Source organism: Piliocolobus tephrosceles, chromosome 4 (assembly GCF_002776525.5).
Source record: "Piliocolobus tephrosceles isolate RC106 chromosome 4, ASM277652v3, whole genome shotgun sequence".
In the NCBI taxonomy this organism is placed as follows: Eukaryota; Metazoa; Chordata; class Mammalia; order Primates; family Cercopithecidae; genus Piliocolobus; species Piliocolobus tephrosceles.
Genome location: NC_045437.1, coordinates 86,783,618 through 86,855,706, shown reverse-complemented (window position 1 = coordinate 86,855,706; position 72,089 = coordinate 86,783,618).

The following is a 72,089-nucleotide window of genomic DNA, read 5'->3' as shown; positions in this document are numbered from 1 at the left end:
AAGGGCCGAGAATAAGGGAAACCACTGGTGTAAGTCCAAGTCAAAGTCCAAAGGCCAGAGAACTAGGAGCTCCATTGCCCAAGAGCAGGAGAAGATGGATGTCCTAGTTCAGGAAGAGAAAATGAATTCACTTTTCATCTGCCTTTTTGTTCTATTTGGGGCATTAAAAGATTGGATGATACCTGCCCACATTGGTAAAGCAATCTTCTTTATTCAGTCTACAATTCAAATGCCAGTCTCATCTGGAAACACCCTGACAGGCATATACAGAAATGATGCTTGACTAGCTAGATGGGCATCCCTTAGCCCAGTTATGTTGACACATAAAAAATTAACCATCACAATGTAGCAGCCCACAGCTTGAGAGAGAACTACTTACTCTATGTCCACTTTAAAATAGAGAAGGAGATGATATTGCCTAGTGTATTTCCCCTTCCTGATAGTTTCCTCAATTCTGTGCAGAAATCTACCCTATCCTCACCTTCAGAAGGTCATCCTAATTACTCAGTTCATTCATTTGTTCAACAAATATTTACTGGGTACCAATTATGACCAGGCACTGTTCTATGTGCTGGGGTTACAGCTGTAAAAACAGAACAGAATAGAATAAAACAAAACAAAAATATCACAAATAAGCAAAAGCAAATATGCCAGAAGACAAAAATTCCTATGTATTATGAATGGGGTTAATGAGTTAGTCAAGACAGAGCCAATCAGGCTGCAGCATCCCCAGTGACCCTCATGGTCCAGTGCTAATAGTGGCATATTGCCTCAATCACACCGGAGAGGAGAGCTTTTATTTCTGCTTGGAGGAAAGAAATGCTTGCTGTGTCCCCTTCTAAACTCGTGACCCAGTTGCCACTGGCATCCATTTTGTGGTTCTGAGGGAGACTCAGCTCAAGGTGAATCAAAACCTAAGGATGACTATGGGAGTTTCTACTTCCTTCTCTAAAGAACTTGAACAGATATAAATTGTTTTATTAAAATTAAACACTTTTATAACATAAATGTATGGCTATGCTCTTTATTATAAGCATAAATGAGTTAGGGCTTGATCTTAATGGGATTGAGGGCAAATAAAAGATGCTTTGTGAATTTGAAAATCAGAGTAAAAGGCATACTTACAGCAGACATGAGGGAGCTGCAAGGATTAGTTAGCATGTACTGATAGGCATCATGGGATTGGATTTTGAGGATGTTTGATCAAGAGAGCTGGAACATAAGACTGGATAAGCAAGAGTATTTTGCTTTTATTTACTTAAGGGCATTTTATCTGCACATGGGATTTAACACCTTGCCAAGGATCCCAGAGAAAGGGGAAAACTTATTGTTAGAATGACTCTCGGGGGTAGCAGTCACAAGGCTGGTATCTGTACAAGCTCATGGGAATGATGAGGCTCTGAAGAAATGGAACTGATGTGTCATTGTTTAAGCATTAGAAGCCAGGGGGTTACTATTATTTTAAGAATTGGCAAAGTCAGAGGAATGGCCAAGAAGGCTGTCCACAGGGCAGTTTCATGGCTAATAGAACATGGCACTCTTAGGTCAAAAATAGACAGCTATTATGTGTGCTACTTAAAATACACAATAAAAAGAAGACAAGGACAGATGAGCAGGTATTTGAGGATGGTTTCCCCCAAAGGAAATCACATTGTCTCACCCAGTTTCAAGACCTGAGTCAGTTTCTTGACACAGAATCCAATAACTGATGTTATGGCTAGATCTCCCAGAGAACACATGGTATTACAATGTCATGTATTTACTGTATGATTCCTCTGATCTTTCCCCAAATGGATCTATGAATATTGGTGCCCATACACTGGGGAAAGGGGAATGCCAGATATTTTCAGAGCTGATGCACATAGGGTCTAAACTGACATTAATGCCTGGAGATCTGAAGCATTATCACATCCCTGTTAGAGTTGGGGGAATACACGGGTCACATAATCAATGGAGTCTTGGGTAAATTCTTAGAGCAGGTTCCCACAATTGCCATTTCCTCAATTCCAAAATATAAAGTTGAAATACTCAGCAGTCGAAATAACCCCAGTTGAATCTTTGGCCTGTGGGGTAAGAGTATTAGAGTAGAGAATGCCAAGTAGAAGCTTTTGGGATTGCCTCCTCTCTCAACCAAGATAGTAAATTAAAAAAAGTATTGACTCTGGGAGGGATAGAAGAGATTAGAATCACCTTCAAGAACCTTAAGGATGCAGGAGTGGTGGTCCCTGTCATTTCTCTATTTGATTAACAAGTCTAATCCCTACAGAAACCAAATAGACCCTTAAGAATGTCTATAGACTACTATAAACTCAACCAAGTAATATCCTTGATTGCAGCTGCTGTGTTGGATGAAGTATCTTTGCTAGAATAGATTAATGAATTCTTGGGCATATGGCATGAGGCTTTGAGACAGCAAACTCAGTCTTTTTATTGCAATTAGTAAAAAAGAATCTGAAATAATTTGCATTCACAAGGGAAGGACAATACTATACACTTAATATTTTGCCCTAGGTATATGTTAATGCCTCAACTCTCTCACATAATATAGTCAGAAAAGATCTGGACCATCTAGACATCCAATAGAGCATCATATTGATCTATTAAATTGATGATACCATGCTGATAAAAAGAATGAGCAAGAGGTGGCTAGCATGCTGGAGGTTTTAGTGAGACACATGTGTCCCAGGGTTTGGGAGATAAACCTTTTGAAGATTCAAGGACCTGACACTTTTGTAGTTTTTAGGGGTTCAGTGGTCAAGTACATGCCAGGTTTTTCATCTAAAATAAAAGACAAATTGCTGCATGTATCTTCTACTAAAAAAGAAGGTATAACATTTGGTAAGCCTCTTTGCATTCTGGAGGTAATATCTTCCATACTTAGATATATTGTTTCAGCGGATATACTAAATGATACAAAATACTTATACCTTTATGTGGGGCCTGGAACAGGAAAGGGCTATGTGGCAGATTCAGGCACAAGGCAAGCAAATGCTCTCTTTTGGTATACTATCTAGCAGATCCTATGATGCTGGAGGTGTCAGTGGTGGGAAAAGGTACATTGTAAAACTTATGGCAAGCCCATTGGGAGAATCGTCCCAAAGGCTCTAGGGTTCTAGAGAAAGGCTATGCCATCTACAGAGGGTTATCATCTGCCTATTGAGAAACAACTCACGATGTTACTAGACCCTTGTAGAGACTCATATGAGTTGGTTTCTATTGGATCCCTCAAGGCGTTGAATGAAACCAGCATCAGTTGATACAATAAATGATTAATTTGCATTGCCCTGGAGCAGACAAGTAAGGACGAGAAAGCTCCATGAGCAAGTAGCTTGAACGTCATTGACTTTTCATGTCAACCACAGGGTTGCACCAACAGCCTTCCTCAGCTCACATCTATGACCATGGGGGCAATGCAGGTGTCCTTCATGACCGCTGAAGAAGCAGAACAAGTCCAAGCCTAATTAACAGATGGGTTGGTTCAGTATGTGGGTCAAACCAAAAATAGATGTGGTTGCTTGATAAGCTACACTCAGACAATGGTGAGAGAAAATCTTTCCAATGTCAGAGTTTCTAGTGGTGCATCTATTTTGTGTGGAAGAAGTAGCTTGAAGTGAGAATATATACAGAGTCATGAGCAATGCAAATAACCTGGCTGGCTTCTCAGGGGCCTGGAAAACTGAAGATAGGAATGTCTGAGGTAGAAGCATGTGGATGAACACATGGGAGTGGGCACAAAGTGTGAAGAGCTTTCTATGGCTTGTGAATACCCACCAGAAAGCATTATTGTAGAAAAATCACGGAACTACAAAATAGGTAAGAATGACTTGGTTGGTAGACATTAGTGTGCCTCTGTCATAAGCCATCCCAGAAATGGCTTAATGAACACATGACTAGAAAGGACTCAGCAGCAGAGATGTAAGGTTCACATAAGCCCAACAGCATGACTTTCATTTGCCAAGGCTGAGACTCAGCATTGATCAGCTATCATCAATGCTGAGTCTCTGAAAATGTCTCTCTTCCTTGACGAGACCAACCACCCACTGGTAGCAAGTTGACTGCATTTGGCCTCACTCTGTCCTAGAAGTCCCAGCTGTTTTTCTCACAGACATAGATATGTTTTGAACATGATTTTCTTTCTTATGATATTTAAGATATTCAAACATGAGTTTGTCTTTCTAAATGACACTTAAGACACCATCATCCAGAGACATTCAGAGTGCTTCACCCACAGGCATGGAATCCCATAGTGCATAGAATCCCCCAGCAAGACACTCTTCACAGTTAAAGAAGTGTAGGAGCAGGATCATGACCATGGGATCTACTGAGTACACTAAATACCACAACACAGAAAGGCTACCAGATGAATAAAGTGTTAGAATGGCCTGACTAATGCATATGAATGCCCTGGTGAAGGGCAATGCTCTGGAAGGATATGGCATGTTGCTCCAAGATGTAGTATATTCTGCAAATCAGATACCTCTCTATGGCATTGTGTCTGATGGAGAAATTCATGGGTCCAGGAACCAAGGTTTGGATGCAGAAATGGTCCCACTTGCAATCATTTCCAGTGATCTGTTGGGGGACTTTGCATTCCCTGTCCTTTCCACTCTTGGCTCTCTAGGGTAGAGATCCTGGTTCCTAAGTATAGCGTACTCTCCTTAGTGACACAGCATGGATATAATTGAGATCCAATCTCTGGCTATTGCTTGAGCACTTTGAATGTCCTGTATCCAGGAACCAACAGGTTAGAAGGGTAATTATTACGTTACAGGAGTGATGGACTTGAATAGCAGGAGCAGGCAGGACTGCTGTTATTCAGTGAGGGAGACCAGAATACACTCAGTTGACCTATTTGGACATTTCCTGGCATGTTCCTTTGTGTAATTATGGCTGTGAATGCATAAATGTAGCAACTCCAGCCTGAGAAAATGGTGGTTATCAGGGCCCAGATCCTTTAAGAATGAAAATTTTGCGTCATGCCACCAATTAAGATACCATTCCAGGAGAAGGGATCCATGAGGACAAGGGGAAAGTAGAATGGATAGTGAAGGAAGGAGATAGTGAGTACCACTTGTGGCCTAGAGACAACCTCAGGGATGGGAAATGCAGTTTTTTTTGGTAACCTCCTTTTTCTAAGTTTCTCTTCAGGAAGTGAGGCCCACTGGAACCCTGGCGTAGCTGTATCTGGACAAATGAAGAAGTGAATCCATGTGACACAGGGTGAACAACAGCAGCCGTGGGTGTATATCACTCCCATTATCCTGCAAAGAAAAGAATTGGCAATCGGCTGTTTCATTGTCTGAATTAGAATTATAAGGCCAAAGCTAGCAGGGAAAAACAGGGTGTATGATGTTGACTTTATCTGCCTTTTCGGATCCATGGAAGGCCCTGGATTATCTCTGTGGCCCCAGAAACAAAAACAAAAAGAAAAACAAACCCAGGACACTATGCATCCAACAGCTCTGCGTGTGTGGCCTAATTTGTTGAGCAGAGACTTGTGGCTTACACCGTTACAGTTGAAAGAACAGTTCTGGGCATGGAGAAGGTACCGAATGTGTGTATGCCATATTGATAGAACTAAAGTAAAGAGGATGAAGAAGCAATTGCCTAGAAGAGGTAATTACCTTTAACATTTCAATAAATGACTCTGAGCTGTTGTTTAGGCATTCTTGTTACAAATATGAATTAAGTAGTGGAGTGATTTGGCATTCTCAATGAGCAGAGTTCTTTCAAACCAGAGATTCAATGGGAAATTATTTTTCAGTGGAAAGGAAGCACTTTGTTGAGCATGCCTGGGAGCAGTTCCCATAGTGACATGTGATAGAATGTGCTTCCTTTGGCTTTTAAATCTTTATGTCTCTTGGAAAAAAAAAAATATTTGAGCAGAGCTTAAAAGAAATCCACCAAGCTCTAGAGAATAGAGTTTATAGGCAGCTAAATTACGTGCCTCTTTGAGTCCATGGGTTCAAGCTTTTCTGCCTTTGTAGCTTCCAGCTGACACCTTCCAAGGGGCAATGATCTGTGCTGCATTTTCTCATCAGGGAACTCAGCCATCTTAATTTTAGGGTCATTTGAATCACATGAGTTAACCTGATTTTTTTTTCATTTTCCAAAATATCATAAATAGCGGTTTTTTTTTTCGTTTTTTTTTTAGAAGGGAAAAAAGTCTGGCTTCAGTTGCTAATTTCCTCTGTTCTGTCAAGATTAGGCTAGTAGTTCTGAGTAATTCTGGCTCATTTTCTCAAGGGACTAGGCCTGAAATAATCCAGTGTTTATTTTTATACAAATTCTCACAGTACTACAACATTTCAGTGACTTCCTGGGATGTTTCTAGTTTTTCACAGGCCAAGAGGCCATTCTCAGAGGTAGCTCCTTCATGTAAACCTAAAAATGGCACTTTCCCACATTATAGTTTATCAGGAAGTTTAAAGTTCAATAGTCCTCCTCGCTTTTCTTTCTCGTCACAGGGAAAGGAAAAAATAAGGGGCAGTTCCAGCATTTCGGCATGGTCATTCCTTTTCAGTACTTTGGAACCTGGGAAAGAGGAGGGAGATTGTAGTATATCTTGGCTTCGAGATGGCTGGACTGGGAAACAGGACTCTCTGTCATTCCCTGTGTCACTCTCTAAGTGACCCTGACCTCTTCCCAGCATTCCTGACCCCACCTCTATGTTGGGGAAAATGATGCTCGTCATGTAACCCTCACAACATTCTCCAAAAGTCATGGGACATTGCTGAAAAAATAAGAATCCTGTTTGGAAGGCCCGCTTGGCTCTCAACCTGCCTTTCTGGATTTGTCTTCTACTACTCGTTCTCAAACCCCTATTTTCAGTTCAGGTGGTGGACGAGCTGTCTGCTGTGTAACATGCAATTCTCTCCCTCTCCACCTTTCCTCACTGAGCCTGTGAAGCTCAGTTCAAACCCAGTTCCTTAGTTCAGCCTCACCCTTGTCCTTCCTCTGAAAGTATATGGCTCTCTTCATTTGACATTTCACTTGCATACAATAAATATCTTGTTGCTATATTTGCAGAATGTATTATAACAAAATTTTAATATCCTTTATCTCTTCTAACACAGGATGAGTGCATCGATACATTCAAATATCTGATTGATCAAACAAACAATCTTTACATCTCCTCAGCAGTTCTAGTTGGGTTTTAATGACATCATGACCCTGCGTGGACATACACACATTGCTGAAACTGCACACCAAAATGTGATTATGATATATGCATTCAGGCATGCGACGTGGACAGAAAAAAAAAATCTGTTTGAAATATTTAGCTCGGAGTGTTAAATTGGATCCTAGAAGGCAAAATTACTTAGCTGTGTCAGGTCCAACGCTATATTTAAGTTTATTGTTTCATAACAAGTCTGGTCTATTTCAGTGTATTGTTCTCTGTACAAGGTCTCCCCGTAACCATGCATTATAATAGACTGTTGCCAGCATTCTTAAAGTTTCGGAGATGGATTTTCTTGATTACTTGCTTCCTGCCCCAGGGATTCTTGCTGTTAGGGTTGTCATTAAACAAAGCAGCCTCCCTGGCATTGTATTCTGACAAACAATTTGCACCTTTGTAAACTGATGAACAGAATGAGTTTCTTTTGATAATTGATCCTTGACTTGTATTTTAAAGGACAGCAAATCTTTGGAGAACTTCTGTATTTGTTACAAGTACTTTTCCTGGAATTTAAAAAATAATTTAAAACTTCATTAGAAAAATAACGTCATTAGAAAAACAGCATCAACCGGTACAAACTTTTAGTAACAAGACGAATAAGTTCTAGAGATCTAATGTATAGCATGATGACAGGAGTTAATGATAATGTATTGTATACTTGAAATTTGCTAGGAGAGTAGACCTTAATTGTCCTCACCACACATAACACACACACACACACACACACACACACACACACACACACACACACAAATGGTAACTATGAGAGGTGATGGATATATTAATTTTAGCTTGATTGTGGTAATCACTTCACAATAGGTAAGTGTACCAAAACAACCATATTCTACAGCTTAAATATACACAATTTTTATTTGTCAATTATAACTCAATAAGGTGTGGGGGAAAACATTACTGTGAAACAAATTAAGACTGAAGACCATTATGTCCATTATTATGTGTATGAATTAATGTATAGACTAGTCAGAGCTAGTAGGCTACACAGAACAGGTGGTAACCAGCCCAGATCCAGACTTTATCTTCTCAAAGTCATCCCTCTGCCTTCTGCCCAAGGTGAGTGATGGGATGATCGGCTCAGAGGCAATGGCCTGTCTGTTGCAGAGCAAATGTTCTAATCTGAAGTATTCTTACTGTGCACTATTCTATATGAAGACCAACATAGCCAGCATATGAATCTTTGTTGATTACCTGGGTTAAAAAAAATGGCCCACCTTAACAACTGTTCTTCATTTCCTGTTCCACATCAATAATCCTGTTAGCTACACAGCCTTTGGCAAGTAAGAGGGAAAGTTTCTCCAAATAAAGTTATTGTAATCAGGGGATAATTTGATGGTCATTCCCTTGTTATTTGGTGTTTAATTACCTGTTGTTAGTTTTTTCTAAGGGCTTAAGAAAAAAATCATACATGTATCAGTATATGTCAGAGTTCCAAATGAAAAGAAAAAGCCTAAAGTAAGAGGGAGGATTAGTGCTAGTTACTGACACACTTAATCCAGGTAGAGAATTTAGGTGACTGCTCATTTTGGTGATCTAGTGAAATCATGCATGTAGTTGTTATTGGTAAAGAATATTGAAGCTATACTGATACAGCACATTTTTTAAAAAGGAAGGAGATTTTAACAGCTATTGAGAGTTAAGCATTTGGTATCAGCTTTTATATTTTAAAAATTGCTCTTTCTACTCTAAAGTGACTCTAGAATTGGAATTCTATTCCAACAAACACTGGGGGGGAAATGTGACCAAACATAGTTGTCAACAGACTTAAAATGACAAACACTACCACATTTAAAATTTATTTTCAACATTTCGTGAAGTAATAAAAGGAGGAAAAGGGCTGGGCGCGGTGGCTCACGCCTGTAATCCCAACACTTTAGGAGGCCGAGGCGGGTGGATCACGAGGTCAGGAGATCCAGACCATCCTGGTTAACACAGTGAAACCCGTCTCTACTAAAAACACAAAAAATTAGCCGGGCGTGGTGGTAGCGCCTGTAGCCCCACTACTCCGAAGGCCGAGGCAGGAGAATGGTGTGAACCCAGGAGGCGGAGCTTGCAGTGAGCCAAGATCGCGCCACCTCACTCCAGCCTGGGTAACAGAACAAGGCTCTGGAAAAAAAAAAGAAAGGAAAAAAAAAAAAAAAAAAAAAAAAAAAAAACAGGAGGAAAGAGTAAATTTTCATTCTGTACAGTTACATATTTTGTATAATGGCTGGGAAATACAGGATTTTGACATCTTGAACTCTTAAAATTCCCTCAGGAAATGGCTAGAGATGGATTTTGATAGAAACAAATCCCTATTTTAAACACTTTATAACATTTTTAATATTATTCAGGTAGTAGCCCTTTGGGCATTGCTGGAGAAAGCTGATGAAAGAATATATGTTCTTAACTAGTTAATGAAAAATTGAGATAAACAAAAGTTGCTTAAATATAGATTTTTCTCCTCATATAATTTGTCTCATTAAAATGCTTTTAATATTCTGTATTCTGATTTTCCTTGAAGGAAATATTGTTCTACAAAATTCCAATGAGACGTGCTAAAAATAATGACTGTGACAGAAATGTTAATTTCCTATCTAAATAATTAAATTTAAGACTATTGCATTTTATATTTCAGAAAAAGATCATTAGATCCTTTATCTTATGGGAAAACTGAGTCCCACAGAGCATAAAACACTCATCCAAAGTCACAGAGATAACAATTATGAAGGTTGGGTTGAGCCCAAGTTAACTTATTTCTACTCTAGTACTCTTTCCATTATGCTGAGCCATCACTGATTATTTAAAAATCTGCCTTCTTTCCTTCCATTGCAAGAAGGAAATCTTTTTGAAAGTCTACATACAGGACACGCACACCAGTAACTTGATAGTGTGTTAGATGTCACGTAGGAGTCCAGTAGGCCAAAGTCTAGATTTAGTTTCTGGGCCAATTATGATTTTTATTTAGTAGATTTTCATTCTATGTAGTACAATATTGTGTATGGGCTGAAAAATACATAATTCAAAATTTTTGGTTTTTAAATTTTTTGGTTCTACAGGAATCCGAAAACATGACTGGCTTTACATCAAATTATAAAATAAAGTTTTCTTTTGTACCTCCAATTTTTACACTTAGTGTCTCCTCACACCATCTGCTGCATGTCTTTCATCTGAGATCTACTACCTTATTATTTCCATTTAATTATGTCACTTCAAAACCTGGATAGTATCAATCATTTTTAATTTGTTGTGAATTTGAATACATTGTGAATGCTATCTTTCCTTTGACTATTTGTATTTTGTCATTTTCATTGTAGGACAAAAGGCCATACCACTATTTAAAAAAGTGGATTCAGGTACAAACTATGGGGGAAAATGTTTTATTTATAGAAAGGAATTTATTCTGTTCCCTAAAAATAATACAACTTATGTAATTATACTCCTTATTCTCTTTACCTTAAGACTTTTTTTTTTTTTGGTACTTGCTTCCTAGAACAATAACCATTATCTGCCTACCTTGCGTCATGATTTGTGAGAAGAGTTATTGGTATGATTTTAAAAATGAGATTCAGTTAAATGCATAAACATTTACTAATCTTCTACTTTGCTTGGCACTATGAGGAAGGGAGAATATGGGTAGGATATTGAATTATCCTGAAAAATCTATAATGTCCCATAGTGTTTTCTTGGGTAAAATGTAGCTTCAACACCAAATTTTCTCATTTTCTATCTTCATAGCTCAAAACATGGCTTCCAAGTTCTTCCCTACCAAATCCAGTCAGTCACTCCAATTGATCCAGGATTGTATTCTATCTGAAACCCATTTGTCATCTCCATTAGATAGTATAGTACAACGGTTCTCAAACTTCTAGGACTTATAACCCTTTTACAGTCTTAAGAATTATTTAGGACCAAAAGACCTTTTTCTTGAGTAAGATATACAAATACATAGCATATGAGAAGTTAAAGCTAAGAAAGTTTAAAACTATTAACTCATTTAAAAATAATTTTAAAGTTATTACTATATGTAAATACGAAGTAACATTTTTTGAAATACATGTATATTTTCAAACACACACATTTAATACAAAGAATTGCGTTGTCTTACATATTTATAAATATCTTTAATGTATGATTTAATAGAAAAGAGATGGATTCTTATGTCTTTTTCTGCATTCAGTCTGTGGTTATACATTGTTTTGGTTAAAGAATATGAAAAAATCTAGTCTCATACACATGCATAGTTAGAAAAGGTAAGGATATTTTAATCACATTTTCAGATTGTTATTGACATTTTTCTTTGATACTATTCCTAAACTCAACAGGTGGTAATAATTTTTTAAAGGTAGAATCTGAAACCATTCTAAGAACTTCTCATACTCTGTACATTAAAATCCATTGATCTATCTTATACTTTAAATTTATCTTTTATCCATGCAAGATTTTATAACATTATATATTCAAGATTTGGAAATTATTGGCTTACTAAGATATGCATTTCTACCAAAATTTGGCACATTTCATTATACAATATCAATAAATCACATTCACTAATATCACCAACAATTTATCAAAAAAGTTTTCAAGTATTGGGAAACTGTTGCCATGAAAGATTTTCTAAAATTCTAATTTCTGCCTGAAAGTTTAAATTTTGCTTTTGGAAAAGAACAAAAACCAAAAAGACTGCCCAGGCATTTTTCCTGGTGTGACAGGGTCACATCTGTCGTTTTTCAAGAAAATGTCTTCCAAATAACCAAATCTGGATAATCAGAGTTTGTTATTTCAAGTTAGAATTGTGTTTCATGAAGGAAAGTGGTTAGGTGAGAGGAAATTCAAACAATCACATAGTGCTTTCCCTGGAGACAACCAGTGCCATTCAATATGGAGAAGTGCTTTAAGTGTACTTCCCATTTTTGTAGTGCAGAATATTAAAAACATGCAGACTCAAGGGTGGGAATGTAATGACAATGGCTTTTTAGTTTATTTGCCTTCCATAGTGAGAGTGTGGCAGTGAAAAATGCAATGACTACTTGTACAGTTTGGTGCCACCAGCTTTGTTCCAAGTTGCCGTAAGTTTTAAACACCATTTCTTTTGAACCGTAAGTGTAAATATCAATAGAAGGAATTAAAAAATCACGTCTTAAAATTATTAGAAAACTAGTTTTGACCTTGTGGGCTCCCTGAAATGGTTTTGGTTGTCCAAGGGTTCTGTGTGATACTTTGACAACTGCGACTAAAGTGGATAACTCACTATGCTAAAATACTGTCTAGTCTGATACTCTTAGCTGTTGTGATTATGCAAAATGTTTGTTTTTCTGGGTTTCAGTTATTTATAAAATGAGAGAAAGTGGAAATCTCTATCTCTTAAACTGTATTCTTTTCTGATTCTCTTTTGTTTGTGTCTGTATATTGCCACTACGTGGCTGGGCAGAGCAATTCTAAATCCTGAAAATGTCAACTTTTCAAGCTGTAATTTGTGTCAAGTCAGGATCTAAGAATGCTATATTTAAATATTTTCTTGCTAGTGTGCCATTTGGGGATAGACATGTGATTCCTTTACAATTTTTCTTTTTAAATTTGAGATAAATCTCAAATCTGTTTGGTTTTATTATAATTTTTGTGGGTTTATACTTTTGTATTATTTAATTTTTGTACCAGAATCTCAGGTTTGCTAATGGTAATCGTAGCTACAATTTATTGAGCAATGTGCTGGACACTATGCTAATCTCTTTGTGGTCATTATCTCATTTAACATTCTGAAACAATCAATAAAAATGTCAGTACTACCAAGGTCTCCTGGAAGCTAATGGAAGTGAGTTACCAATAATGGAAAGAAGTATGACTTATTTTTTGAGAATGTAAAACACAAACCCTTTATGTGTACAATTCTAACTTGCAGTAAGTGACATTATGTTGCAAGACTATTTTTAAACTCTGTCTTCTGTGACAAGAATGTCTAGAAATATCTGTGATACCTGTGCAAATATACATAACACACACAAACATATGAATGTGCTTCCCTAAGCAAATTACCATCAGGACTTTCCTGATATGTGAGTAAACATGTAGCTCATAGTTCAGGTGGATAGAACTCAAGATACTGTTTATGAAAAGGTCATTATGAACAAATTTTGAAGTAATTAAAACAACAGAAGCGTGCTTCACATCCAGTGTATGCAGTTGTGTTTACTGTGGGGCATGATCTTTTTCCTAGTCCCGGAGGAAACTGACATCTGTATTTGATTTAATGAACTTCTGTTTGTTAATAACCCATGCAAAGACAATAATGCATCTATGAGCACATCCAGCTTTCAACATTGGTTCCCAGAACTCAAAGCAAGCACTCTGGGAAAAAAACTTGTAAGTTTGTACATGTTTTGACTGAGTTACTTAAAGCTTATTCCTCTTGGAGTCCACACTTGTCTTTAGATTTATAAAAACTATTTTTGTTACATTTTATTATAATTATTTCAAGCAAATATCAGAATCTTAGCATGATCTTGACTGAATTATGTTATTCAACCAACTGAGTCCTACTCCCCTGTTTTTTGGCCTGAATTCTGAATAAAGATATAGAAAGAACATTATAACTGCAGTGGTGTGTCTGGGAATCAAATAAGGTGTGATTAGATGAAAATTGATCTCATGCAAATCCCTGCTATTGAATTTTACCCTTCTATCTATAAGGGATAGCTAATGCACTGTTAAAAAGCTCTTTAGTAGAAACATTTCAAAATGTAGTTTTGTGTCGTTGCTAAACTTTAATAACTAAGGCCTCTTTCCATATTTTTTAAAAGCCTGACAATAATGGCTCAGTAATTACTGAACTAATGTTATCAATTCCAACAGATATCACATTTATTAAACAGAAAATGCTATGTTGCTGTTCATCAGTTAGAAATGTGTGTAATTGAAATATGAAAATGAAGTCTGTTGGAGTATGTGATTCATCATGGATTCTGCAAGCCCTACACTAACTCTCCTTTTCCTAATTAAACTGTCAAATTGAAATCTTATAATTAATGCAACCACATCCCTTACAGTAGGTTTTCCACCCTCATGTGAAGCTCAATTCAGCAGAAACTTTGCAAGAGCCTTCTCTAGGAAGAATGCAATTCTTGGCTCTTCTGAGCTCTTGAGCAGAAATTCTGCCCCCTCTGCAGAATACTGTGTGGCACGAGATTTCTGTTCTCGGTAAGATTAGGAGTGGAGTGGGCTGACATCTTTGTCAGGGGAGCTGGTAATCCCTGTTTTGAATTTTTCTGGGAGAAGCAATAAAGAGGAAGTAAGGAGTTGGAATAAAGTCTTCTATATTCTTGCCAGCATTGTAGATTTCTACATAATGACTAGGCTTGTCTATTTTGGTGCTAAAATTTGAAGACTGAGGCGTATTCTTTCCTGGCTAAAGCTGTGAGTATATAGATTTTTCACCTCTGTTCTGTACCACTTGATGGCAGAAAGTGATTGACAGGAATTTATTTTATCACTCAGACTACAAACTACATGTGTAATCCACACCCTGGCCAAGTATACATATTGAATTCTGCTTTGGCAAGGAGGTATCTTTGAGAGAGCTTGTTTCTACATATCTATGTCCAATCACCTGGGTGGTAACAATATTTGATTTCCTGTGTTAACTCTGATCTATTGGTGGTTGCTGCCTGGACTATCATATTAAGGATTGTGAGGCCAGGCATGGTGGCTCACGCCTGTAATCCCAGCACTTTGGGAGGTCAAGGTGGGTGGATCACCTGAGGTCAGGAGTTGGAGATCAGCCTGGCCAACATGGTGGAACTTTGTCTCTACTAAAAAATACAAAAATTAGCCAGGCAACGTGGCATGTACCTGTAATCTCAGCCATCCTGGGGGTTGAGACAGGAGAATCACTTGAACCCAGGAGGCGGAGGTTGCTTGAGCTGAGATCATGCCACTGTATTCCAGCCTGGGTGACAGAGCAAGACTCCATCTCAAAAAAAAAAAAAAAAAAAAAAAAAAAGGATGTGAATTTTAGCTGGTTCAGCACTGGAAATAGTACTGGGATCCAATAGTATTGTCTGATATGGTGAGACAATGAGTAGTAACAACAAAGTGTCTCTTGCTTCTATCCCTATGTTTGTCTTTATATATGCCTTTGTCAGATGTATTTTCATCATCTGTGATGTCTTTAGTCTCTTAGGTTTCTAACATATTTTATCTCTGGTCAAACTTGAGCATCTCCTAAGTCTTACTAAGAAACAAGACGCCAGTTTTCTACTTAGTTTCCAAATTGAATACTTCTGTGCTTTGAATCAATTGGACTAGTCTTTCTCTCAATTTCTACAAAAAATATTTTACTAATTGATCTCAACTTCTACACAGATATAGTTCTTCATTCTGTGGTTCAGCTGGATCCACAAACCTAGTTATATTTAAAAAGTCTACTAAATTTGGTCACTGAATATAAACAATTATACTCATTTTTATCTATCCAAATACAGACAGCCAGTATGCCACTTTTTGCTATATCCAAGCCAACCAGGCAGAGTAGACTGTTTCTGGAGAGACACAAAGCATCCATAGTCCTGATAACAGTTCAATTCTGTGTCTCTCTATATCGATGACTGTGTGGGTCTCTAGAACTCTGCAATATTCTACTCATTGGGACTTCCCCAGTGAAAAGAGGCTTTTTCAATTTGTTATATATATTTTGTATACTAGCTGATATGGTTTGGCTGTGTGTCCCCACCCAGATGTTATGTTGAATTGTAATTCCCAATGTTGGGAAGGGATTGATGAAAGGTGATTCGATCATAGGGGTGGATTTTTTTTCTTGCTGTTCTTGTGATAGTGAGTGAGTTCTCATGAGATCTGATAGTTTAAAAGTATGTGACACTTCCCCCTTCACTCTCTGACTCTCCTGCCTTCATGTAAAGATGTGCTTGCTTCCCCTTTGCCTTCTGCCATGATTATAAGTTTCCTGAGGCCCCCCAGCCATGCTTCCTGTACAGCCTGCAGAACTATGAGTCAATTAAACCTCTTTTCTTCATAAATTACCCAGTTTCAGGTAGTTCTTTATACTAATGTAAGAACGGATTAAAACACTAGCACACATTCCTTCTGTAATTTTTTATAATAAATGTAAACATTATGTCATTATGTTTTTAAACATATGTAACCTGCAGGCCAGCTAGGACATCTCTGTTCTTTATGATCTAGAACATCTCTGCTCTTTATGATCTAGAACAGATATTCTTGAACTCCTATGATTGGCGTGTGGTGAGAACATGCCACCTCCAAGATTTCTGAGAATTACTTACTGATAGGCTTACATTTTCATGGCTCTGGCTTTCTTGCATCTTTTGATTTTTCCTCATTTCTTTTTTTAAAAATTCTCTGCCCTGGCTTCAATCCAACCCATGAATGAAACTTCAGATCCTTTTCTTAATTCTCTCTCCCTCTCTCTCTCTGACACACACACACACACACAAACATACACACACACAAGGTTTTTGTGTGCAGTGCAGATTTTTTTTTTTAAGTTTGAGAAGATGAAGTATTTGCCACGACAGCAGTGCAAGCAATTTAAGATGAAATCACCCATTATGGTTTCCAGGAGTCCTTTGGCCATTTTAGAAGGTTGCTCTGCCCTTCCATTTTTATTTCTCTCCCAAGAGTAAAAATTATGTTCTTGGGAGAGGAAGAAAAGATCCACTGAATTACGCTAAGGCTTTGGTTTGGGGTTTCATATTTGTATTTGTTAGCACACATACATATCTTTGTATAACATAAAGGCCTAGGGGTGTGTGTGTGTGTGTATTTTCTTAAATCATTCCCATGTTGAATAATATTTAGTTTCACTACTAGTAATAATGCTCTATGCATGTGTTTATTCACCGTGAGGTTTTCTTGAGGATAGATTCCTAGAAATCTAGTTAAATATTTGATAGATAATGTTTTTCTGATGTTTAGAACAGATGTCTCAAATTATAATCTAATAATCCAAGTGTAAAATCTCCATTTCATCCACATTGTTGACCTCAATATTTTCAAATTAAAACAAATTTTATTAATCTACTTGGGAGAAATGGTATCATGTTATTATTTAATTTTTACTCATTTGATTACTAGTGATGTTTAGCATAATTTTCATTCATGTATTAGCTATTTGAATTGCTTTTAAAATCACATATTCATATTCTTTGCTCATTTTTCTATAGATTCTTTCTAGTTTGCTTACTGATTTGTGAGAGCTATAAATGTCAGCTGATTTTTCTGCATTAAACATTGCATATATTTTCTCCCAAAATGTCACTTTAAAAAAATTGTTTAATATGTATTTTGCATCCTAGAAATTTTAGATCCTTTAATTTATCATTGAGTTTTTTGGAGATTTTACATATGGCCTTGAAAGACCTTTTTATTCTATTACAAATTAACAAAAATAATGTGTACTTTCTGCTATTTTATTATAATTATCTAATAGTTTGGTTTTACACATGTGGCCCTTTAATCAGAATCAAATTTACTTTTGTGAATAATGTGAGGTAGAAATATTTTCTTCTTTTTTTTCCCCCAAATGAATGGTCATTTACCTGAATGCCTCTTATTAGAGAGTCCATTATCTACAGCTGATTTGAAAGCCACTCTTCCCATATACTACATAACCATATACAAAAGAATTAATTTCTGTAGCTTTTAAAAATATTTTGATATTTTGCATGGCTGGTCTCTGTTATTATTCTTCATTTTCAATTCATTTCTGGATGTTTTCCAAGTTACTAATATGTGTTCGGTGATTTCTTCCTGGGTACCTTGACTATCTTCCTTTGCCCATTCACTACCCCGCAGGGGTTACTTAGGTGCTCACTATGTCTGCAAATACTGAATGTTACATTTCTTTCCAAATTCCATGATGAAATAAAAATAAGAAATTTCCATATTTTAAAACTCATGATAAATCTTTTTACTTCTGAACAAATATCAAATCCCTAAGCATACATTTTCATTAAATTCATTTGATCAAATAGGAATCTTTTTAGACCATAGGGGGCTTATGTTCCTTATGTGGAGACACTATGATAGCCTACTTTTTCTTTTAATTTTATTATAATGAAAGTAATGCATGTGATTTTTTAAAGAAAACACATACAAGCAAGAATACAATTAATACATAATCCCACCATGTAGTGGTAACAATTATTAACTTTTTGACACATAACTTTTCCTTGTTTTATATATGTTTATATACCTTTTAATGTTATTTTGCAAAAATGAGCCATGAATGTGTATACAGTTTATTTACTGCATTTTGACTTAATATATGGTGCATACTTTTTAATGAAATGAACGATTATTTTTGAAAATCATATTCATGCTTTTATATTGATGTACCATGATTAACTTGGCTGATCCACTATGTTGGGATTTGTAGTTGGTTTTCTTTTATAATATTGTAAACAACACTGTAATGAATAAATAACCTTTTAGCTAAACTGGGCACATTTATGATTATGTCCTTTGTCAGTTCATTAGAATTGTTAAGGCAAACATTATGTGCATTTAAAAAAATTGTTATATCCTGCAGTATTAGCCCCAAGAAAGACCAAGTAGACTGGCACTTATGTGTTAACACAAGAATAACAATGTTGATTGGTCCTGTGTATTCATGGAGATAGCCTTCATTTAACTCTAATATAAACTGGGCATCTCAAAGGAAGCACAGCCAGAGGATGCTGCAAACAGTTGGATGCTGTAGTCATTTCTCCAGTCCACATTCAGGACTTTCTGGGTCCCAGCATGGTAGTGTGTCCGACATTTAAATGGATCGACTTAAAAATACTTGCTGGTTGGTGGCCAGTATTGGATAATGTTAGATGGGAGGTGATTCTTCAGGGAAAGACTTCGCGGCGGGGGGAAAGGAATAATTATTTTCTAATGGAACCCAGGAAAATGCTAATGTTCTCTTATAAATGAAAATGCTGTGTGGAAAAACTTATATTCTTTTTCTTTGTTCTATTACAACTTCCTCTAGGAGAGTGGTTCTGAACACAGCCAATGTCATCTGCGAGGGTGATGACATTGGCTATGTTTTTGCCATTTACAGTCTGTATCAACCCGAACAAATGATATTTGCCTTTCTGAGTCTCAGTTTCCTCAACTAGTTGTGAAATGTAAGTGAGGTAGGTAATTCACAACAGCACCTTGGGAAGTGCTTGGCAAATAATAAACATTCAACAACTGTTAATATCATTAGCTAATAATGGAGTAGAAAAAGTATTTCTCTGATTTCATTAAGTAGCTAGAAGCAATATTTCTTGTACTAGTGGTTGGTTTTAAGTTTGACTGGACATTTATCTTTTTCTTCCTCTGAGTACTGCTGAGTAAATTAGGTAAGAAGAGAGGAGGGAGAAGGAGAAATCAGTGATGACAGAATTATGATGCACTTGGTTTCTATTTGGAAACTGCTTATTAGACTCAGCAGCTTATTTGGACAGGTATGTGGAGCATATTAGTTGGATGAAAAGGGCTAGGAAAGAGTAAGGCATGTATTTATACACATTGGTATTAATTTGAGCTATTTTGTGTACATATATATCAATATGTGTTAATCTTATATTGCTAAACACATTCCTTAGCCAAATAAAGTTACCTGGGAATCCCTACTATGTACACCTCTCATTGAAGTTACTGTCCACATTTAAAATAGATCTATTAAACTCCCCCCACCAGAATTTTGGCCACATACTTTCCAAATCACTCTTAGTAGGCCATTTTGTTGTGACCCAGAGAGTCTTTGGTTCACCCTAATTATCTCCAGTTTGAATTTAAATGTTTCCTTTTCTTTCCTCTTCACGGACAGATAAAAGCTTGACATTTTCATGATAAAAACATCTTCATATATGTGAAGGCAATAATTAACTAATCTCACAGGTCTCCATTTGGTAGGCTAAAAAAAACCTCAATCCCTTTAACCTTTCCTTTCAGTTCAGTTTGAAAGAATTGGCTTAAAGCACTTTGAGACTTTATGTCTTCCTCATAACTTGAACTTTCACCTCTTGAACTTGACATTTCAGTCAAGAGGGTGAGGTTTCCTTTCTTAAGGCCACAAAATTAGTTAATTATAATAATGTTTAACAATAGTGTAATGATTATAGATATGAACCTAAATTCAAGACTGTCTCTTTAACATCAATAGCTATTCATTCATTAATACACATTTATTATTTACTATGTGCTAGGCTAGGTGCTAGGGAAACAATGTTAACTAAGACATAAATAGTCCCTGCCCTCATCAAGTTTACATTCTATTTGGGGGGAAAAGACAAACAGAAACAAGATAAATCATATGATTTCACATAGTGATAAGTAAATGATTTAAATAATAGAGCATGATGATAGAAAGTAGAGGGAAGAAGGTCAGCGGTTATTTTTAAAAGGGTAGTAAGGTCAGAAATGTCATTTTATGGTGAGCAGACTTATGTTAAGGAGCTAGCTATACAGAGATTTGAGGAAGAACATTTTAGGCAGAATAAAGCAGCAGATCATGCTCAGATGTGGAGCATCCTGGTGTGCTGGCTAACGGGACTCAAGAGAAGTGGGGAGGTAGAGAGTAGAGCGAGATCAGTTCAGCAAGGTGACTACGGCAGGTCACATAGCACCCGGAAGGCAAAGATTCTGAGTTTAGATTTTACTTCAACTATAATCAGAAGTCACTGGATGAATATGAGCCGGATAGAATTGTAATGTAATGTCTTACAGAATTCCTGTGGCTTCTCTGGAAATGGACTGCTAAAGGAAATAGGAGAAGTAGGAAAACTTGTTGACAACATAGTTTCTCTCATGCTTCATAAATATCTTTTAAACCCAGTATGCCTCTTCTTCTCCTCCACTGCCAAACATAATGAACCCAAAAGAGAATATCTTTGGAATGCAGTGTCATTGTAGGTCATGATGAGAAGTGTTATAAAGTGTCTGAATGTAGAGCATTCCCATTGGTCAGGTGTTGGAGTCACTACGGGATCCAGGAAAGCTTAGCCTCAGGAATAAGCTTCAAAGTGATCGCATAATTCAGTTATTCTGTCTGAGAGATAATTTCATTTATCTTATGCCAGATGAGAGTTGACAGCTGCAATAGATATGGAGATTGAAATAAAATATTGAAAAATGTAGTCCAACCTCTTGATAAAGCAAGAAGACACATGCAAAATAAATATGTGTGCTGATGATGTAATTTATAATATTTATCAAAATTTGATTGGTTTGCATTTGCTACTTTTGTTCTCTGCAATATTAAAATCTAACCCTTAAAAAATTGGTTCATTCTTACATAGAGGCAATAAATCTTCAGTCTATACAGAAATCTGGTATTTTACAATCATTTTTATTTTCAGCATTTCAGTTTGAAAAAACAAGCAACAGTTAATATGCTTATCTGTAAGTACAATTATTAGTATTTTAAGAATATTGGGTTCTGCAATTTTCATTGCACATGTAAATGTCCCCTGTTGTTAATACATTTGAGTGACATTAATTGCCTCAGGATAACCTAGAAATCTAACCCCACATTCAATTTTTTCCTCTATAGTAAACACATTCTGAGTTCAACCACTGATTTACAAATGTATTTTTGGATTTCAAGCTATTTGCAAAGGTGGAGACACTGTATTGTGTACACTGCCCTGAGGAACCTTGAAGTGAAAATAAGGAACCAAATGAAGTTGATTAGATGCAGCTAAATAATATACAGTATGTTTCTAGTAAGAAACGGTTAATGTTTCCTTCGCTTTCACTTGAACCTGACTCATCTGCTGCTTAATATTTACTAGGACTTTGAGATTTAAAAAAAATTTTTTCACCTTTTGAACAAGTTGTCTCTGTGTGAAATTACGACCTAAACTTGAGCCTATGAACTGTGTTTTGAGATGTAAAAATAATCACAGCTGAACAAAAGTGATTCATCTATCAGTTTTCTGGAGTAAAGGAGATGAAGAGAGCAGGAGAGTGAAAACATATTTTGACCACTGAGAGACAAGCTTGTTGGAAGCAACATTTCTCAGTCTCAGGATTGCTTGTGCACCTTTGCTTCTTCACTAAGGCATCCATCTAGTTAGCATATATCAGAGAACCTGCTCAGCATTTTCCTAGGATGATTTACTTAACTTGTCATCTCTTAAGAAAAGAAACACACATTGTCCTCAGTCTCAGCCATTGGTGGAAATGATGTCACCATCCTGAGCAATGGAAGCTTACTTTTCCAAAGTAGTGGAATGCCCAGATTCCACAAGGCTTTTACCTCCCTGGACAGAGGAGGATTTTTGCTGACTTAGCCCCACTGTACATATTGCTACAATTACAGGGGATTAAATGGCAATGTAATCACATAGTAAGTTTACTTGGCTGAGGAAGAAAATGCAACTTATAGAGAACTGTGATTTCCCAATGGGCTAACACAGCAGAGGAAGCATTTGAATGGTGGATGTAGAGATGAGGAGTGTTTTATTCCACTGATAGTTATAACTCCCCAATAAATAAGAGCATTTTGATTTATTCTTTTCATCACAATGCTGCTACCCATAGATTATTCTTTCCTTTTTCAGTAAGTGGTAATTGACCAACTTCTCTCATTCCTGTAGCATTACAAAATAAACCTCCCCTTGCAGACTGAACATTGTTTTCTCCTTTTTACAAAGGTCAATATACAGGTATATATTAAATAATTCTCATAAAATAATGCTAGTTACTCCCCAAAGATACCAACTATAGCTATGCTGTATTTGGGGTTATTTCAGAAGCCGACTGGGCACACACATTCTTCTCTTACCCTTGTAGAGTGGGTAATGAGAAATGCTTTCAGAGCACAAACCTCCTCAATGCCAATTGTCAACGTCAAAATTGCACAACAAAATATTGAGCAATATGGTATGCCATTAAGTCGATGCTGGATGTCCACCCAACATGTGCTCTGTCTAAATTGACAATCCCCAATCAAAGATTTGTTAGGAATAATATTTTGGGGTAGGAGCCTTCTTATTTTTTTATGGTTGTGTTGCTACATTCAGGACCTATAGTGAGGAAGCTCTGGAAAAGCCAGAGATGAGGTTTTATACTGTGATGTCTAGCAATAGTTAACCAAGGGCAAATGTTTTTAATCCATAGAGTTTTACAACTCTATTCTATTTTCCTTAGCCTATGAGAAATGCAAATCTTACTTCTTTACTGTTAACTCCGTCAGTTCAGATAATCATGATCTGAAATCAATGTTTTTAGCTAAAATAAAAATCTGCTGTTTTATAAGGAAGTGTTTCTACATTAGAAATTATACTAATTTAAAATATCTTATAGAAAATTGAAAAATCAGCATGATATGGCAGGATTTTTGACAGTTATATTTTTTACTTTTAATTGATACATAATAGATACACATATTTTGGGGGTGGAAAGATATATTTTGATGAATCTTGTCCAAATATCTGTTTTATTGGGGGGAAACTATTCTAAGGAAAATAGTTGATACTTTCTCTTCAAAAGTTTTTCCATGCTAATAAAAGAACATTTAGTTTCTTTGAAAATCCTTGCTTTTTACACAATTAGCAGTTTCAGAATTAATCTTTGTTTTTCATTTTCTGTAAGTCAAAACACCATACGAGGTGTGTTTTTTCAAGAAAAGAAAATGAAAGGAAGGAAACAAAAAGACAATAATTTCCTCCTTCAGCACATTCTCTTTTTACTTAAACATTTGTGGAAGTGAGAATGTGTCTGTGTTTGGAGCATCAAGCTTCAGTCATGATGGCTTCATGTTGTAAGAACCTGCTCCAAAACCTGCTCTCTGTGTAGCAGCTCAGATGGAAGGACCAAAAGTGTGTAACTGTGCTGGCTCAGCTGCAGGACAACAGCTCTCAGCCACCCCACATGGTGGAAGCCTTCAAACAGTTATAACGCCAACCACAGAGATCACCAGGGTTCCAAAGATCAATTGCTGTGATTCCATGCTAGAATTGAAATAATATTTGGATGTGTCACCAAATGTCTTCTCCTTCTATCTCTCTGTATCCCTGCCTTCTTCCCTCCCTCCCTCCCTCCCTCCCTCTCTCTATTACACTCGGGCACAAACATACCCACATACCCCTTTCTTGTGAAGTATCATCCTCTGAAAAGAGAGAAGTGAATTGTTCAAGATATATTCCATCATTCTGTAAACAGTTACCCTAACTTATTACAGTTAAAGATACTGAAAACAATTGTAGAAAGGTTTTAAAAATACAACTACCCAATTCTAAGTATTTGTAAACCTCTGTTTATCCAGAAACATGGAATATATTGACTGTACTGTTGCTGTCTTTTTCCTTCTTTGTCCCATTTAAAAAATATATTTCACATTTTATTAGAACATTCATTTGAGGATAAGAGTGAAAGGAACAAGTGAAAAAGCTGTATGAGTCATTTATGCTTAATTTTTGGTTGTTTTATAAATGTAAGGTGAAGGGAATTAAAACAAGGTCTAGCATAAATGTTTACAGACAGTAGATTTTATGATTCCACAACTGGGAGTTGACTATACATATTATTGCTTTGAAATAAATTACAGAAGAATTTTGTCTTTTACAATGAATGTTAATTTTTCTACCCTACCTAGCCATCCTGAATGCCATCTTCAAAATTGCCTTGCACATAATTACTGAATAAGGTCTTGTAGATGCTCAAGATGTTTGGTTGGTCTTTTCTTTACCCAAATCTCCCACATGCCACACCTCACCTTACCAATTCTGTAACTCGTGGGCCAGGCCTAGCTAAGAGATCAAGACCTCTCTGGCTATTTGCTTATAAAGAAACTTCAATAAGCCAGAGTTCTCTTTCTCTGCCACATAATAGGCAAACTATTTTCCTCTAATAAGCTTCTTAAAAAAGATCCTTTATCTAATAAATTTGACACTCTAATTTAGGGAGTTTCAGGAATAAGGGGCTTGTTGCCCCTTATTTTAACATTATAACAGGTCAATGCAGGACACGTGTGGCTAAATGAAGACTGGCTCTTCAAATGTCCTTATGAAGACAGCCTCAAGGTATCCATGTGCTCAGTCTTAACTACTTTCCCATGTGTGTCAAATGGTCCTCATGAACATAATATGTCCAAAAGAGAACTCTTAATTTCTCACCCTCTACACCTCAACAACTTTCTTTTTTCCCCCCACCTCAGCAGTTGGCACTTTCTCACCTTCTACACCTTCTTTTCCTTTTTTTCCCCCATTCAGCAAATTGCACTTCCGTTCTCCATCTTTGATTCCTTTCTTCAACATTCAAATAAATGTATCGGCAGGTCCTTTTTATTCTACTTATATATGACCACCTTTCTTCATCTCCATCACCACTACCCCGGTCTAAGCTTCTGCCATCTCTCTTCTGGACAAGAAGAAGCTTCCTAAAAAATATCCCTGGTTTTTTCTTGCAGCTCTCCTACTTAAATTTATTTTAAAGACAAGTCAGATATTTTCTATCCAATTACTTCCCATTACTCCTAAGATAAAATTAAATCCTCCATACTTCCTTTGGTTTCCTGTGTTATCTAGTCCTTTCCTTTCTATAAGCTTATGAAGTTTCAAATATTCAAGATATAAGCAAATAATTCAAAAACTCCAACAAAGACCAAACAGTATATGTGACTTCAAAGTTCAGTAAACCTGTTCATAAGAACTAATATTCATTGAATTCTGTCTGCATCAAATGTTTAACACCCATTATCTCATTTGAATTTCACAACAATACTGGGAGCTGTTATTATCTCCATTTTGCAAATGAGACCACTGAGGCTCAAGGTTAGGGAATTTACTCAAGGTCTCACCGCTTAAAAGTAGAAGAAACTTGAAAAGATTGAAACTCAGCATTTTTCTAAAAAGTTTGAGCTCTTCATCTGTCTTTTTGATGTCTTTTCCTCCCCCATTATTCTGATCTGAGAAACTTGCTGGTAAAATGAAGCCTCAACATGGCTTTTTAAAAGCAGGATTAAGGTGTGCTTAAGTTTGCACTCCAGAGGCAGGGAACAAACTTTAGCAGCATGTCAGAGTACACTCCTACCTCATTCCTGAGCTGTGGTTTGTTCCTTTTTAGAGGCTAGAATTTTGATCAAACTGAATGATAGGAAACACATATATCCTTCAATAATTGGTCAGAATAATAAATGTCCCGAGCCGACATGGGACGCTGTGGAGGAAGCACAATAAATTTCATGCCGAATCAGCTTAAGAAGGCAAGCTGAGGCCAAAGAATCACAGCTGTCATTTGGCTGTGGGAAAGGGTTCAGAGGTCCCTTCTACTGTTCATTCCCATGAACTTAAGGTTCTCAGAGGGGCACTCCGGGAGGTGACGCTCCATTTTCTGTAGTAATGTGACCCAGAACATGACAGATTGCTAGTAGTTAATCAACAGGTTATGATAAAAGTTCAAACCTGATTTATTTCTTTTGCCCAAGATTGGCTGTATTTTCACAGACATAAAAATACACGCAAGCAGCTGAGCAGATCTCACAGAAGCCAGTCCTATCAAATGGACATTTCCAGCTGATATTTTATTCTCTGGAAAATTCATAGACATTGTAAAACATAATTAAGTATTTCAGATTTCCAAATAGAAGTGACATCTATCCACACATGTAATTTTTATTTATGTGGTGCAAACTTTATGTTAAGATATTTAAAATTTAGGAGAAACTTTTTCTGTCACAGAAGAGTATGGCTTAATCCAAATATGAAATGTTAGGGATGACATGAGAATGGAACTTTGCCACATGCAAGAATCTTGCATTACTTTAAAGATGTTTTTGAACTATGTGTTCCTGAAATATTTAAATATTTTAGGAATTGTCATGATTGGCAATTTGTAATAAAACTTTTGTGGTGGTGTGAAATTTGATGATGAAAGTAATAGAGATGATAATAAACACAAACACTGACAATAATTGAGTGTTAATGCATGCCAGGTACTGTTCTGTGTGTTTTGTATTTATTAATCTAAAAATCCTCGCCTGATAGCATAGGAAAGTTTCTTATCTCCATTTCATAGGAGGAGAAATTGAGGCACAGAAAGAGGAACAATTTGCCCAAGGTCTAACAACTATTACATTGCAGAGTCAGCATTCAAATCCAATCCACCTTCTTCCTAATCAATACAAAATACTTCTAATTTATATGTTTGCATTCATACGTAGTATGCAATTTTTAGGTATAGTATACATTTATGTAATATAATTATAATACTACAGGATACTTCAGAAACAGAAGCCAGCAGTACTTCTGTGATTAATTCAGATAGGATCATTAAGAACTGGCACTAAAATGAAGTTTTCAGAAATTAAGACAGGAAGTTTGTGGTTTCAAAAGTTAAGTGGTGATCACTGTGATACAGGCAATGAGTTTTGTTATTATTCCATTAAAAGAAGAACTTGTGGGAGGGCACAGTTAATGGAGAAAGAAAGTCAGAAATGTTAGTTATGCCACTAGATTCACTCAATAGCTGCTATCTCTTAAGCTAGAGGGTACAAGTTGCTGGGAAAAAAAAGTACACATATTCCCTTTCACATTTTTATTGCATTTTTGTTGAGTCCTTTAGGTCTTGATAGAGTGTATAAATATATAAATAAATCTCTAATTTACATCCTGTATTGTAACACATTTTGGTGTTTGATTTACCATTTTTATAAAGCCAGTGGATCCAATAGAACCAAGGGCTTGTTGGTAGGGAGAGAAACAAACAAGAGAGGTGTCAAGTTCTCCAGGGCAATGGTTGAATTATTTTGACTGTTGCCTTCCTATCAGCATACTTTTTTGTATCATTTCAGAATTGGAGCACCAGGAAAAGGCTGATTTTTTAAAATGCCATTCAAACAAAAGAACACATAACAGCAGAAATTAGAGTGCAGTTTCCAGCAAATAGTTTGAAAATCTTATACACTGTCAAATGAAAACAAACTTCTTGGTCTTTAAATTAGAAAAATCGTGAGAGGATCAGAAACAGCTGTGGCACGTAAGGAAGCAGAAAAACACTCAGCTGTAGTGTGGGGAGTTGATGCTGAACTATAAAAAAATTGTCATTGGATTTTTTTTTTACATGCTGGCTAATTAATGATAATGAATCTTATTTTTTTTCTTTGTACATTTTGAACATATTTAAAGATGAACAGGCAGACTACTTGATATGTATATCTGTGCTAACCTTGGCATCTGAAATAGTTCCTCTTTTACTCTGGAAAACCCAGGATAGGAAAGACACTCTTCTTTTTAAGCCAGTAACTGAGTTGATTTGTAGGCTGGCTCTTATCATTATTATTTAATTCCTCCATCATATAAAATGTTTCATTTTCCGCTATTATCATCAATAATGCTTGCATTAACTATCTGCTTCATGGGACCAAAAAATAAAAGTAAAGAAGCTTCTATACTCCATGACTAGATAATTTTTTTAGAAGTTAAATTTTTAGAAGTTGACTACATTTGTTCCAGCCACACATGATGAATATGATTTCTCTCCATCTTCCCCAAAGCTAAGAAGCTAGGTTCTGTGTTTTGTTTGTATGTTTATTTGTATTTTTATATTTATCTCTCTTGCCAAACAGATCTTAGAACAGCAAATAGTCAATTGGTATTTTGGGAAAGTGTTCATTGAAAGTGTCATGGTGCTGTTTTTGCTGTATTTCTGTACAAACGTTGTATGTAAGGATGAGAATATATGTGGCTTTCCAAATTCAAAAGCCACTTATGGGGTTGCGGCTACTGTGGTCAGAGTTTTGGGATCTAGGTGAGTAGATAGACACCTAAAAGTCATTAATTCTGTATTTTTTCTCTGGTGGCAGGGCTGTACACATGTTTATGGTAGGGATAACATGGCTACATTTATTAAGATACAGAAAGCTTTTATTTTCCTGACCTTCTACAGCAAAGCCACAATGATACCTTAGCGGGAGACAGCCCCTGGCCCTCACCTCAGCTGCTCCTGTATTCACCACAGCCTTAGGGACACCCTCGATTCTTTCCATTCATTAGGAAAAGGGTATAATTGTTCTTGTTTACCTATCTTCTGAAAAACATTAAAGAGTTTTTTTTTTTTTTAATAAAAAAACCCAAAAACTAGCCTACAAAACACCTCAAAAACATTATGAAGCCTTTGGTAAAAACAGGTTAAACCAGGACTGTATTTGGTCCTTAGGCTGACACCTCGTCATAGAAAAAGTAACATTTTAGTGTTTTGATGTTGGTGTATAATGAAGGGTGAAAGGAGAAAAGGAAAGAGCCACCAAATTTAGGCAAAAGTAAGAGAAAAACAGTTCAGACAGTAATTGTCTGGAGGTTCCTTTGCCTTTCAACTTTCAGGGACTTTAAAACTTCAAATGAACCAAAAGTGATTTTGTATTCCATTGCCCCTCAGTTTCTAAGGTTGAACGCTTCTAAATCTTAATAAGTCACCGACCACATTCAACTTTGTCAGCTGGTTTCTAAAATGAACTTATATGTATGTACATAAGTACGTATCTATGTATTTTTGCCAGTTCTGCATACATGAAGATAAATCCCTATCAACCTCATAATTGGTGAAGATTATAAAATAGAGAACAGCCAAGATCAATTATTGACAAGTATGGCAAATGAAAAAGAATAACATGCATATGTAGGTTAGAGATAATTTCTATGACATAATTAAAACTAATAAAATAGAATTGGGAAATTAAGGATACTGCCAAGAAAAATAGTGAGAAATGTAGCAGTAAGAGAAATGTGATGATAGTAGTGGAATTGGGTAATAATTAAGACACACTAATTAGTCCCTGCAAATCAAGAACTCATGATCAATTGGATGCAGACTAGATTATGTTGACCTTTGCTTAGAAAGAGATATTGTGAGCTAATAGTATTTATAAATTTTGTAGGTGAATAGCATGCTCGTATTGACTAGAAATAAAGTGTTTCAAGCATACTTATGCGTTTAGTAGCATCTTGTGAAATAAAAAGCATTTGATGATGTTAATTGTAACTTACTCCTACCCATTTGTTTAAAAATAAAATCTACTAAGAAACCTGAGTAGATGTTTGTTAAAATGAGAACTGTGCATTCAGATTTAGACTTTACTGCATCGAGCACTCATTTAGTTTCTAGGGATAGATTGGCTGTTCATTTAAAAATTACTTTTGATAACTCTATAGAAAAGGCACTTGTTAATAATCTAAATGCTGCGAAGTTTAGATGGAAAACCATCTGAAAAGTGAGTGTTATCATACATTTAAGATCTTGTACTTATAATGCTATTATAATCTTTTGCAATGCTTAATATTTTATAATTAATTAATTTATTTTTTATTACATTGTACATTTTTTCCTGAGTTAAAACAATTCATCTTCTTTTTGGAAAAATTGGAAGACAGAAAAGTTAGAGGATAGAAAAGTTTAAAATCACTTTTTATTCCATCACTGTGAAAGTTTTAGTGTTCTTACCTTCTTCTTTGTATACGTGTGTATTTAATTTAGAACAGTATTTAATTAAAACAATCTTAACAATATTGTTTTATATTAAAAAATGCAGAAGTTTCTTACATTTTCTTGTCTTAATAAATAAAATGTATTAAGGAGAGTAATTAAAGATATAATGGTCTGCATAAATAGACCATCTGTAACTCTTAGGTGGGATTGTAGCGCTGTAGCCAAGTCAAGGTGTCTATCCTGAAACTATTTATCACAAACTCGACCACATAAATAAAGGTCCGATAAGATTGAAGAGTGAGATTATTTTTTGCATCAACTAGTCCTCCAGTTTATTGTTGCAGTTTATTTTTTCACACCTGGACATTGTTAACAGGATATTTCTTCTTCCTTCTTTGTGTGGTATCCTAGCATTTATATCTTTGACTCTGATCATAGGAGCCTCTTCAGATTATAAGAGTAGATTGCAGTGGAGCTAAGAAAAAACAAGCATAGAGTTTGATTTTATAAAGCAACAAAAGTCTTATTAATAGGTGTAGTCAGCATAGTAATTAATGCTCATGTTTTGGAACCATCACTGTTTTCTACCTGTCTTGTTTTCGGCTTACAGTATTGCCTATAAAAAGGAAGCTTCCGATCATTCTATGAGAGTGTACTTTGTCATAACTAAAGACAAAAATGTGTCCAGTGAGTTTCTGATTACTCTCTATGTATACAGACATTTAATAAACACATTACATGTCTATTAAATTATCTATAAGCATTTAACAGACATTTCAGAAAGAAAGTCAAGAATATTTCCATAAAATGTGACAAGACTGGCTATACTGAACTAATACATAAGCCCTGAAATATAAAGTTAACAAATATGAGGCTTACTACAAGGAAGGTTTGTTTCTCATTCCCACAAAGTCTGAAGCAGTTCAGGTGATACTTTATTCCGACCTGGGACTCAGGGGTGCAGGCTGCTTCTGTCTGTGGCTCTATGGTCTTAACTCACGGTCTTCAGGCTTGCCACTGAAGAAGAGACAAAGGAGGCATACTAGCTTTGATTTTAGCTGTGCATTCATTCTCATCTCTTAGTCCATGTGCCAAACTAGGTGTGTACCTTTTACCTACCCAAGGGAGACTGGAAAATTTAGCGGGTTGTATGAGTTAGGATTCAACCACAGAAGCAGAACCAGTAGGAGATGTGTATATTAACAGATTTATTACAAGAAATGGGGTTACACAGTTGTGGGAGCTGGATAGGCAAGGCTGAAACCCACAAAGCAGACCACCAGGAAGGGAAGATTACAAGTAGGCTGAAACTCAGGGGTACTTTGGGCATTTGCAACATAGCCTACAGCTACTATCAACAGGACTTTTTTTTTTTTTTTTTTTCTCTCTTTCTCTCAGGGAAATCTCAGCTTTGCTTTTCATCAGGTCTACCCAAATTAGCCAAGATAATCTTCCTTAGGTAAAGTCAAATGATGACGGACTTTTAATTATATCCACAAACTCTCTTCACAGCAACACCTAGCATAATGTTTGATTGAATGCTAACCCAAGTTGCCAGAATGACACATCACAAAACCATTATCGGGGAGCATATGAAATAATAGGTGAGTTCTAATGACTCCTGCCAGAATATGAGATGATTATACTAGGTCTCACAAGGTATCATTTATTTACAGCTACAACAACAGGAAAAAAGGCATGAAAGAACTGATGGGATCAATGACCCTGTGAGTTTGTGTGCAACAAAGAAGAGAACCATCATTTAATTATATAATATGTGCATTTCATCATCTAGTCTGAATTAATAATTAAAGATATTTAATCTAGAAAAATTGTATCCAATTTTTAGAGACCTTCCAAGAACCAACAAACATCTCATCATACCAACTTTTCCTAGCAGAGTTTGTTTTGATATTTTGTTGAATTGTGATGCTAACTAAATTTCTGTGCATGATCTTGTCTTTTTTTAAATTCTACCTATTTTGCTATGCTATTCATCTCCTCAGCATCTCATGCTTATTGTTAAATTCCTATTAGTCAGTGCAAACTAGCCTATTTCTTTTTTCTTACAGCTGTAGAATTCGGATTTTAGTTGAAGTTTAAATTCTACCTCATAATTATCTTTCTTCCTTTTCTTGTACCTCTTGGCATTGCATTTATATTCTTCTTTTGCTTCTCATTAGCAGCCCACTGAGCTGTATCACTTTCTCACAGCAGCAATGAGCAAGATAGCTTTAATTTAGTAACTTCTCATTGCTGCCAGCCAGTTGGTCCTCCCCATTGCCCAAGTCACAGCTGACATCACTGTTGTCAGTGTCACCTGGTGAAGGCTGATGGTGTTTCACATACCTCCCTATGCTCTGAAAGTAGTATTTGCCAAGAATTGGCCAGACACTAACGTGGATGGGACCAAGCAAATCTTCCATCTGTTGCCTGTATTTGTTCTCTGTATACTGCCTGAATATTACCTGAGGAAACACACACACACACACACACACACACACACACACACACACACACTTCCACAGACATTAGTTCTAGTAGGGAAGGAGCCAAAAGCAGGCCCTTTCTGGCCAAGTTCTGCTAAACCTTTCTCTGTTGGAAGTTACTCTTTGCCAATCAGTCAATAAGTCAAAACTAAAAGCTGTAGGAGACAGACTAAGTGATGCAGAATTAATGAACTTCTTTGTGCCAAGGTACAAAAATAATATTTGGGCAGTAAACATTTTAGTTTTAAGGTTAAAGTTATTTCACCTTGGGACCACTATTAGATTAGCAAGTAATTTGTCAGTCACAGACAGCTATTTTAGGTAGTCCTAAAGTGAAGTGATTATACTCATTAAACCAAAGTATATACTTTCCCTTTATTACATATTGGGTCAAGATCTTACCTTATTATAACACACCTGAATATAGATTTCCATTGCAGAATATAATTAGTGCATGGTCTATTGAGTAAGCAATATGAATTTTTAAAATTGTCTAAACACCTCTTTACATGCCAACTGTGGTGATAATTACCAAATGTCTATATCTAGAAAAACAGGCAATTCAGAAATATCAATTTGTGCTATTATTTATGATACACATGTGCTAGTTTTCCCTAAATATAGACATTTGGTAATTATCACTGAGGCTATTTGTTATAATTCCGAAGTAGATCCCAATGAAATAGAAATATAATTTATTTGGTAAAAATGTAAACGCTGAAAAATTCTCATTATCTTTCTGCAGAGTACAGTTCTTAGTTTCCTATTCATATTTCATGTAATAATTTTGGATTAGCCATCTGGTTTGTTGAGGGTTGAAAATCTGTTTAACACCAACGCAGAATTTTTGTTAAAAACTAAAACAAGTCATACAGAAATCACAAATGTTTTCAGGTATTTCACAATGCTAATAATGAATAGGTTTTAGGATATGGCATGTAATTTGCACTTTTATCTTTAGCATTTTCTTTTCTTTTCATTTGTATAACTTAGATTCGCCTTCAGCATACTTTTTAAGACTATTTTCCAGGGACGTGTCAGTATGAATGGTTGATATATAATAAATATTACCAAAAACCTATGTTGGGCCACCCATATTTTTCCAGTACCACTCTTTCCGTTGTCCAAGTGATTAGCTCAGTGAATTAGATAGAATCCCCTGAGTGGATCAGATCTTCTCAATGACTCCAGCTCTATAGCCCTGAGATTGAATTACTTCCTCTCCACCCCATATTTGCAAATGGATTTCAATGCTCTGCTACTCACCCTGGATAGAGGTGATTGGTTCACACTGGAGACTAGGAAGCAGAGTTTGCATTTATTGGTATAGATCCATTACTTCATCTGTGTGAAAGCCGTGAAGTATGTGCTGTATAAAAAGTTGAAGAATAGACACTATCCGACTTCAAGACTTACTACAAAGCTACATTAATCAAAATAGTGTGGTATTGGTGAAATAATAGACAAATAGATTAACGGAGCAGAAGAGCCTAGAAATAGGCCACAGAAATATAGTCAACTGATCTTTGACAAAGGAGCAAGGGCAATACAATAGAGAAAAGAGTTTTTCAATAAAGTTCTGGGATAACTGGACATCCACATGCAAAAAATAAAGTACATCTAGATATAGCTGTTACACTCTTCTCAAAAATTAACTCAAAATGGATTGCAGACATAAGTGTATAATGCAAAACTATAAAATTCCTAGAAGCTAACGTAGGAGAAAATCTAGATGATCCTGGGTTTGACAATGACTTTTTAGATACAATGCTAAAGGCATGATCCATGAAAGAAACAATTGGTAAGTTGGACTACATTAAAATTAAAGTTTTCTGCTCTGTAAAAAACACTGTCAAGAGAATAAAAAGACAAGCCAAAGACTGGGAGAAGATATTTGTGAAAGACATATCTGATAAATAGCTATTATCCAAAATATACAAAGAAAAAAAAGTCTCTTAAAACTCAACAATAAAAAAACAACAACAATAGGCCAAAGGCCTCAACAGATACCTCACTAAAAAAGACATAGAGATGGCAAATAAGCATATAAAAAGATGCTTCACATTATATATGTCATCTGGGAAATGCAAATTAAAATGAGATACCACAACATATCTATCGGAATGGACAAAGTCCCATTATCAGAACACTGACAGCACCAAATACTGAGGTGAGGATATGGAACAACAGAAACTCTCATTCATTGCTGGTGGGAACACAAAGCAGTGCAGCCACTTTGGAAGACAGTTTGGCAGCTTTATAAACAACTAAACATACCCTTATCATATGATCCAGCAATTGCACTCCTTGATTTCTACCCAAAGGAGTTAAAAACAGATTTCCACACAAAAGCTTGCACATGGATGTTTATATCAACTTCGTTCATAAGTGCCCAAACTTGGAAGCAACCAAGATGTCCTTCAGTAAGTGAATGCGTAAATAGGCTGTGGTATATCTAGATAATGGAATATTTTTCAATGCTAAGAAGAAATGCGCTACTAAGTCATGGAAAGACGTGAAAGAAACCTTAATATATATCACTATGTGAAAGAAGCCAATTGGAAAAGGCCACACTGTATTATTCGAACTGTATGAGATTCTAGAAAAGGCAAAACTATGGAAACAGTAAAAAGACCAGTGGTTGCTAAGAGTTAGTGGGGTGAAAGGGATGAGTAGCTAGAGCGTGGAGGATTTTTAGGGCAGTGAAAATACTCAATATGATATTGTAATGAGGAGATACATGTAACTACACGTTCTTCTAAACCCATAGAACATGTAACACCAAGTATGAACCCTAATACAAACTCTGAACTTTGAGTGATAATGATGTATCTATTGCAACAAATGTACCACTCTTGTGGGTGATGTGAATAATAAGGGAGTCTATACATGTGTGGGGGTAGGGGAAATATGGGATATCTCTGTACCTCCTCTCACTGTTGCTATAAATTTAAAACTTCTAAAAAATTATATCTTAAAAATAAAGTGGGTATGCAGTGTTATTCTTGTATTTGATAAAGCACGTTCTTACCAGCAATTCCTTTTCTATTGCTGGAAAGAAACAGGTTGCTACCTATGGATGTGAGTGTCTGTGACTCTATCTCAAATCATTGACCCACATACTCTTGTATCTTGCTGAATTATTTTTGTCATCATTCATTGCACCTGACTACAAAATTAGTCTGGATAGAACATCTGGATAAAGCATTCGAGTCATCCAAGTCTCAAGCAGAGTAGATGTGGGTATTCAACTCTGAAGGCCAAACTTTGGCTCATTTGGATATGAGGTTAAAAAAGTTATTTGGGGGGAAATACCAGGCCCACTCAACACAGATGTAGAATTCTGTGAAGTACTCATTTAAATGCCACCTGTAGGAAATGCATCTTTGAAGGGAAAAATTCAGCGGAATTGAAGAGACTGTGTCTGGGCTCCTGTTCTTGTTGAGACTTGGTCCAAAGCTGAGTAAGATAACCATGAGAAACAGGTTGGCTTTTCATAAGTGTTTGAAACATGCCTGGTTTGATATGGAGAAGAATAGTCAGTTTTGTTCCATGATCTGTCATTTAATCATCTAACCTCTGACAAGGCTGAGGGCAGGGAGGCAGGGAGTTGCTTCTTCACATGCATAAGCATAAATTTTCTTTCTTCTATTTGATTTTTGAGATGGACCCACTCTGTCACCCAGGCTGGAGTGCAGTGGTCTGTCTCAGCTCTGCAACTTCCGCCTCCCAGGTTCAAGCAATTCTCCTGCCTCAGTCTCCTGAGTAGCTGGGACTACAGGTGTGTGCCACCATACTCGATATCTATCTATCTATCTATCTATCTATCTATCTATCTATCTATCCATCCATCCATCCATAGAGAGACAGGGTTTCAACATTTTGTTCAGGTTGGTCTTGAACTACTGACCTCAAGAGATCTACCTGCCTCAGCCTTTCAAAGTGCTGGGATTACAGGCATGAGCCACCGTGCCAGACCCCCATACGTAAGTTTTCTAAGGGTGTTTTGAGAAAATGTAGGCATAGGTACTTACTCCATTCAAAAAGAGATTCAGAATACAGACTTACATACTTCTCAACCTTTGAATATTTTTTCTCTATTTCCTCCTTAAACTTTTTAATTGAGAGAGGAGTGAAGAATGATCCATATATTACATATAGGACAACTCTTACAGCGTTCTCAGTAATGGGTCATTTTTGTCTTGATGATGTTAATTTGGCTAAGGTGGAAAGTAAAGAAGGTATATAAATGAATCAAAAGGCGAATAAATGGATAGATGTGAAGATTAAGCATTCCTACCCAGAGCTACATACAGGTAATGAGGTGTTGCAGACAACACTGACTGTTTGATGACAACACTGAGCGATTAGCACTAAATTAGTCTCTTGCTGCAGGTAAAGACACATCGAGTCCTCGGGCACGTCAGAAAGCACAGAGTCGTAGCGATAAAATATGATGGGGCAGTCATGGTCATATCAGACAGGAATATTCTAATCAAATATATATAGAATGTTCATATTCTACTCCTTTTCACAGGAAAAAATGATTCTTGTCTCCATTGCCTTTATTGGGGATAATTCCTCTCACTGATTGATTAGGAATATGAAGATAAAAGATACAATCCTTCAGATCATATCTGAAGGATATGATCAGAGCTTATAATCTCAGGGAATGGGTAAATACATTTGACAGTGGATCTGAAATGGTTTCTGCCCTTCATTCTTAACTATTTCTTTCAAGGGATTTGGTGTACTTAATACAAGTTTCTGCATTTTCTTCTGGGAGATGATGATATTCTCTTACCTAAATGGTGAAGGAACTACAGTAGAAGGGAATGGAATGGCTGGGTGAAAAGCAGTAGTACCAACACTCTCAGACAGGATAATTGTGGTTTGGAGCAGTGTAATGAAATTTTCATGGGTCCAATATTTTCTGAATATTAATTTCAAGGCTGAGCTGAAGGGTTAGGGCTTAAATAAAGTGATTCTGTTATTCTGTCATGTGAAATCTTACTTGGTTCCTATCAGTGTTCTACCTTCTTTTTTGCTATTCTTAAAACAGTGCAGTGTTTACAAACAGTATAGACTGTACATACTGGTTTATATTGATGGAAATGGCAGCTAAGGGTATTACCGGTTCAGAAAGTTTGAACCAGTCTGTTATTAAGTCTAAGGTGCTTAATTTTCTGTAACTCCTCCATTTGGACTCTGTTTCATTTTTCTTGTCTGTAATGTCTACATTGGATTGTTTCTCCAGAGGCAGGAGTATCGAAATTGAGACCCTAAGCAATGTAGACTTCCCTGTAAGTTCTTTCAGGTTAAGTACAAGCAGTCAGCTGTCCAAAGTCTAATAGGGAAACATCCTTAGAAGCATGCCAAAATATATTTTTAAAACTTATTCTATTTATAATCTCTAATCCTTCGTCTCAAGGCTGTTAGACACTGCCCTTTTATTTTAAAGCTGTTCTTTTGAGTACTGATTTTAGAACCAAAGTCTCAAGGCTTCATAGAAGGCATTCTTTTTCCTAGCTGTAAGCTTTTGAGTTAGTTTTAGTAGTATGTCAATTGTAAAGCTGCACTAGCTATTGCAGGCTATGGCTAATTCAAAACTAAATCAGATTGGAAATACCATTTGGTGTGATTATATCATTAAACCACAATTGTCTACCTTCATGCACTCTTGGGCTTAGTATTGGTGTTGACAATAATACAAATCATAATATCTTTTTCACAAGAAATGCAAAGCTCTTTAAAATGGTCTCATTATAGCATCCCTGCGAAGCAACTCAGAAAATACCTTTATCTGTGTTTCCCAAGTTGGAGACACTGATTATCACTGAATCAAAACATGAAGCAAGTTCCCAGAAGTTAGGGTTTTTAGCTCTGGAATGAGTGTTCACTTCACTTAAAGCAACTAAAGTGAAACCAGATAAAAACACAATTTTATAATCTTATTATTCTAATATTATGACTATTTTTATGTTACTGATAGGTTCCTTTTCTAAAAAGAAATACTATCTATTTGAGTGTTAAAACTAAAACTTAAATGGTATTCTTGAAGCAATAGCAAAGCCTAACTTAACCTTGAATAGTACTGATGTAATGTTTTAATCAGGTATAAATGCTCTTTAACTTTTTCCTACTTGCCTCTGCTTTAGAGATACAGTTCTACCTCATTGTGACTGAAATGGTCAATTCTGAGAGCTGCTCAGACCAAGTTAAATACGTGATAAAGAACACTCTAAGGAGAGAAGTGGCCATATTCAGACCAAATTATCAGAATGCATTTTATCCTCCATTGCATCTTTAAATTGAGTGCCATTAATAACTAGATTAGTAACCTCAAGAAGTGGGCTGCACTAGATGGGAATTCTGCTCCCAAGGTACTGCATGATTATGTTGTGAGATATTTGCAGAGAGGTTTATTTTGGGCTGGGTGAAATTAGCATCTTTGTTTACAAGAATACCATCTCACTGATCAAGTTAAAGTACATGCCTACTAACCAGCATTTCTTAGACTTTTATGTTGCCCTTAATTAGACTCTTCAAAGTTAATTAGGGGAACAAATGGTACTTTTTGTTCTTTTAAGTCTCCTTTAACAGCTTTGTCACACATAAAATGTTCCCCCATTTATAGGTAGTTTGGCTTCTGCTTTAAACCTACTGGTTAACTGCTCATTGGTTAACTCCTCCTTCATTCACAGAGTGAAAACCACACTATTTTTGGGGTGCCTCTGATCCCCCTCTTTTCTTTCTTCCAATTTTCAACCATTAATATGGTTCATTTTTGGGTACAAAATTATTCATTAATTTTTTTGTTGTTGTTCTTGTTTGGGAACAGCATTTTGCTCAAGGCTTAGAAACTGGCAAAACTCAATTTGTGAAACACTAGCACATGCAGGGAGACTAGGAAAGATTTTGCCTTAGAAATTGCACAGAAAAACTGAGTTTCCACACCCCTGCTCCTGGACTTGGGGTGGGGGTGGTGGTGGCGGTGGTGGTGTGGGATGTAACACTGTTTTCATTTGAATTAAAATAAAAATGATTGGCCTCATTTTGATACCTATTCTACTTTTGAATATTTTTCTTTGTTTTTGTTCAAAAAAGGGCTTATTGCATACAGAAAGCTGGCTCTCAAAGTAATAAGCTAATCCGTGGATGTGAGATTTTTCAGCCATGCTGTCTGTCTGTTTTGTGCCACTAATGGTAATATAAGACTATTAGAAGTGAACCGAGTAAATGAGAAATAGTCTTTGCATTAGAGCAGGAGTCTGTCACTCTTCTGGCAACCCTGCCGAGAGCTACACATCAAAGCCACCACACTGTGCTAATAGTGTCACTTATCCCACAGCCTTTACACTGTCCCATATGCAGTTACTATGCAGGGGGTGTGCACATGAGGGTGAGAGGGGAGTTGACAATGTGCTAGAAGAAACCGTAGGAGATAAACTGAATGTGATTTATCACCTCTAATCCTTGCAATGGAAAACATTTAGGAAGAGCAAATAATTGAGGTCTTTCAGAAATATGCTTTTATTGAAAAAAAAATCCTTGAATTAATTGGAAACCTAAAAATGAAGGATTAAAATATTTTTTAAAAAAGTCATGAGAAAATCTTTAATGTATTTAAATGATTGAAAGACAGAAATTATGCTTTAAAGCAATCTCCTTAAAACTATGTAGTTTTGATTATATGCCTGAAAGAATGCTTTTAAAAAAAAATCTTTCATTATTGTTTTTGTATATGGCAATCACAATCACAGATATCTACATAACTCAAGTTGCTGAAACAAAAATATTTCCATTAAACTGGAAGCAATCAGTGATGATATATCTATATTCTACTTATTACCATCTTCCTTACTGAGCTAATACTATTTTTGCTGTATTTGACTTTTTTAGTCGTTGTTGTTTGTATATTTAGTAATCACTGAATGGCACCAGATTGACAGGTTGGAAGGGTGAGAACCATGTAGACAGCATAGAGAAGTCGGGTATAGCTCTTCCAGCCACAGAAGGCAAAATGGACCTCTTATGCCCTTAGCTCCGCAAAAGGTGGCTGATACCTACTCCAGAATCTAACTGCAAGGTCTTGGCTAAATACAATGGCCTTATTTCTAGGTCATTCAATTCAATCATTTTCCTAGGAACTGAGCTGGTTACAAATTCTTCTGGAGTCTTTAAAACTGTCCAAAGTGTTTGGGAAAAATGTGAAGGAGAAATTCAAATGGCTGAGTTGAAGCATACCATTATGTTTCAAACATGCGGAGAGTTAAAGTAAAAGATTTTTCAATAATATTTCTGTGACTCAGGAGAATAAAAAATAAGTATTTCAGAAAAGAAAATCACCAATGAATAGAAAAAGATGATTGCAAAGAAATGGACAAACCGCCTTCATTCCTTCAAATTACCCCAACACCTCTTTAGCAGAGTTTTGGGAATAATACCAGTTTTCCTCTCATTTGGAGGTCAAATCTGACGATTGCAACTCATTGGGATGGAATTTTTAAGCAACAAAGGAAGAAATCACATCAGGGGTGTCCTAAAGTTTCCACATTTTAAATCTGGGGGACTTTTTGAGTCCATGTTTTGCTTCCTGTTTAATCTTACAATCTTAACATGTAGAATGGTTCTATTTGCAGACTATATAGGGGCTTTACTTCACAAAGATGCATCAAGTGAAGATCTCTTAACAAAGACAAGGAAAGAGAAGTTTTAAACAGCAGAAAAAGGAAAAGATTAAACACTTTTGGGGCCTTTCAATCTACACAGGGAAACCTGTGGTCTGACACTGTGCTTCTGCTTCCATATGGGAAAATATAAAAATGAAGTGAATTTTGTCAACTACAGAAAACCTGTTCCTCTCGTCATAGTCTCATCTCAGTTAACAGCATCATAGCCTACCAAAGCTTGAAACATCATCATACCTTCCTTTGTCCTAACCTTCTCTTCCTTACCCAGTCTACATCCAAGTCCTACTGATTCCTTCTCTTAAGTATCTCTTCATTTTACGTCTCAGTCCTCACTGCCACTGCTTTGTTTTTGGGGTGACTGTACATTTGAAACCTTATTCTTCTTCATGCTCCTCATCCAGTCTCGTAAGTTATAGAACATGCATGTGTCTGCTCTTAGTGCTTGATGGCAGAGGGCTTCTGCTTCATGATTTTTTTCTGGGAGCAACTACCTATTCGTTAGTCTCCTCAGTGCCAGTTCATACTGTCAGCTGTCCTCTCTGAAATTATAAGGCTGGTGCTGGAGTGTACCGTGCTACTATTGCATCATCTCTAATGGCTTCTGGGAGAGCAACATTCATCATGATCAGTGCTTCCCCAATCTTTTCCTCTACAAACCTTGCCACCTTCATCTCTTCTCATCTCCCACATGCCCCCTACGCTTCAGTGACGAGGAGCTTCTCACTATTCTCTGAATATGCCACTCTTTCAAACTCTGTTTTCCCAGATGCTGTTACTTTTCCTGGAGTGCCCTTCCCTCCTTTCTCTGCACAGTAAACTCCCACTTATGCTGTAAGACCCAGCTCAAATGCCATCTTTTCTCTGAAAACTCTCCCACTCCTGTGAAGAAAAGCTATACTCTCCTATTCAGAGATGCACTGGCCTTTTGTGGACACCCGTATTTGATAGCTGTAGTTAGTGCCATCCCCAGACCTGGCTGGGAAGGGCCTTGATTTAAAGGTCTCTGGCCCTTCTCTAGCTGGAGAGAGGATCTTGGGGTCCAAGGGGTGTGCTACCCAAAGTCCTAGCCTCTCTCTTTTTAAATCATGCTCTGAATACCTGGGATTATAAAACTCTCTACCCAAACAGTAACAGTCCCCTTGGAGATACTGCCTGGAATCCTTTTCCTGGGTCTTTGCTTCTGAGAGTTGTCCATGTATTTGGTGCAAGCACCACTAGGTCTGAAGGATGAAGGGAATGTGTATTGTGGCTGGAGATTAAACTTGTTGCCTAGGGTGTCCTCACGCATGCGTCCAAGGGCTTTCATGGTAAAAGGCAGAATTGGGGATGGGGTAGTGAAAGAATTAAGGAGCACTACCGGCCTGGGCCTGGAGGGCAGTTTCTTTGATGATATTATTTTCCAGCCTTGATCACTAAAGAATCTAGGAATTCTAAACTTGAACATGGTAGGTCATATTGTTAAGAAGGTATATTTGTCAGGGCAGCAAAATAAAACATATTTTACTCAACTGTTTGTTAGCTTAATTCATAACTTTTAAATATTTAGGCATCTGGTATGTGGGCCTTTATTCATACTCATTCTCAGGTCTAGCAAATATTAGGAATGGGCCTGCTTGTAGCATAATTATTTCTTCACATCCTTATCTCTCTGACTGGCCTGAGAATTCTGGGAGGGCTGGGACTGCTTTTTTGTCCTTCTTAATCTTTTTATCGAATAGTTACCATCTTGCTTGGCAAAGACTAATCTTTTAAAATATATTTGTTGACACAAAGAATTATATTCATAATATTTAGTTTATAAAAGCAAGAATGTGTATGACACACTTCAAAGAACAATGTTGAGACTGGTTAAAGGGAAAAAACTCTGTGATAACTTCATAAAATGATGAGGAGTTCAGCTGTTCTGTACACACTATCTTACTTAATCCTCAGAACAACACACTGAAGAATGTACTATTACCCCTATTTTATGGATAAGAGAATAAAAATTCAGTAAATTTCAATAACTTGCCTAAGTCCACAAAATATGTAATTACCAGAGCCAAAATTTGAACCCAGGTGTAAAGCCTATGCTCTTCTGATCAGAGTTGCAGTAAAAAAGATTATTAGCATGAATTTGCCTTGGAAATTGTCACCCATCGAGACTTGAGACTTTTGGTGCCATTGAAACAAATATCGAGCCCACATTGATGCAATATTATTCTTTCAGAAAACAATAATTTGCATGTGTTCTATATATAGAACACCAGGTAAGGCACTATGAAGAACTATAAAAGAAATATATGCATATATACATAGATGTACACTTATGCATATATATGTGTGTGTGTGTCCATTTCTCAATTGTTTGACTATTAATTGGAACTTTTAACTAAGAGTTCTATTTTTATAAGGAAAAGGAAGATCATGATAAAACCAAATTGTAACAGCACATAGTTTTTAGAGCATATTCTGGTATTGAAAATCAGTCAACTCAACTTCTTATCCCTACTACACATATATAGTTTCACTACTGAATGAGAATAATTTCATATGCTCTATGGTAATCTTGGGTACCATGATATTCTTAATCATCAAAATCTGAATCATATTGACTAAAACTTACAGGGGTAGGAAAATATATTCGTAAATGCATTTGAGGAAAAGTGTTATAAGAAAATGAAAAGTTTTATATTTTCTTCAATCTTACCCTAATTGGGGTCTTTATTTCTTTTCTAGCTTTGAAATGTCTAAAAGTAAAGCATTTCTCTCAAATCTATTGACCAAATTTCTTAAAAGTCATTATTACAATTCTCATTGCACAGAGCTGCATACACATCATGAGATGAAGGTATAAGAATACATTTTTCAATAGCTTTGATCCCTATGTGTGGCTACTGACATTTATAATAATTTACTATTAATAAATCTTTTCTCAAAAATATATTTTGCAATTTTATACTTCTAAGACTGATTATTCATGTATGCACCTATAACTTGGGGGATGACAGGAGCAAGTTTTCAGTGTTCACGACACATCTTCTCCTTGGGCAGAATAGTAAGCTATTTATATCTTGGGATATCCAATATCACAATTAGATTGACTCACTCTTTGAACTTCTCTCCTTGTTTACCCTCACCATTTTAACTCCTGCACCCCACACTGAATGTTATCTGAAATTCCACTTCTGGAATGTAATTTATCTAGCTTGGGTCCTATTAAAATGGAAATATAATCAAAAGTGAAAAGAATGAGTGAATAAGAAAATGAATGAAAAGATAAAATTGCTATTGAGTGAGATTTTTTTCCTGACAATTTTCCTTGATGGTGAGGACAAAGGCCTAGGTCCAATATGATTGAAGAGATTAAGAGGGAGAAAATTCTAGGAAACCTGGATCCACAGAAAGAGTAGTTTAAGAATTATTTAAGAAACACCTGGCCAATTATTCACTTTTTCAAAAACCTTGACCTGAGTGACCATTTCTATTTCGTCTATGGTTATAGATTGAACATTACTTCTGGCAAACACAAGCCATTTGTTATAGAAGGAAATAGTGGTCTCTGGACAAAGAACTTTCAAGTGTCAACCCCTTAGTTGAGGATACTTACCCTGCTCTGCTAAATCAAGTATCTCCATGTCTAATTGTTATCCTTCATTCACTGGAGAATACAAAGTCCTTTGATGTTTATTGGGTCCAGGAGAAAAAATGTTGAAAGAAAAAAATACAAAATTGAGAAGCCCTTGTAGCACCACCTTCTTGAATTTTCTTCTCAATTTCCTCTTACTCCCTTTTCCCCATGTTTATTTTATTTTATTTTTTATTTTACTGTAACTTCTGGGATATATGTGCATGTTTCTTTTAGTATGGGTTTTTAAGGGAGTTTTTCTCTCTCTAAAGGAATACAAATAAAAGTACACAGCGTTTGGTCCTAAATTCATTTAATAGATACATTTTCTCATTCAATGGCTCATTGTACAATGTGACAATGAATACGTTATAGCTCGGGCCACTACGACAAAATATTATAGACAAAGTGGCTTAAACAACAGACATTTATTTCTCGTAGTTCTGGAGGCTGGAAAGTCCAAGATGGAGGTGTTGGCAGATTTGGTTCTGAGTGAGGGCTCTCTTTTTGCTTGCATACAGATGCCTTCTCATTGTATCCTCACACGGCAAAAAGAGGAATTTCTGATGTCTCTTCGTTTTCTTATAAGGGCATTAATACCATCATGGGGGTCCATGCTCATGACCTCATCTAAACCTAATTACCTTCAAAAAGGTCCATTTCCTAATACTGCTTTTGCTATTATTAATAGGACTTCTTTCTCAAGTGTTGAACCACATAGACTTCTGCTTTTCTAGTTCTAGTCTCATAATTCACTGGGTACTGTACTACAGATACTGTTTTTAGTTCACCTTCCAAGCTCTCTTTATTTCTTCTTCGTAAAATCTCTCCCCATTTTTCTCTTACTTTCCTACTTACTCTTACATTAAATCTGTTTTCTGTGAGGAACAATTATCAGTCTTAACCAGCATTCTGTTTAATACAGTGTCACGAAGGAAAAATCAATTATTGATATAGATTTATTATCTAAGAATCTATTTTCAATCTTTTTTGAATCCTGTTAAAGTTCAATGACAGCATTTTAAAACTTAACTAGGTCTTAAAAATCATCAATCAATTAAACGTATGCTCATGATACAGATGACACTAAGATCCAGAGAAGTGAAATAACTTTCCAATGGTCATATACCAGAACTAGAACACAGTTCTCCACAGCAGTATTCTTTGTCTAGTCATTATTGCAGTGTTTTATTTCTCCAAATTTTTTTTTCTCCTTCCAAATTTGGCTGTTACTTCCATTGGGAAGCATTGAATTAACTCTGAGGTTTAGGCACAGTTCTGCCTGGGTAGATCAGGTTGGACTACACTAGTGATGAAAATTAGCACATGTGTGTGTGTTGGGCTTAAAACAAATGAAGACTAATGGAAATCATCCAGTACACCTAAAAGCAATTTAACATCCACTTCTCTTTGCTTTGGTTTGAAAGTAATCTATATATGTGGGAAGTTCTGAGTGAATCTAAAAAAGGCAGGTGCTTACATTCTCTGAAGCTACAATTAAAAACAATCTTGTTTCTCATGGGCTTGGGGTATAAGATACACATACCATACACACATTTCTATTTGGGTATAAAAATTGTAAGTGTGTGTGTGTCTGCATGTGTGTGTATTTAAGGTGTCATGGACTATGTTTGAATCAACTTGACTCAAACCGTATGGGATTTAGTAGAAATTAAAGGTGGAAGAGATATGTAGCTCATGCAAATTCACTTAAAAATTAAATTTGGATGGGTCAATTATCTAAATAAGAATCAACTACATTGTTTAGGTGTACATTTCAGTCCCATCTCCTTCTTACCCTGAAACCAAAATTAGAACCTCATTTTTGAATTAAGACTCTGAAAAGATTAGCTTTTTGTAATGATTGGGGTAGAAACTTTGAAGCAGAGATCTAAAAGGCATGTGTTTCAGAATTAAATGCTCAGGAAATTTCCATGTAGCAATTATTCAGAACCTGATAGATTTGGTGGCTATTGCAGAATGCTCAAGCATACAGATAACTCTCTAATGGTAAGAGATGAATATAAAAGCTATTCAATTTTTAAATATTTTTCTCACATTTATCTTTGAGCTCATTCTCTCCCATCTCCCTCTTGCTCACTGCACTCCAGATAAATTGACCTTTTTACTGCAGCATGTCTGTTCCCTTGCCTGGAATGCTATTCCTCCAGAAGGTCACATGGCTTATAGTCTCACATTAAGCACCTGCTCAGGAATCACACACTCAAAAAAGCTTTTGTTGACCATAGTCTCAAAAGTAGCACCCAGCACTCTTAATTCCTTCTCCCTGCTTTATGTATTCTCATAGTATTTATCACTAACAATTTTTAATATGTTTGTTTGGTCATTTGTTTTTGTCTGTTGTTCCAGTAGACCGTAAGTTTCATGAGAATGGGGACTTTGTTTTGTTCCCTTCTTATCCCTGGGACCCAGAAAAGTGGCTGTTCTAAGAACTAAAAAAGAAAACCCATTTTTAAATGCAGGAATTATTTCCTGAATGAATATTATCTATTTCCCCTTCATAGGGTACCCGCCACATGTGGGGGACATGTGCCTCTAAAGGAGTCCTGGTTAGAAGCTGCAATATCTTTCTTTTTCTAAAACTTCTTTTTCTTTCAAAGAAGTTGAATCTAAAGAATTTTGTAACTTTGGATTCAGTTTTTTACTATCAAATTAAAGCTAAAAATGCTGCCAGGAAGGAGGGAAAGCCAGATTGGAGGGGGAGGAGGCGAGAGGTAGAAGAAGGGAAGCAGAGAGTTGGGGGAGGAGATGGCTGAAAGATCCAGGAAACCTGAGGAGAGGCAACAAAAACCAATTAAAGTTAATGAACTACAGCTAAGCTTTTTATTTTAGTTTTTCCCCCCTCACAGTATACCAGCCTTAACTTGGAATTATTTTTCTTGGAGAGACACTTTCAAAAAAGTAGACTATTTCCTCCCTACCCCCATGCTCAGAAAAATAATATAACACTTTAATCAACAAAAGCATGAGGGTATGTTTTGTGCAGCTATCTAGTGGATTTGTCACTTGGCCTTCAGCCTTGGTTCTACCACCTACTAAATTTTGGCAAAATCCCAGAATGTCACAAATCCTGTTCTCCTCTATCTTCACATAAGCTGAAAGTCGGCCCTACTGAGTAGTTATCTGGAGGCAGGAGGCGGAGGTCCAATTGTAGTATCTAATATTAGAAATAGAGACGCCTCCAATGGTTTTTGGCAGACTGAGCCTACAAAGAGTGGCTCTGGCTCTCCTACTCAAACGTCTTAAATAGTTTATATATCTGTTTGATTAATTTGGCTGGAAACATGATTGCAGTTAATGTATTAGGTATAAAAGTTTAGAGGAAGATTCTTATGTCAATGATACCCATTTTCTAGAATAACTTATTCTATCAAGCCAGCTATATTTAAATGATGAATCTTACTGATAATAAAAACCTACCTTATATTTATTATTTTTTATTATCCACAGAACCCCCCTCCCAAATTTGAATATGAATGAAATGTACTTCACTAACGTTTTCTATTCATTCAACATTTTGGCAAAGTATCACATTCAAATTTATGATTCCATTCTATAATGCAAAAGTGGTATACACTCATCTAAATTATTTCAAGATATTCTAAAATCTGAGCTTTTGACACTCAGGTTTCCCACTTGAAATATAGTTTCAAATGCTCTGCTTTCGAATAATACTTCCTCAACCTTTTGCCTTCACCTCAGCCTTGAAATCATAGAATTTTTGCTATGTTCTCAGCTTCCCATTTAATTCCATTCATTTCTTTTTTGACTTTTAAATGATATATAATAGTTGTGTTTTCTCAAAGAGTTTAAAAATTATGAAGGTAATAGTGGCCTTAACTAAAAATTTGGTTGAATGCTGGCTTTTCTATCTACCCAATCTCTTCTCTATGTTTGACAGATGCATCAGAATCTCAGGGTGCTCACTATTGCTTTGTTGGGAAAATCTAATGCTTAGAAAGTTGGTGAAAAACACATATACCGTAACTTCTACTCATCGATCTTGGCTCACTTGGTGATTCATTAATTAATTCATTTATACATGTACTCAATAATCATCTGTTAAAATTCTACCACATATAGAGGCTATCACAGCTCAAGGCCCTAGAGCATCACAAAATTAGACTATTCTGGTACACATTACCTCCTTTTCTGAGTGGGAAAGAGAAGAAAAACTACATTTGTAAATATAAATATTCCCACTTCTACTTATCCTGACACAATATAATTTTAAATTCTATTCTGTTTCTGGTCACTCTCCTCCAGAAAAGCCTTTGTATGTCAATGTCCCACTTAAAATGTACATCCAAATATGAGTGGGCTTTTTTCACATTTAAAGAAGAGTAAAACTGTTACCTCCCACATTTGAACACATGCTTTCTCTTAATATAAAAAATATAAAATGGGCTTTTTTCTTTCATATATTTCAGTGTTGGTCATCATTTACTTTTTATATGATCTGAAAACTTTCAATTTTGAAATCAAAATAAAGTACAATTAGGTCAGAAATTCTCCATGCTGCTTTTGTATAGTGTGTGTGTGTGTGTGTGTGTGTGTGTGTGCATTGTGCGTATATGTTTGTGTGTGTGTGAGAGAAAGATTAACACAACCCTCAATTTTGTTTTTAAGATTTTTCCATATTATAGTTCATCTTGTCAAATGATCATTCTTCCTATCTATATAGAGTGTGCTTATAACTAATGTAAATAAGATGAACATTCCACTTACTAACAATAAAAAATATAAACAGATAATTTATAAAATAGTGAAAGTAACGTCCAATACACATATACAAATTTAGTCCTCAATTACAATAAAAATGTAAAGTGAAAGCTTAGTAAAATATAATTTTTTACTCACCAAATTGCCAAAGGTTGATTACTTTATTTTCAAATGTTGATTCAATACTCATGGTAAGGAAGCTAAATGCATTTATTTATTACTTGTTTAGGTATAAGTATAGTCATTACAATCTTTTCAGAAGCCATTGGAAAATATAGAGGAAGAGGTGATCATTAATAACATTCCTTGGGTCATATTCTAAGAATACAAATGAGAAATAGAATTAATAATTTATGCAAAAAACAGTTTAGCACTATTTATGACAATAAAATTTCAAAGTAGTTTGACATCCAACAGTAAGAAAATGGATAAATGAGTCATACATACCACCAATGAAACATTGCAGTTATTTACTGCCATTTAAAAATATTTAATGACATGAAAGACCCTTTCATTATAATCTTAAGAGAAGACAATAAAATATTGAATTATATTTAAACTGTAACTTTCATGAATTCAAGGGTATTTGCCTGTTTTATTTATAGCTGACTGTCCCCTGTACCTAGAATATTGCCAGGCGCTAGCAGGCATGCTGTGCATGTATGCATATAAGAAGTAATGAATGGATATGCAGAATGTTTTCACTTAAAAATACACACACACACACACACACACACACAACATAAGAAGAAATATCATGAAAATATCAGCAAAGTCCATCTCAGTGTTGGCCATTATAACAGATTTTACTTTTTATATCTTCAGCAGTTTCCAAATTTTTTATATTTTATAATTGGAGAAAATTTACTGAACCAATAGCCTCGTTCACTTCAACGAATAATTCCAACTTGTGGACATATTTTTTATTTTTGTGCTTCTGTAGTTAAATTCTGAAGGCATCCCTGATAAATTTGGCATATTTGCCTTTCAATTGTATACTTTCTGAGTAGGATAGAATCCTTTATAGTACTAGATCTTTCCCTACAGTTTGAACAAGCTTTAGAACAATGATCTAAATGATTTTAAACCTACCTTCTGCCAACTGTGTTAGAATGTGGGAATCAGCCCATACCCTTCTACCTTGTTCATGATGATTTGTAAAATGTTGTTAATAGGTTTTTGGTAGCAAAATACACATGTATAGATTTCATCCTGACTTCTATGTCTAGTTAGGAAGCTTCTCAGAAAAAAATTAAGAAGTTTAGTTTGGCTTAGTTTGATCTTCGTGATCCTTGCAGTAATTGTGTCTCTCTCTTTTAATTTTTATGGGCCAAATGTTTGAAGATTGTAACCAGTTTCAGAATTTTGTTTGTATGTTTTGAAGACGAGTAAAACATCTGCTTGTCTCCTGAGTAGCACCTAGGTACCTCTCCTTGATGCTGTAGTCTAAGAGAATTCACCAAGGATCGGCTTACTTTCGCATTTGCATTGTTGAGTAAATTGCTTTTCACAGATAACCTTAGAGATGCCTTTCAGTTTGCCTGGATGTTGTTCACTAGGTTTAAATACTTAAATACATTTTAAATGATAAAATGTTTTCTGACTATGCTTTGGCATTTTAAATTTTCTAATTCAATGCTTATTTTGCATTTACCTGTAGGAGTTCATTCTAAGGATTATGGAGATAAACCATGGAAAGGGGTAAGACTCCTTTGTTCTTACCTTCCTATGAAAACTGATAATAACACCATTACCTCTTGAGATTATTCTTTAACCTCTCTGCAGCTGAATTTTCTGTGCCATCTTTTACATTTCCACCATATTGGAGGGATATGTTTTCTCTTAACTTTCTATTTTGAAACAATTTCAGAATGACAGAAATGTTGACAAAAAATAGCACAAGTAATTAAACTTCATCTAGACTCCCTAAATGGTAATGCCATCCCATCCCCTTTTGTTAAACTGTTCGAGAGTATTGCCTCTTTACATCTAAATGTTTCTGTGTGTATTTTCCTAAAAAATTAAGAATGTTCTTTTATACAGCCAGAGCATAATTACACAAATCAGGAAATTGGCTTTTATACAAAACTATACTCTGTTATAATTGTGTGTGTGTGTGTGTGTGTATATATATATATAGTAAATAGTAGTACAAAAAATTTACTCAAGTGTTGCCAGTTATTCTAATAATGCTTTTTAAAGAAAAATATATATTTGTTCTGGTCCAGGATCACATGTTGTATTTAGTTGTCATATATTTTGAGTCTTTCTTATTCTGAAATAATTCTTAGTATTTCTTTCTTTTTCATGACCTTGATATTTTTGAAGAGTATAGACCAGTTATTTTGTAACATGTCCCTCAGTCTTTTTCTTTGTCTGGTATTACTTCATGATTAGATTCAGATTGTGCATTTTTAGCAGGAATACCATGAAGTGATGTTGTGTCATTCTCAGGAGGCTCTTGATGTCCATTTGTCCCGTTAATGGTGAATTAACTTTGATCGTTTGGTTAAGGTGGTATCTGCCAGTTTTCTCCCATAGTTACTATTTTCACTCCATAATTAATAAGTATCTTGTGGGGAGATACTTTGAGACTTTGTAAATATCTTTTTTCATCAAATATTCACCCTCTTGTTTTAGCATCTATTGATCATTTGTGCTTGAGTCAAACATTACAATAATTATTTCCACTTGGTGAATTTCTAATTTCAAATTTTTTTACATTCATTAGTTGGCATTTTTTTCTATAGAGGTGAGCTTTTCAATTCCCCATTAGAATGGCCTTGTGGATTCTTATATTCATTTAATTAAATTAAACGATTACTATTGTATTATTATTTATCACAATGCACAATTTGTCCCAGATTTGGTCAATGGGAGCTCCATTCAAAATTATTTTTTGTGTATCTTAACATGTCCTCATTTTGTGGGGGAAGGGGATGAAGGAAGTGATTTCTTTCTTTCTGGACTTAAAGATGTTCCAAGAGCATCTTGTATTTTCCCAGACCCAACCTTGGCATAAGCCAATATTCTAAGAAGTCCTGTTTTTTTCTAGTATAAAATAATGTTTAGAAACCAAGGTAAGAATGGTAGGTGTGGTTATTGTTACTGAAGTATCATTGTTTCCAGGCTGTTTCAGACACATATACACACCTGTACACACACACACACACACACACACACACACACACACTGCTGTATCTATTTCATTAACTATCTACTTATCTGTCCATCCTTCCATGAGTTCTTATGGATACCTTCAGTCAGAGTTCCTTCCGGTCCTCCTTCTTTCCATAATTGTAATTCTGTTCTCTGACAGTGACAAATATGCCTGGCTATCTCTATTTTGATATGTCAGAGACGGCCTGCTTTACTACTTAGAAACCCTTGACAAAGGTTTGAAGTTACGAATTAAATTACTGAGAATAGGGTAAGACAAAGAGGTAGCAATATATTGGAGACAATTATGGAGAATAGTGAGTTTCCTACACATTTTCCCATCTACTTTCAATCTATTGCCCTCTACCTTCTTTTACCACCGGGAGTTTTAAGCTTCTACATTGTTGGATTATTTTAAAGATTATCTTCAGACAGTGGTCTTCCTTTTTCCACTGAGAGTCTCTGTCTATTGAATAGCTGGCGTGAGTCTTTGACTGTATTCTGTATGTGGTAAGGTCAGTAGCCATGCACCAAGGGTGGGCCAGTGGAAGCAGTCCAGCCCAGTCACAGGTTATCCAGGGATCTACGTCTGTAAGGAATTTAAAAACAATAATAAAACCAAATAAAATCACTCTGATTCATGTTATAACCACGCTTCAGCAATATTCAACCTTTTAGTGAGAAAATACTCTTTCCTGATGGGGTAGAATTCTTCAATCTTGTCCCACTGGTACACCCTTTGAGGTCAGTCAAAATAATTTCATGGACACTACATGAAAATACAGCTAGACTGTGCCACTGTCACTATGTTCTCCTATGTGTTTTCAAAATAATGTTTTATATTTACTTAAACTTCCTAATGGAGAATCATTTTATAGTTATCATCTCTTGTTGTCAGGTTTAAGGCGCTGAATAAATTGCTACAATTATTGTCCAAATGTAAATGATGAACACACCTTTTAAAAGAAAAAGACATTCTCATTATGCATTTGGATGTACATCCTTGAACCCTAGTTGGAGAAGAGATGATTTAAGGAACACATGTTTAATTTCTAAAAGTAGTTTGTTCAATTGTGAATGATCGCTTCAAAAGAGTTTCTTTATAACTGGTAAAGTATTTGTTTTTAAGCTTACCATCAAAATGAGGGATAATATAAAAAAAAAAAATTCTCATGGGCTTTTCTAATTCTCAAGGATCCAGTCTCAGATACTAATTTGAGAGATCCCGGGCCAGATTTTTTAATTGTCCTCCTGTGTCATTCAAAGAAACATCTCACATACATTTTTTTTCCCAAAACGCTATTGCATCTGAGAACATCTGCAACAGTCTGAAAAAAACACGTTTTAAAAAAACATTTTGCTTTAATCTTTCTATAGATATCGGATATTCTCACAGATTCTGTGATGTGTGATATATTAGTTTTACTGAAGAAACACCGTTCATCCCTATGTCTTGAGTGGCGTCCATGTGAATTGAAAATGTATCAACTTTGTGAATATCCTTAAGTTCTTCTTTCAAAATTGTGAAGAGTATCTAGAATGAGATTGGGTCATGATAGAAACCATTTTATAGATCAAGTGACTGTGATCACTAAAATTTTGGAAGAGATATACTTAAGTAATGTAAGAAGCAGGTCCAAGTTATGTACTCCCTAACACTTTAGAAAAAGACTCTGTGAACAGTATCTAGAATTGTCTAACAGGTAGGAGATAAAAAATTCCAGATAGAAGAGTAATTTCTTCCTATACTGTCAATTGGAGAAGTAATATTTAAAATTAATTGACTGAATTACCACAAATTTAAGTTTTTCTTTATGCTTTTATGAAAATAGAATTGGCTGAGACCATGTGGGGCCCTTAACTGCTTTTTGCGTGGGAGGAAAAATGAATGATTGTTCTATTTATTGGTAGAAACTTATTAACTCTGAAATTTCTAGTTTTAGCATGTATTTAATTTGCTTTTGACCTATCACTGTTTAGAGATGGAGCTTAAACTGAATATCTGTTTAAAATGGAGGTGTGCAATCTGAATTCCTTGTAAGTTTTTTTTAGCATATTTAAATTATACTTAATTTAAAATGTTTAAAGAATTTACAACATTGTTTGGATGCCAATGGGTGTCCTTCAACAAATTCACATTAAAACAAAACTGCATTTTATTAAAAATATTAAGCACTTTGGAACCTCTACTAATTCTGATCAACTGTTTCTTAATTTAGTCACAGCATAGCTGTTTTACTGCCTGAAGATCAGATTCCAATCTAATTCCTTCATCAACTACCTTTGTGAGGTTAAGAATTTACTTAATGTCTCTCAAACTCAACTTAATCTTGTAAGATAAAAATACGAGTTCCTCCTCAGTCCGTCTTACAGTATTATGGAAAGATCAAATGAGACTAATGCATTTGAAAGTGTTTTGTAATTTACATAACACTATATAAATTTAAGTATTATTTTTATTTTTGATCTACAGAATATTTTAGGAACCTATCTGTATTTGAATTAAGTACATCCTAAAAATGATTACTTCAAGCAATGTTTCTTAATGTTGAATGTGCATAAACCCACCTGGAGGTCTTGTTAAAACAGAGTGGTGGGTCTATTCTGATCTGGGATGGGGGCCTGTGAATTTGTCTTCCCAACAGGTTTCCAGGAGATGCTGCAATTGCTGGTCCAGGAAACGTGCTTTAAGAACTGCTGACCTAGAATGTGGGGGTGCATTTTCTCACAAGTAACAAATACCTAGCTAACAATACCACTGAAAATATTGAAAATAAACTACATTTACCTCATTAAGTTCTTTCATTATGCTTCTTTCAAGCTTTATCTCCATTTCCAGTAAAATAATAGCCCCATTGAATCAGACTAAAAGTATTAATATTTTATGTTAATCTTCAGCATATTTTGTGCTATAGTTTCCTAGCTCTGATCATGAGATCATTTTCAGTTGAGCAGAGTCCATGACTGAGAGTATTTGTCCCAGTAGTTACTGCCATCCAAACATGGTGAGTCTGTAGATAGTACTTTAATTCCTCTGTGTGTCTTTTTTTAATTAAAAAGGAAAATTATAAACACCCAGACTTTTTCAAAAATTCAAATATTCTCCAAAAGCGGTGATTTAAACCAGGAGAAAGGACAACGGCAGACCTCTGTTACTTAGTTTCCCACCCATGTACGAGGAGCACATATGTTGTGAATTAAGTTATTTTCAGAATATTTCACTTTATCACACTTCAGGAGGCCATATATATTTTAATAAATCTCTAGACAAACTATGGTAAATCTCTCTGAAAATAAACTTACCACAGTAGTAGAAATTATAAATAAAAAAGTTTTTGATGACAAAAGAAAATGATGTATACCTGAGGCTACACCAGGTGGAATAGGAACACCTAGAAGGGATCTATTTAGACTGTGTAAGATTCATTGACCTTAAAATTAAATTAAATATGTGTATTTTTCATAAAATGACCCTGCATGTACTGAGAACAAAATAACTTGGATAGTAACTCTTGTTTAAGTTTTCTATTTAAAAACCAGATTCTAAGATCAAGGCTTTAGGGAAGTTGGCTGAATTAGATGATTTCTTTTTTCCTTTTTATATGTATTGTTTTACCAGGGACAGATTCTTTCTTAAATTAGACTAGTTCTTTTCATACAGTGTCTTCAGGAAGTAGAGTTGGACCAAATGGTAAGAAATACCATCCAGAGAGTTTATACATGTTGAAATGCATGGCTAAAAGAAAAATATATTTTGGCTATTTTTATGATTCTGTAGCAAAACACACCTTCCGGTTCTCTACCCTTAGCATGAATCATCAAAGGGAGGTGAAACAAGTAATGGTCTAAAATTTTATAAATATTCACAGTGTTATGTGATTGACTCTTAAAGAAGGTTACGGCAAGGTTGTCTGGCTTTTCCAGAGCACATGGACACTCCACAGACGTTATGTAAAACATCTGGAACATAAAAAGCACATTTTTAAAACAAAGATTGAATGAATTTTAAGTGAATCTGATTTCATTTCAGGAATTATATTTTCTAGATAAGATGCCTAGGTTATTGTAATTTGGCCAATACAGAAACCCAGCTTTATTTTTAAGAAATCTCAGGCTGCAAAGATTCATCTACTAATTCATCTTTGGTAAATTGTTTTTGAGAATTCTGGTAATTCATCTTTGGTAAGTCATTTGTTAAAGTATATCAATGAAGTATTATAACTATCCTACTTTAATCTAGATGTGAAGTCACCACACAAACAAAACATTATGATTTTAATTGCAAGATAATAAAATTTATCCTTCAAATAAGATCCAGCATACACACACAATGTATGACATAGATACTTCGTTATAATAGATCGAAACCAGTAGCATCCCTAGATTTCTCCTATTGATAAAACTACCCCTTATTCCAGGGTCCTCAACTTATGAAAGTCTGCAGTTGAGTGCCAAGAAATATGTTGAAACTCAGGAGAATAAGTCATATTTAGAATGCCAAACAGAATTACACAAAAGGTACAAACCAAAGAGTCCCTGCAGAGTTACAGAGGAGGAGAATCTGGCCTGTGGCTCAGATTAGGAAGCAAAAAAATGAAACAGAAAAACAAATATCATCTGCTGTGTGATAATGAATAAAGAAGTTAGGTAATGGCAGCAGAAGACTGTCTTTGTTATTTTAACATAGACATTGGTTCCAAGATGTCCAATCTGGTATTAAATATTTTTCAAAATCAGGTATTTATTTGGTAGGACTTGTGACTCCATGTTAACTTGTGGCAGGATCTACAAGACATCATCAGTCTTTCCTGGTGATTCTTGTTTGAATGGAAAATTCTGATGCCAAATTGAGTTTATGTTCTGTCATTTAATTTCTTCACATGGTTTTTGTAGAACATTTCTAGTATCTCCATGCATTAACCTGGTGCTTAAATATCATTTTTCCCCTACAAAGAGATGGCTGCTTTCTATATGTGTGATTAGATATTATATCTTGTATCATTTGAAATCTCACAGTTTGAGCATATGTCTGCTATTCCTCTTCTTGGAGTCTCTTTCTTTTCCAAGTAATTTCTTTTTTAGTTTGGATTACATGTACTATTGCCTGGTTGACAAACTGAATGATTCAGAAAGACATCTTTCTTGATTACTACATAACGATGGATCAAGATAAATGATTCACACATTTGTTTTCTGCAATTGATGATAAATGTCAAAGACATGTTTTTTTTGCTTGCCTCTCTCTGCAATAATAATGATGGCCATCAACTGTTTGAGAATTAACTTTCAAGGCAGTATCTTTGGGGAATCACAGTTACCATTTATTGAAGGACTATTCACTAAGGCATAACCATATTGCTTTAGGGCCTTAAGTTCAATGACTTGATTGGTAAAATTTTGGTTTAACTTCTTCATGGTTATATACATTTATAATTTAGTAGATGCTTGGGAAAAAATGAAGAAAATTCAAAAATCAGTATTTAATGACCCCCCACTCTCAGTAGTCTCAAATTTTGCCACTTGGACCATTAATATTCTAAACATCAATTCCATCAAATGTAAATGGACTTCATTATGTCTATTCTGAACTGACTCTGTAATTTCCATTTCTGTCTATTTTTCTGTCTGTACTAAATTGGGTTGATATATGCACCTCTGTTCTCACTCGCATTTAAATTAAATTCCCTCATTGCAAAATTTAAAATTAGGCCTGTCCTGTTTTTGATTTTAAATGTCAGGTTCTCGGGAAGACACTAGCCTAATGGGCCTGTTGATAATCACTCAATCAATCAATACAAGTCTCCCTTTGTTTTATTGTGTCAGTTTAATTCAGACTATTAGACTTCTCTCCTTCTTTGAAGTTCCTTAGCCCTTCCAGGGTGTTCAGTATTGATCTGTGCTTTGTTCACCTTCTTCTTGTGACATTTGAGAGGGACCAGAAAGTCACAATTAGATTGTAATCCCTCAACTGTGGTAAGAATGGATTAGGTGTTAGTCAATTACTGCTCTTCTAACATTGATTCTCAGAGGGTGGGGCTCATCTTGTGAGGTTTTCTCAGATACTGCCAATCATTGTCAGGAGCTTTTAAATAGAAACACTTTTCAACACTTCAGAAGCTCCTGAAAAAGACTTGTACATTTTTCTTTTGTTGTCTCTTTAGCTTTCTCACTGCTAATGACTACTGCCAAGATGTATAAATGGAATGGTTCAGCTAAGAAAGGAATCTATCAGAGGTTTGAAAAGTCTCCTGCTCTACTACAATTTTTCTCTCATTTTGTGATTGGGTTGGGACAGGAAGTACAAGATAGGGAAACAGAGGATTTCTTTACGCTAATATATTTGAACCACCAGAGAGCAGCTGATTTCTTAGGACAAGTTTCCTGCCTGTCTTATTGTTTGAGATCCAAAGACTTAAACTCTTTGGGAAAGAAAATTTACACCTGCTAAGACTGAATATGGATGTCTGGAGTTCTTGAGAACAGATCATATCTGACTTCCATACTTTATGGAAATAAAAAGCAAAGTGACATTTATATTTTCCAATTTGCAAAGAACTAAGGTTATCATATTAATAATCATGAAGGGCAGAATAATAAATTAATACCAGTTTGGAGGGACTTTTCTGGTTGAGTGTTGAAAATCCCATGTCCCGGAAACTCCCTCAGTCTAGGGCAAACCAGAACAGTTGGTCACCCAAGAAAGGGATCTGAGAATGCTGGAGCCACTTTCTATTTTCTTTATTTAATTGGGGTCTCTTGAATTAAATGTTCAGATATGTGCATTCAGCATCTTATTATTTCATGTTTATAAGTACCAAGTACCTACAAGTATTTCACATTTCCCTTTTACTAAATCGATTTTTGTAAGGATATGGTAGATATATTACAGGAGAGGAGAAGAGATATTGAATACTTTAAACTGTGGACTCCAACAACCACTTTCATGGAGAAAATGAAGCAGTTCATGTTTATAGGAGATTTTTGGAATGTAGGTCAAGGCGTGTTTAAACAAAGAGTCACTGATATTTCTACATTCATGTTTAGACACATATTTGTTTTCTTAAAATTAACGTTCTATAATCTGACCTGATATTGCGCAAAGGGAGGTGTGAATTTGTCTTGAGAAATCCATCTAGTGAAGGATCTATCTTGAGAGTTTTTTTATATCTCTATCAACACAGATGATATGTAACTATGTTTACAAAAGTTGACGTATATGCAGAAACCAAGATGGGAATTTGAGTCTCTCTGAAATTTTCTTAGATCAATTTAATAAAATATTCATGAAGATGTATTTTCTTGGAGCTCCTGATTGGGCTGGACTGAGTTGATGCAGTGTGCTGTTATAATGGCAGAGGAACTGAGGAATCAATAGTGGAGAAGTATGGGAGCGCTGATATTCAGGGTCCACATAGCCAGGGCTCAGAAGCAGAACTTCCTTAAGATTGTGTCTTATGTGATTCTGTCAGCATAAGAATAGTAAGGTGGTTGGCTTTCAAATTCACAGTGTTCCTAAAATGAGGAGAAGTTTCAAATACCTATGGTAGAAGTCGAGAAGAGAAAAATGGAGAGAGTTGGAAGCAAAAAGATCCTTTAGTAAAGTAATCCCTCTCCGTTAAGGAAAGTTTCGCTTTCACGGTTTCAGTACCTGTTGTCAACCGTGGTCAGCTGTGGTCTGAAAATAGATGAGTACACTAAGATATTTTGAGAGAAAGACCACATTCACAAAACTTTCATTACAGTATACAGTTAAAATTGTTCTATTTATTATTATTCTTTATTGTTAATCTTTTACTGTGCATAATTTATAAGTTAAACTTTATCATAGGTATGTATATAGGGGAAAAATCAGTATATATAGGGTTTGGTAGTACGTGCAGCTTTGGACATCCACTGGGAAGACTTGGAACATATTCCCCATAGATAAGAGGGGACCACTATACAGGACACAATAGACTGGCTGTGCTATTTCCATATACCAATTTGTTTCCTCTATACAATTTTTATTTTACATTAGCGCGTCCCATCAAATAACTTATACATTAGTAGTTCTAAAGAAATTCAAAGGTATAACAACAACCACAATGAAATATTAACTAGTGCCATAAGAAAAAGTTAAAAATTGACTAGTGCTGTAAAATAGGCTCTGATTCCAGTTGGCAGGATCAGGAAAGTTTTTGCTAAAGATATAATCAATGAGATGGATCTTGAAGACAGAGTGACTATCAGTGAGAAGATGGGAAGAATAATTTGGCCAAAGAGAATAGCATTAGTAAACACACTGATTTGGAAGAGCACAAGGAATGATGAGCAATTTGTTTTCTCAAAAGTAGGATAAAAGTAGGAGAGAAAAGAGATATGAAATTAAAAATGCAGGATGGGCTTGTAATGAGAACAAGTTTAAGTGACAGAGGGTTTAGTAATGCAGGCAATGGGAGAAAACAGATAGATTTCATGTAAGAAAATGGCACTATTAGCATCTTGATTAAAAAACAAAATCTGGGAGAGTTGTGAAGAATGCATTTAGTAAGGAAGACTGTATGCAGACAGATAAGTTCAGAAGCTCTTAGGAGGGTCTAAACAACTAGTGATGAAGGACTGACTGAGAATTCAGGCAATAGGAATGGAGAAAAAGAATCAGATCAGAGTCACTGATGGGCTAAACTCTACTGCATTTTGTACTTTATGACTGGTAGGATGTAGGGAAGAGTTGTAGAATGGTTCTAAGTTTTGCAGATTGGATGAAGGGGAGAAGGATGACTGGTTCACATAAGTAGAAATATGAGGAGAAAGAATAAATTTTTAGAGGGAGATGGAATTGAACATGTTGAATTTGAAAGGACAGTGGAATAGCTGGAAGTAGCTATCCTGAAATCTGCTGGGGAGATGGCTGTGCAATTTTTTTGTGAACGCAGATCAATTCAGAAAAACAATAATATATTTTTATGGAGGATTATATATGAATACACACACAAATCTATGTAAGTTTATATTAATATATAAAAATATATTTGCAGCTAAACTGTAACTTAAGCATTCTTTTGCTATTTCCCTACTATTGCTGGATAATTTTTAAATTATTATTTAGAGATAGATTCTTTCTCTGTTGCCCTGACTGGAGTGCAGTAGTGCCATCATGGCTCACTGCAGCCCCAAACTCCTGGGCATAAGGGATGCTCCCACCTTAGCCTCCCAATTAGCCGGAACTACAGAGAGACACCACCATGCTCTGCTGGTTTTTAAACGTATTTATTTATTTATTTATTTATTTAAGAGATGAAGTCTGGCTATGTGGCCTAGGCTGGTCTCAAACTCCTGGCCTCAAGTGATCCTCCTGCCTCAGCCTCCCAAAGTGCTGGAATAAACTGTGTGAGCCAATATTCCCAGTCTCCTGAAGGATTTTTGTTTTTGACTACTTTCTAAAATTACATAACTAGACTATTTTCTGGGTTACAAAAACAGGTAGCATAGGGACAAATGATTTGGAAAATTTTGAAATATAAATTTAATTTGGCATAGAAATTTACTGTCAACCAACACTCAAAATATCAGCTCTCTTAGAAGAGACCAATCAGCTAATTAAACTATAGGATAAGTGGTACCCTTAGCGCTGCTGGCTGGGGAGATGAAGCTCTTCCTTTGCTGCAGAAAATATGACAGCATGGTCAGATATGGGAGATGCTTGTGGTCTGAAAATACTATAAATAACTGAATGATCTTTCCAACTGCTAATGAATATATTATCAAGAGGCCACATTTTTCTATATCCCTTTTCTAAGAGGAGGACAAGTGTGGTGGTCTGTCAAAATCTTTATTACAGGGCCATTGTTTTTCAAGTCTTTGCAACATACACGCTAATGATTTCTATATGAAACTGAAATTCATCCTTACCAGTAGACAGCTCTGTTTGTAGTTAATCCCTATAGCAGTGGCATATTTCCTGTCTCCATCAGTGGTTGTGATGACTTAGAACTCTTGGTTAGAGAACTGTATCAGAAAGAATAGACTAGTCCATACTGCAGTGGCTTAAAACAGCAAAGCCTGGGTAAGGGCAGCAGGGATTTTTCTCTAAGCAGTGACTCTGAGATCATGATTCACTCTATCTTTTTTTGTCTCCACCATCTCACACATAGGTTCCAAGGGGGTCATGAAAGAGAAAAAGAGAATTTTAGAAGAATCACTGTACTCTAAACTGCCTCGACCTGGAAGTGATTTATGTCATTTCTTCTTATAGCTGTTAGAGGCCAGGACTCATCATTCAGTTCTAACCTAACCGTAAAGAAAGCTGAGAAATGTAGAAGATCATGTAGATATTTGACAATTAAATGTTTCCACCATAGTCCAACCTTCCAGTCACAAAATATTCCCTTGTTCCCTTATCCCACTCAGAGAACAAACTCAATCCCTCCAAAGAGAGATAACCTAAAATTTATTCAATCACTGAGTCCAACTTAAAGTCCAGGAACTCTGGACTCAGGAGAGCCTCTGAATTAGGTCCAACTATGTCTTCATTTTTTCCAGCATCCTATGAACTTGAAAGACAAATCGTATCTGCCCTCCACCCTAAACACAACAATGGGATACTCTAATTAGGAAAAGGAAAGAACTGGAAATAGTCCACAGTCCTTGGTTCATAGTACATCTGAAATCCCATTGCATAGATAAGATGAAGGCCCCCTATCTTGAGGGAGTAAGAGGGTGGGCAGGGAATGGGTGGGAATTTCCTTAATTAGGTAATGATTCTGCTCTATTTCTCTGTGCATTGTTCTCAGTAGTTCCATGCGAAGTGAATGTCTAGGAATGTGCCCTTTTTAACTATAGCACCTTTTTTTTCAGCTCACTTCCTGCTCTTGAAAGGCTGGGGGCCAAAGAGTTGTTTTAAGTCTTGAGCAGAAGATGATTTTTCAAGCAGTCATGTGGTTTCTTTGGCAATGCATTTGACATACAAACTTAATAAGTTTCAAATCTATATGCTTCCAGTAAGTTTCATATTCCAGAAGCCCACCCCAGATTCCTTTTTAGACATTATCCTTTAATTTGCTAAATGTCTTTGCTCTTAATACCTTCTCTCTCAATTTTATGGTGGCTATCTTAAGGCTATTAGGCTTGAATTAAGAGATCATATCTTTAATTTGATCTTTGCAATGAATCACTTTATTAATTCAGAATGTTTGCCATATCATAAATTAAAGAATTGATGTGTGTCTTAATATAGATTTTGGAAGAGACAATGAGGCTAGTGACAGAAAAGTTGAAATCATCTGCACCCCTAGTTCTCAATGCCCTGCAAGGGAGATTTTCAATGTCTAGAAACAATATTTATTTTCAAAAATGAGGTGGAGAGGGGCATGGGTGGTGCTAGTGCTACTGTCATTTAGTGGATGAAGGCCAGAGATATTGATAAACATTCTACAATGCACAGGGCAGCCCCACACAGCAAAGAATCATCTGGCCATTCCACATGACATACACAGATTTCTTCAAGAGCCACTTAAGCTCTAATACGCCAGCATTTTCCAACAATAATATGAAAGGTTGACAGTGCTTTTCACTTTTTTCAGATTTCATTGTGATACCCACGATTGAGATGCTTGGAGATAAAGCCATTATCCAGTAATAGTTCATCATCTTAAAAAAATCCTACTGTATTTATTTTATACCAGAGGTACAAGGAGGAGCTGGTACTATTCCTTCTGAAACTATTCCAATAAATAGAAAAAGAGGGAATCCTCCCTAACTCATTTTATGAGGCCAACATCATCCTGATACCAAAGCCTGGCAGAGACACAACAAAAAAAAAGAGAATTTTAGACCAATATCCCTGATGAACATTGATCCAAAAATCCTCAATAAAATACTGGCAAACCAAATCCAGCAGCACATCAAAAAGCTTATCCACCATGATCAAGTGAGCTTCATTCCTGGGATGCAGGGCTGGTTCAACATATGCAAATCAATAAAAGTAATCTAGCATATAAACAGAACCAATGACAAAAACGACATGATCATCTCAATAGATGCAGAAAAGGCTTTTGACAAAATTCAACAGCCCTTCATGCTAAAAACTCCCAATAAATTCGGTATTGATGGAACGTATCTCAAAATAATAAGAGCTATTTATGACAAACCCACAGCCAATATCATACTGAATGGGCAAAAACTGGAAAAATTCCCTTTGAAAACTGGCACAAGACAGGGATGCCCTGTCTCACCACTCCTATTTAACATAGTGTTGGAAGTTTTGGCCAGGGAAATCAGGCAAGAGAAAGAAATAAAGCGTGTTCAATTAGAAAAAGAAGAAGTCAAATTGTCCCTGTTTGCAGATGACATGATCGTATATTTAGAAAACCCCATTGTCTCAGCCCAAAATCTCCTTAAGCTGATAAGCAGCTTCAGCAAAGTCTCAGGATACAAAATCAATGTGCAAAAATCACAAGCATTCTTATACACCAGTAACAGACAAACAGAGAGCCAAATCATGAATGAACTCCCATTCACAATTGCTTGAAAGAGAATAAAATACCTAGGAATCCAACTTATAAGGGATGTGAAGGACCTCTTCAAGGAGAACTACAAACCACTGCTCAACGAAATAAAAGAGAACACAAACAAATGGAAGAACATTCCATGCTCATGGATAGGAAGACTCAATATCGTGAAAACGGCCGTACTGCCCAAGGTAATTTATAGATTCAATGCCATCCCCATTAAGCTACCAATGACTTTCTTCACAGAATTGGAGAAAACTGCTTTAAAGTTCATATGGAACCAAAAAACAGCCCGCATTGCCAAGACTATCCTAAGCCAAAAGAACAAAGCTGGAGGCATCACGCTACCTGACTTCAAACTATACTACAAGGCTACAGTAACCAAAACAGCATGGTACTGGTACTAAAACAGAGATGTAGACCAATGGAACAGAACAGAGCCCTCAGAAATAATACCTCACATCTACAACCATCTGATCTTTGACAAACCTGACAAAAACAAGAAATGGGGAAAAGATTCCCTATTTAATAAATGATGCTGGGAAAACTGGCTACCCATAAGTAGAAAACTGAAACTGGATCCCCTCCTTATATCTTATAGAAAAATTAATTCAAGATGGATTAAAGACTTAAATGTTAGACCTAAAGCCATAAAATCCCTAGAAGAAAACATAGGCAATACCATTCAGCACATAGGCATGGGCAAGGACTTCATGTCTAAAACACCAAAAGCAACGGCAACAAAAGCCAAAATTGACAAATGGGACCTAATCAAACTAAAGAGCTTCTGCACAGCAAAGGAAACTACCATCAGAGTGAACAGGCAACCTACAGAATGGGAGAAAATTTTTGCAATCTACTCGTCTGACAAAGGGCTAATATCCAGAACTTACAAAGAACTCAAACAAATTTACAAGAAAAAAACAAACAACCCCATCAAAAAGTGGGGAAAGGATATGAACAGACACTTCTCAAAAGAAGACATTTATGCAGCCAACAGAGACATGAAAAAATGCTCATCATCACTTGCCATCAGAGAAATGCAAATCAAAACCACAATGAGATACCATCTCACACCAGTTAGAATGGCAATAATTAAAAAGTCAGGAAACAACAGGTGCTAGAGAAGATGTGGAGAAATAGGAACACTTTTACACTGTTGGTGGGATTGTAAACTAGTTCAACCATTGTGGAAAACAGTGTGGCGATTCCTCAAGGATCTAGAACTAGAAATACCATTTGACCTAGCCATCCCATTGCTGAGTATATACCCAAAGGATTATAAGTCATGCTGCTATAAAGACACAAGCATACGTATGTTTACTGCAGCACTATTCACAATAGCAAAGACTTAGAATCAACCCAAATGTCCCTCAATGACAGACTGAATTAAGAAAATGTGGCACATATACACCATGGAATACTATGCAGCCATCAAAAGGATGAGTTTGTGTCCTTTGTAGGGACATGGATGAAGCTGGAAATCATCATTCTCAGGAAACTATCACAAGAACAGAAACGCAAACACTGCAGGTTCTCACTCATAGGTGGGGACTGAACAATGAGATCACTTGGACACAGGAAAGGGAACATCACACACCAGGCCCTATTGTGGAGTGTGGGGAGGGGGGAGGGATAGTATTAGGAGATATACCTAACGTAAATGACGAGTTAATGGGTGCAGCACACCAACATTGCATATGTATACATATGTAACAAACCTGCATGTTGTGCACATGTACCCTAGAACATGAAGTATAATTTTAAAAAGTCCTACTGTACTTATTTTATGTATTTTGATATGGATATGTGATATGCACCCTTAATACAATTCTAGTCTATAACAGCTACCTAACAATATTTCAGAATGAGCTTTTTGTAGTATTCCATGACATTAAAGAGTGGCCTCTTTAGTATGTTAATGAAAGATTGTCCTTTAGAATAAGAAGTCTAAGAATTTGGGTAAATACCATCTTTCTTGAAGATGAAAAAATTAATGGCAAAATATTAGAGATATAATTGATCAAATGCAATACTGATTGTAGTCAAGAGTAAGTAATGCAAAAATCTGTAGTTCTCATGAAAAAACAATATTAAAATTGTGTTCCCGGGAAGTTAGTAACATTTTGACATTTTTTCTCTATTCTTGAAATGGTTCAGAGAAACTATTTATTCATTAGTATTTTTGTTAAGAAAAACTAATATTGTTGTGGAGGATTAACTTCACTTTGGAGTGTACTGCTCCCTGAAAAAGACCATTAAAAGGCTATAAAGTTAATTGTTTTCTACTAATAAATTATTGTTTGGAATCACTTAGTTTCATCTGCCAGAAAAAAAAAATGCTTTTTGAGTTAGAGGTTTTATATTATCTCAGTCTTCTCATCCATTATCAATACTTACTCCATTTTTGTTATTATGTCTGTTTCCTTCTCGTTCTCGTCTTTGCTCAAAAGAGAAAGAATGATTGAACAAAATACCTTTTGAGTAATCTCTCTGCTCCTCAAAGCACATGCCTTCATAATTATCTCAAATTTGCATATTTATTGTTAAATAAATATAAGGGAAATTTATTGCAGTACACTACATTCCTTGCACTCTCTGTGTCTTGTTTCTATCTTGCCTGTTTTGATCATTTTAGATTAGAGGCACATGAATTATCATTAATTTTAAGTGATATATTAGATTCATTTTTGTAGAGAAATAAAGCAGTCAAAAAACAGAGAAATTGTCCAACTTCTTATAAATAAGAATGTCACAAATAAAATGCCAGTTTGTTCACCTTGTCCTTTGCCTTAACATTGAAGCATTCTGTTCGATGCCTTTTTTTGTAATTATGAGTAATACCCCAAATATTTTACAGCAGAGAGATGAGTCACAAAGCAGAAGAACTATAAATACTTTTGTTCTTGAGAAACAATGAAGCTGTATATTCTTTCACATTCACCCACCACATAGTGTTTTATTTAAGGTTAAGCTTTTTTAAAAACAACTTTCTCCTGCTTTAAGAGTTCCAGTCTCCAGTACAAGTTATGTTTTCTAGTAAACTGTTTCATTTTACTTGATGCTTCATAAATGTATCTAAATCTAGCTCATCAGGCACCGCTAACTACACCTAATCATACATACAGGTCTGAATTACTCCACTCCTATTTAAAGAAAAAGAACAAAAGTAAGAATGGCAGATGTGTTCATAATTAATATCCTACTGGGTTAATCAGTATATCCTCAGGAATGCTATGAGGGTTTTGATGTATTCAGAAAATCACTGCCTTTATCTCTACACCTCTTTAAAGACAAACATACAACAGTTAGTTGTTAGAAGGTGTGATCCTTGCAAATAAGGTAGTAAATAATATTGTCACAGACCTGCCTCTTTGAATAAGCTAATTCCACGCTTGATTTTATATGTTTAGGTGAGGAATTTATGTTTCATATTTACAGCCAGTGATATGTGCAAGGATTGCTCTTTACTAACATCACACTCAAAATTTCTTGTAGACATTTCAAGCAATTTGAAGTATAGTTCTTCTAGAAGTAACTAAATATAAACAAGATGGGCACTTTTTTTAAGGAGATTGATATTTCAGAATTGTTGATCACTCCTATACTTGTGAATGAAAGAGTATAAGAGACATGGTAATTCACTGAAGGAGAAGAAGAAGAAGGACAGAATTGCATTATTGGAAAAACTCCGTCTTTACAGCGAGACAATACTGAGTTGAAAGCTCAGTCTCCCACTGTGCAACTCTAGGAATTGCCTAAGAGCTCTGGTCTTTGGTTACCTCATCTACTAATGCGGAATAATAACACTTCTGTCTTAAGGTTTAGAGTGTTAAAATAAAGCAGTACTTGGGACATTGAAAAATGCTGAATTTAAAAGTCCTATTTCATGGGGAATATGAAACTTTCATTGTAAAAAGACTGTGCTGTATGAAAGATAAATTTCAGTTATATTGTGGTCCACATATCAGTTTGGGAGTTAATTTATTCAGGTATGTGCCTGGCACAAAAGGGTTGTGTATTAAATGTTGAGTGAAAAAAATTCTGGCTTAGTCAGAAATCTTGGAATTTAACTAGAAATTTATTTTTTATTTTTATTTTTATTATTATTATTTTTTTATTATACTTTAAGTTCTAGGGTACATGTGCATAACGTGCAGGTTTGTTACATATGTATACTTGTGCCATGTTGGTGTGCTGCACCCATCAACTCGTCAGCACGCATCAATTCATCATTTATATCATGTATAACTCCCCAGTGCAATCCCTCCCCCCTCCCCCCTCCCCATGATAAGCCCCAGTGTGTGATGTTCCCCTTCCCGAGTCTAAGTGATCTCATTGTTCAGTTCCCACCTATGAGTGAGAATATGCGGTGTTTGATTTTCTCTTCTTGTGATAGTTTGCTAAGAATGATGGTTTCCAGCTGCATCCATGTCCCTACAAAGGACGCAAACGCATCCATTTTTATGGCTGCATAGTATTCCATGGTGTATATGTGCCACATTTTCTTAATCCAGTCTGTCACAGATGGACATTTGGGTTGATTCCAAGTCTTTGCTATTGTGAATAGTGCCCCAATAAACATACGTGTGCATGTGTCTTTGTAGTAGAATAATTTATAATCCTTTGGGTATATACCCAGTAGTGGGATGGCTGGGTCATATGGTACATCTAGTTCTAGATCCTTGAGGAATTGCCATACTGTTTTCCATAATGGTTGAACTAGTTTACAATCCCACCAACAGTGTAAAAGTGTTCCTATTTCTCCACATCCTCTCCAACACCTGTTGTTTCCTGATTTTTTAATGATTGCCGTTCTAACTGGTGTGAGATGGTATCTCATTGTGGTTTTGATTTGCATTTCTCTGATGGCGAGTGATGATGAGCATTTTTTCATGTGTCTGTTGGCTGCATGAATGTCTTTTTTTGAGAAATGTCTGTTCATATCCTTTCCCCACTTTTGGATGGGGTTGTTTGTTTTTTTCTTGAAAATTTGTTTGAGTTCTTTGTAGATTCTGGATATTAGCCCTTTGTCAGATGAGTAGATTGCAAAAATTTTCTCCCATTCTGTAGGTTGCCTGTTCACTCTGATGGTAGTTTCTTTTGCTGTGCAGAAGCTCTTTAGTTTAATTAGATTCCATTTGTCAATTTTGGCTTTTGTTGCCATTGCTTTTGGTGTTTTAGACATGAAGTCCTTGCCCATGCCTATGTCCTGAATGGTACTACCTAGATTTTCTTCTAGGGTTTTTATGATATTAGGTCTAACATTTAAGTCTCTAAATGAAAGAATGGGAAGAGGTTTATCAGTTCTCTCTTGACTATCTCTAGATGTATGATTGATGCAATATTACCTTTAAGTAAAAAAGAAAAACTACATAATTATTTTAGGTTTATTGTATCTTCTTATTTATGTTTCAAATACTTTCATTTGTGTGTGATTTGTCAAGACCTTACCTTCACTACAACCCAGTATTTCCATTGCAAGTAATAATATTAACAGTCTTTCTGAATAACAGAATTTACATTTTCTCTGTCCCTGAGAGGACCAGGGGCATGGAAAGATGAGGGATTGGACACTTACACCCCTCTGTGTTTTGGGAGAAGTCATGGCAACTTGCCATCCCTGTGTGCAGCTTGCCTAGCAAGTATCCTTGTGCCTGAAGGAGTGAGATATTAAATAGCACATTAAAAATATAAAGATGGGTTAAAAATGAGATTGCGAAGTAAAGCAAAATGGGTTATATATTTTAGTACTTTTAACTTCATTTTCCCCCAGTTTTTTTTTTTTTTTTTTTTTTTTTTTTAACGAAGGAGCTCCACATTTTGATTTTATACTGAGGTTTGCAAATTACGCGGCTGGTTCCCAAACATGTGGCAGAATGGTCAGACACTTCAGCCTGATCTCCTATGCCTTCCTCTTGAGGTTGCATCTGATAGAACTCAACTTGCCAGTCCCCTCTGCCTCTTTCTTCAACAAATTTCTTTCTGTTTCCTACCTCAGGAACTCTATACTTGCCATTCCTTCCTTTCACTATACCCTTCCTCTTTGTTCTTGATTTCTAAGTATAAGCATCACTTCTTAAGACAACCTTCTTTAACCATGCTAACTGGAGGAGCTCTTCTCCTACAGAAGTTATTGCTATCACACCTCTCTCTTTTATTTTCCTTATATAACTTAACTACTATGTGCTTATTTTTAACCTACCAATTTTGCTCAATAGGATGTAAAATTCCATGAGGAGACATTTAGTTTATATTATTCAAAGTAATATACCTATACCAGTGGGTAGGGGTGGAAAA